General features: G+C 56.7%; 1 protein-coding gene across 1 annotated transcript; it reads right to left on the bottom strand.

The window, feature by feature from the left end:
• Nucleotides 1–9960: 9960 nt before the first annotated feature.
• On the bottom strand, nucleotides 9961–56386 carry LOC117644702 (zwei Ig domain protein zig-8-like). Its single transcript, XM_034384315.1, has 6 exons — nucleotides 56368–56386; nucleotides 55861–56183; nucleotides 30567–30777; nucleotides 12399–12526; nucleotides 11844–12012; nucleotides 9961–11533 (listed from the first exon to the last, which is right to left on the bottom strand). The coding sequence occupies exons 1-6, from the start codon at nucleotides 56384–56386 to the stop codon at nucleotides 11406–11408; spliced, it is 978 nt and encodes a 325-aa protein (XP_034240206.1). The 3' UTR covers nucleotides 9961–11405.
• Between the last annotated feature and the right edge of the window lie 13922 nt (nucleotides 56387–70308).

Raw genomic sequence — 70308 nt, 5'->3', positions numbered from 1 at the left:
GGCAGACAGGCAGGCAGACAGGCTGGCAGATACAGGCAGGCAGACAGGCAGGCAGACAGGCAGACAGGCAGACAGACAGACAGACAGACAGACAGACAGACAGACAGACAGACAGACAGACAGGCTGGCAGACAGGCGGACAGACAGGCAAGACAGAAAGACATGCAGTCGGACGCAGACAAACAGACAGACCGACGACTGGCACACCTGTTTACGCAGCAACTCTCGTCGCATCCGCATGTCCAGTCCAGCGTGAAGGTAAAACTGGGTCCAAAGGTGAGGGGGCGGGGGCGCCGCGGAGGGTGGGGGGCTGGGGGTGGGGGAGACGGATGTTGGTAGTGTCAGCGAGAGGACGGCATTGGCTCTCCCCGCAGTGCAGCGCGGACACACCAGGGGGATGGGATGCAGATGGACATCCACGGACGCGCGCGCGCACGCGCACACACACACACACACACACACACACACGCTCACACTTTCACAAACACGCTGTACGCGGAAAAAGAGCCTCCAGGGTTGGTAACGTTGCGAAGTAACGTCCCTGCGCTACGCTGGCATTTGCATTCGCGCCCCCGTGTGGTTGGCCGGCCACGTTACTTACTCCACGGCGGTCGAAAGGCTGACGGGTCGAACAATCAACGACACATGAAGTTTCCAGATTCCATCGCTCAATCTTTTGGCAGGGGTTGTGTTAGGTTGGGTCAGTTTGTTTTAGGTCATGGACCGTGCGGATGCCTCGAGCTGGGGGATCCTGGAGGCCTTGCAACGGCTTGCCGTCGGCTTGGCCTCCTCGGAGAGGGAGGGGGGGGAGGGGTTTGAATGGGGCAGCCATAAGAAGAGTGCAGGCTGCAGCGCGGGCTAACCTAGCCCAGAGTAATAAGGACGGAACATCTGTCGCATCGCGCCTCCACTGCCAGAGACGGCCTTCTTGCGGTGCGGCTCTGTTTGCCAAATATTTTGAAGCGGCCGTCATCGTGGGCGAGGGTTCAAATCCCGGCGGCCGCATCATTTTTTTCCCCTTTTCTCCGGGTAAAGTTTCCCATCCTGATAACTTTTATTTTACTCGTCCTCGCCCAACACCTGTTCACCCGCTGCCGCCTACGTATGCAGTGCGGACGGGGAGGAGGGGAGGGGGAAAACTTTGAGAGCCACGCTGGAAGCAAGGTGGAAGCAAGCTGGGGTAAGCCAGCTCGTGGTGCGCAGCGCGCGCAGCCCAACGGCCGCATTGCAAAACACGTTTCCCGAGTGCTCATCGCCGGGCCAAACTTGCCAAATATTGTTTTCTTTGATTTGGTTTCGAGGCCCTCTCCGGGTGGGTCCGGGGCCGCCTCATGAACACCACCACTGCAGGGTCCTCATTTTTCTTCGTTTTATTTGGTCCGCTTGGCTCCGCTCCGCCGCGGCGCTGCCTGCCTGCCGCTGCTGCCGGCGATGGCGGCATTGGGTGTTGGACGTGTCGGCGCTGCGGCTTTGGATGGAATCTGCAAATAACGGGGAGGGGCGCCGTGCCGCACCGTGCCGCCCCGCCAGGATGTCGAGGACGACGACGAGGACGACGAGGACGGACACGACGCCGGGCCGGCCAGGCCGCATTCCACGCCAAATCGGCCCAGGAATCCCTTTCGGCAAAAGATGACCAGCCCATCCACCGTGCCTGCCTGCCTGCCTGGCGACCGACGCACAGTGGGCCAGAAGACCGGCGCAGGCGGCTAAAACTCTAGACGCGTTTTGAGCTCCAGAGTCGCTAAATGGGACTCGAACCAAACGTGTGACCCCACCCATGGATTCCACGTTTGGAGAGCAGTCCATTGGTGGGGTCACACGTTCGGTTCGAGTCCCATCTAGCGACTCTGGAGCTCAAAGCGCGTCTAGAGATTTGGCCGCCTCCACCGGTCTTCTGGCCCACTGTGCGTCGGCCTCCTTGGGGGAGATGAGTGCCGGACGAGCAGCGCGGAGACCGGCTAGCTCTCCGGCGGCAGCGGCCCACCAGGCACCAGGCCTCTCCTCTCGGGAAAAATAACAAAAATACACGCGCGCCCACACACACGAGTGTAACGGAATAACAAAAGGTATGAGGAAAACGGCCTAGTCGTGATATTTGTGAGTGGGCGGGCGGAAGTGAGTATGTGTGTGTGTGAAAGTGTGTGTGTGTGTGTGTGTGTGTGTCCATCCATGTGTGTGTAAGGGGGCCGTTGCGGCGAGTGTGGCCACATCCGAAAGAAAACTCTTCGGCACCGTAAATATCCGCACGTAATCCGGCCGATTGGTGCGGGATCCGGGCGAGGATCTCGGTATCCACACGCTGCTCCTCCCCACTTCTCCTCCTTCTTCTTCTCAGCCCTGGCACTGTTCTCGTCGGCCACACAGTGTGCCACGCACCTTGGCGCGCCTTGGCGTAGGACCCGGGGACCGGGGCTAGATGCGGTGTAGCGGAACGGAAAATTCATGGCCCCTCGTCGGCAGCGTCGGCAGCGAGAGGCCAGCGCCCCCACGCGCTGCGCGCTGCCGGCAAGGGCTGCCTGCCAGCTCGGGTCATGCAGGTTTACGTAACGCGGCCTCGGGTTCAAACCCCGCCGGAGGCGACTTTTTTTCCCCGGCCCCTTCTCGCAGCGGCGCCGTTTTGCTTTTATCGGTGATTTGTTGTTTTTGTCTCGGTTTGTTGTTGCGGGGCGTTGCGGGGCTGGCTGGTGCAAAGTGACGCCATTCCGCGCTGCAACTCAAACACAACTTTCGGCTTTGGCTCGCGAGTTTCGGCCGTCCGGCCAGTCGGCGATGGGAGTGATACGGAGCGCGAAGAGCACCAGACTGAGAGTCGTTTTCGTCGCCCTGTCTCTCTCGCACCAATACGGGACGCCCCACGAGTGCGAGAGAGACAGGGCGACGAAAACGACTCTCGGAATCAGTCTGCAGCGAGTGGAGCCCGAACGGGGCCTCAATAATTCGCGTGGCTCGAATCAAACGACAGGACCGCAGAGGAGGTGGAAAATGGAGCGGCACTGGAGCATGCCGCACCGTGGGCCAGAAGACCGGTGGAGGCGGCCAAAACTCTAGACGCGTTTTGAGCTCCAGAGTCGCCAAATGGGACTCGAACCGACCGTGTGACCCCACCAATGGACTGCTCTCCGAACGAGGAATCCATTGGAGGGGTCACGCACGTTCGGTTCGAGTCCCATTTGGCGACTCTGGAGCTCAAAACGCGTCTAGAGTTTTGGCCGCCTCCACCGGTCTTCTGGCCCACTGCGTGCCGTCGTGGCCGCGACATCGCGTGCCCCCGTCCGCCGTCCTCTAAATCACAGAGACTATGCGGCCGTGTGTGTGTGTGTGTGTGTGTGTGTGTGTGTGTGAGTGTGTGTGTGTTCGAAAATGGAGAACGGTGCTCCTGGCGTTGCGCAAACAATATCTCACATTATTCTGTTCGAACAAACCTGTTGGGCCACACGGTGGTAGGCCTGCAACCCTGACCGATGGAGAGCTCAAACCACAGACACGCACCCCCCGCCCCTGGCCCAAGCACACACACACAAACACACACACACATACGTACGCGAGAGGAGAATTACTGCGTATTGGCGTCCGAAGACGGTGGTCGCATTAAGCCGGCGGCCATCTGTTTTGTTCTCCGGGCGAAGCGAACTAAATCAAACTAATCTTTGATGTATGTCGATTCTGGCCGCGCGGCTGGGCTGGGCTGGGCTGGTTCACCCGAGCGGCGGCCGGGAGCGCCCGCGAAGTCGAGGATAGGCAACCCGTCGGACGCCGCTGCAGCGCGTGCTGCTGGCGAGTCTACCCCGCAGGCGGCCCCATTACCATTACCATTAAGGGCTAGACCACACATGATCGTATGCCATTTCGGGCCCGACACAAGCTCGCCTGGGTACGGAAGTTCCGTTGTTCGCAAGTATGGACGTTCCAGGCAGATTATTGACCAGACATGTTCCGTACTTTTTTCGTACTTTTTTCTCACAGTGAATCCCCCACTCGCAGTATGGCCAGTCAGGGAGGAGGTGTACATCCCCCGCACGCGTAAACGGCCCCGAATAAGACAACAAAAAAACGAGTGGCAGCCGTCGAGTTGAAAATCCGCCGCTGCGTTTTGTCAGAGCGATCTCTCTCGAGAGCGCGGCAGCGCGGCCTCGCCCAGTGAAGGGCCGCGTCACAACCCAAAGACGGATGGCCGAGTCCTTTTTATGGCCGACTGTCGGCCCGATACACATCCGCAGACTGATTTCCAGGGAGTCTCTGTCTCTCTCGCGGCCAGACGGGACGCCCCATGAGTGCGAGAGAGACGGAGGCCCGGTTGGAGATAGTCACCGACCGAGAGCCGACACTGCCGCCGCGGACGAGAGCGATCAGGGCGAGTTTATCTTCGTTATCGAGAGCAAAGACTCTGCGAATCGAGCGGGGTGCGACCGGGCCCTTCAAGACAGTGCGACCCTCGAGGAAACGCCGAGGGGAGCCGAAGGGAGGCTGCCGAGGACCGGACGCAATCATCTCGGAATCTGGAGCGGGCAGGCTGTAACCGACTGACCTAACCTAACCTGACCTGACCTCGCAACGCAGTCAAACTAGCGCTGCATGACCTGATTACACAGCCAGCCGCTCTAAATTCGTTTATTACTCCCCCCACCCCCTTTCATACAGTTAACCCAGTAATACCCTTAATACGGGGCGCAGGGCCCGCCTAAGGATCTCCTAAGGATACCCCGGGCAGGGACATCAGCGGAATGAGCAGAAGTAGATACAGACCGGCTGTCTCCCTCGCACCCGCCGACCGGGCCGCACCCAGCGCGACGGAGAGCCGCCTGTGCGCAGCGGATGTGTCCGCTTCGCAGAGACGGTGTTTGAGAATGAGTCGGATGGGGTGTGCGGGGGCAGGGGAGGGGGAGGGGATCAGGGCCGGAAGATATGGAGGAGGGGGGGGGCGAAATGTGGCTGGTGTATACTGGGCCGCAAGGCTAAACAGACCGAGCGTAGAAAGGAATAAAGTGAGAGGTGGGGGCGTGGCGGGACGTGGCGGGGTGGGGCGCGTGGTTGCGGCGCGGATTAAAGTCACCGTTCTGTGTCCAAAACGTTAATTGAAGAGGCAGTCGGCGTCGCGCACAGAGGTGGCCGTCAAGCCGTGCGAAGCCGTGTGAAGCCCCGCACCTGGCGGCCGCCACGACGGACTGGAAATCGGCTCGCCGAGGACGCCGTCAACGCGGCCAGGTCATCGTCAACGCGGCCAGATCACCGTCAACGCGGCTAGGTCACCGTCAACGTGGCCAGGTCACCGTCAATGCCGCCAGGTCACCGACGACGTGGCCAGGTCACCGTCGACGCGGCCAGGTCGTCAACAACGCCGCCGCCGCCAAGTAGTCCGTTCAAAAGGGCCGCGCCCGAGCTTCGCTGGGCGCTCGAAGAGTCACGCCGCTGGCAAACGCCCTGGAGACCACAGCTGCGGGAGCCGCACCGCGAAAAGAACAAAACAAAACAAAACAACCCCGCAAAAAAAGAAAGAAGATAAAGTTGCGTGTCGATCACCCGATCGTCGAGAGACACTGGACTCCGGCTGCGACGACATGATGATGATGCGCTCGTGTGTGTGTGTGTGTGTGTGTGTGTGTGTGTGTGTGTGTGTGTGTGTAACCGTCGGGGCAGGAGCGATAACGACACCTCCTCGGAACAAGCGATATCTCCAAAGGGATGCAGACAAACGCTATCTGTGAGGAGCTGCAGACAACGGCTATCTTTTGACCCCCTGCAGACAAACGGCTAACTACTTTTCGAGAGAGTTTAGGGTTGGCCGGGTTCCTTGAGTTTTTCTCAGGTTAGACGCACGTGACAGACTCATGTTATGTGTCATCTGCTCTGACAAACTTTTGACCTCGTTGGATAGGTCAAATTTGACAGTCTCATTGATTGTAAATATATAGTATAACAAACTCGGGAGTGGAGAAAACAGTTAGCCGTTTGTCTGCAGGGGTCAAAAAGATAGCCGTTTGTCTGCAGCACTTACACAGATTGCCGTTTGTCTGCACTCCCTTTGGAGATAGCCGTTTGTTCCGAAGAGGTGTCGATAAGGGGATGGATTAGGATAGACGGAAGAAGAATCTGACCGGCCAAGCGGAGCCTCACTGATAATGAAGGGATTAGGCCGGAGGACACTCTCTCCGGGTCTATGCGCATGTGTGTGTGTGTGTGTGTGTGTGGAGAGAGAGAGAGAGAGAGAGAGAGAGAAAGAGAGAGAGAGAAAGAGAGAGAGAGATAAGTGGAGCCGAGACAAAAGGCGACGGCCCATCTGCGTGTGCGGGCTGTGCCGAGGGCTGTGCCGAGGGCTGTGCCGAGGGCTGTGCCGAGGGCTGTCCGGCCCTTGGCCGCCCTTGGTGCGTCCCGCCTCGCGTCCCGCTGCCGATGGCCACGCTCGTGTCGTCCGCGGCAAGGCCGAGTTGGCCGTGTCGGCCCACCCACGCACCGGGGACATTTCGGCGGTCTCCTTTTGTTGTTTGTTTTTTGGCCTTGTCTCTTGGACGTAGATTGCGCGTTGTTGCTTTCTCTCTCTTTTCTTTTCAAAGTTTGCTTTGTTGGCTGGTGTTGCTCGTCGGTCTGACTGCCCTAATTTCCTTCATCAGACACGCGCGTCGTCGGCGCATGATTGGGTTTCCCACTTTTTTTTTCACCGCCAAGGTCACGGTCAAGGTCTATCGTTATCACTGGGTGGGGTTTCCGCCAGGTAACCAATTTAGCGAACAGCGTCCGCAGAGCAGGGAAAGAAGGAGGCGGAAAAAGGGGGAGGGGGAGAACCGAACCCACAACCTGCCAGTTAGGAAGGCACACAACCGGCGGCAAGAGCCCCACACAGGAAACTGATTAACGAATAAACTGGTGCGAGGGGTCGGGAGTGCCGCTCCCACACGGTAAAAGGCAGCCAACAGCCGGCAGAGTTCGAGGGTTCGAATCCCGTCGGCGGCGGCGAGGAGTCCTCTTTTCGCATCCAGCATTCATGAACGTAGCTGTTGGTAACAGCAGTCTCGATCGAGCCATCCGTATAGCCGCGAGCGCTCCTGCACCCAGCTACGGAAGGACAAGTCCGTGGTTCCGAACTCCTCAGCTTGTTTCCTTTTTTCTTTTTTACTTACAACAAACATAAAACTGGCGCGCGCAGAGGCGTGAAAGGGAAACGCAACACGTGATGTCTTCTTAACAAGTCGTAACTCTGTCGCCACTATTTAGGGTCGCCCTCATTTCGGTATTATTCTTATTTAGCTGCAGCGCCCCGCCCTGATAAACTAATCACCAAGGCATAAATCCAGCGTGCCATCGCCGGCACCTCTCTCTCTCTCTCTCTCTCTCTCTCTCTCTCTCTCTCTCTCTCTCTCCTCTCTCTCTCTCTCTCTCTCCTCCCTCGTCTTCGCGTGGTGCCCTTTTTATCGTGGCAATACCTCGTGCTAATCCTGTTTCCCTTTCTATTTTAACCTTTTTTTCTCTCACTTCACTTTTTTTCTCTCTCTCGCTCCACGCTGCCCTTATTAAACCGGATGCTGGCATGGCCTGGCATTGCCTTTGCATAGGCGACCCTAATCAGTGCATCCACCACAACAAGACCCGGGGCATGAAAACCCGGCCTACACTCCCATTCGTGAAATAGCAGAATTAGGTTATCCAGGAACTAAAACTAAAAAAAAAGTGAAACAGTAAAAAAAGCAATGTGTGCAGCGAGGCTTGCAAACAACAAAAAAACAGCGACGAGTTGACCGGCCGCAAAGTCCACTCTTTTCTATCACCGTACTCTCCCGCGCTTTTGATTCAATAATGAGGTGAAACCGCACAGAGAGAGAGAGAGAGAGAGAGAGAGAGAGAGAGAGAGAGAGAGAGAGAGAGAGAGAGAGAGACTCCCCCCCCCCACACACACACTCACTCACCCTCTAAAGTTGCTGTGATGGGCGACTTAACGAGAAGTTGGGGCAGGTCAGGGGTCTTGTATCAAGGGGCGTGGACCTTCCAGAAAATAGTGCGTGTGTAGATGTGTGTGTGTGTGTGTGTGTGTGTCTGTGCGCGCGCCCGTTATCTCTGCCCTACAGAACGCCGGGCCCCTCCCCTTGCAGGTGAATGTACGGGCCAAGGAAGCGTTGGCGGCGCGCTAGAAGCTAGAGGCGCTAGCAGCTCCAGGTTGGCACCCCGCCCATCGGCCAGGCCCGACCAGGCCCGGCCAGGGCGAGCAAGAGGGCGAGGCCCTGGAAGGCGGCACCTCCCCCCCCTGGGAGCGGAGCGGAGGCCTGCGCTTGGGCCCCAGCCTCTCATATGAACCGCATCACTCCATAAAACTCGGGACTCGGGCGAACCGCGGGGCGTGGCGGGGCGGGGCGGGGCCATGAAACGGCGTCGAGCACACAGCCTGCGACCGCACCGCCGCACCTTCCTCTCCTCCTCCTTCTTCTTCTCCTCCTCTGCTCAAGGTCGTCGCGCGCGGGGAGAAATTTTCCGGTCGGCTTGAGAAGTGTTGTGCATTCCCCGGGTGGGGCAGAACGAGGACGAGACGCGTCCAGGGCGCCGATGTGTCAGTGGCGTCGTGTTCCTGGAGCCCCCCGCGCGGTTCGTCGGCCTGGATGCCCCTTCGGCTCGCCCTTCGGCCCCCCGCCCCCTCCCCAGCGGGGCACAAAGCCCAATTTAATGGGGAGTCCTTGAAAAAAAGCGCAAAAAGGTGGCAAGGAAAGACACATGACCTTCGCTGCATGCGCCCGGCCGGGCCCTCGCTTGTACTCTCGCTACACCGTCAAGCGGGGAAGAAAAAAAACACACTCGCATTTTTGGGACCCCCTTTTTTTCTGCCGCCTCGACGACGAGGTATTCGAGAGGCCAGCCTGCCTGCCGAGGGCTTCCGAAGGCCTGTCGCTCTGTCTCTCTCGCACCCCTGCGGGCCGCCCCGTGAGTGCGACAGAGACAGAGCGACCGGCCGGGCCCCTGGGAGGTGGGCCGCGCGCGGCCAGCGCTGTGCGGCGGGCTGGCCTACGCGCCACTTGGCAGGCGCCCTGCCCGGCCCCGCACAGTGGGCCAGAAGACCGGTGGAGGCGGACAAAACTCTGGACGCGTTTCGAGCACCAGAGTCGCTAAACAGACCTCGAACCGAACGTGTGACCCCACCAATGGATTGGTCTCCGAACGAGAAATCCATTCGTGGGGGTCACACGATCGATTTGCGCCCTGTTCAGCGACTCTGGAGCCCAAAACGCGTCTAGAGTTTTGTCCGCCTCCACCAGTCTTCTGGCCCACTGTGCGCCGCCTCCTTGAAGCCAGTCGATGCGACGCACTCGAAGGGGCTGGTCTGGTGCCCGCTGGTGCCCCACCGTGTCGCCGTGGACTAGTTACCCAACAAAGCGCATAAACTTGGCGTTGGCCGCCCTGCCAGAATCGCCGTGTAATTTAAATGACAGTAAAAAGTTGACGAGACGGCCGAAGTCAACGCGAAGTCAACGCGCCAAGATTCGCCTGTTTTTCCCGGCAGGCGGAGGTGCGACCGTGGCGCTCTCTGGGAGAACGGCGGCCCGCTGAACTAATCCTGCCTCCTCCCCCCTCACAGTGGGCCAGAAGACCGGTGGAGGTGGCAAAAAGTCTTGACGCGTTTTGAGCTCCAGAGTCGCTAAACAGGACTCGAACCGAACGTGTGACCCCACCAATGGATTCTTCGTTCAGAGAGCAATCCATTGGTGGGGTCACACATTCGGTTCGAGTCCCATTTAGCGACTCTGGAGCTCAAAACGCGTCTAGAGTTTTGGCCGCCTCCACCGGTCTTCTGGCCCACTGTGCCCTCCCCCTTTTTACCGCTTTCGTGTGTAGGAGGCCCCAGAGGACGCCATGGCAAAGAGTTTGGTTACGAGGAGCGTGGCTCTCGCAGACCGCCCTTGGTAGGGGCTTGTCGCGGTGTGAGAGAGAGAGGAAGCACTTTATGAGGGTGTCGTCGCGATGCGAGAGAGAAGAAACGCCCGCTGTCGCGTCTTGCTCCATAATCTTTATTGTTTTTTGTACAAATCAAATGCAGATTTTGCAATAGTTATTTACACCATTCTTTAATAGACGAATAATTATAACACAAAAATTTACATCATGAAATTAACCATCCACTTTTTACGTTAGTTTATTTACATATATTCAATTTGATCGTTGGGTGATTGGTTTCGCTAGTGATTCATAACATTCCGCCAGAAACGCCGACAAGGAGCCTTAATAATTTTAAGTTACAATTTTTGTATTTTTTTGTCGCGCTTCGACCGAAACAAGGAAATATTTTCTGGTGATGCCGCCACGCTTTATCAGAAGGCCGTGGTTTACAAAAGCACCCATTCTTCTCCTGTGGCCGTTTCTAGCTGCGTCTCGCTTTGGGACTTTAATTTAGATTACAAATTAGGAAGTAGATTAGCCATTCCTCGAAGGTATGTTCCTTATTTCGATGCAGAATGGCAGTAAAAATAAGAGACAGACATTGTGGTGGTTACAATCAAATCACACCAGAGAAAGAAACAATAATAGAATGTTTGAAAATGATTCGTTCTGAATATACATGTATGTACTGCTTACGTTTAGCCAAATGTTCAAGATTGTTTAAAGTGAATACTGATTTCAGCAATTTATCCTAACACACTCGCCAAAGAAAATATCCTAGCTAGGCACAACGCAATGCTTCGAGGGACACTGGAGGCGCTCCTGTCGCCTCCCTCCACACCCAGTCACTGTCCACGCACACAGGGTAGAAAATTATGTACAAAAAGCAGAACCTTCCAGTCGTCAACAAGCCAACCCTAAAAACAATGACAACACAAAGCCTTCCCATCGCACACACATACACACGCGCGCACTCTCTCTCACTCACTCACTCACTCTCTCTCTCTCTCTCTCTCTCTCTCTCACACACACACACACACACACACACACACACACACACTCGCACCCACTCTGCGTGGCGAACGAAAAAGGACAATACTGATAATAAAAAATATACACGCCAATGTCCCACAGACCGAAGTAGTAGTGGCGGCAGCAGACAACCGACATCAACCGTTACGTAAGTTACGTTTTGTCACTCAGGACATATCACATGCTCAAAAAATTTTCATTTTAATAGTTTCCTTCTTGGAGATAAAACAACAACACGTCGCCGCCAGCGAAAGTGCGGCCGTAAGTAACAACAACAACAACACAGGCCGGGCGGGGCCGGGCCAGGGCCAACTTGGGCCGCTATCTCGCAGTCGTCGACGTCCTCCCGGATGCCGCCGGCCCTGGGCGGCCCAGTGGGTCGACGGGGAGGTCGGCGGGGAGGTCGACGGGGAGGGGAGGGGTTTGACGGCCAATAGCGGCCCGCCCCCGGGGAGCCCTGCGGGCGCTGGGCCCTACACTGGACCGGCAGCAAGGCCGCAGGGCCGAACCGGCGAGAGCGACTATGACACTTGCACCGTGCTCCGCGAGTGCCACAGCAAGGCCGTCAAGGCCGTGACCAGCAGCGGCGCCAGGTGCGACGTCTGGTGGTGGCCCTGGCCGCCGTGCTGCATGGCGGCGGGCAGCTCGCCTGCAACAACAGCAAACATAGAGTCCGTGCCGCGCCGCACAGTGGGCCAGAAGACCGACGGAGGCGGACGAAATCCCGGACGGGTTTTGAGCTCCAGAGTCGCTAAACGGGACTCGAACCTAAAGTGTGACCCCACCATTGGATTGCTCTCCGAACGAGGAATCCATTGGTGGGGTCACACGTTCGGTTCGAGCCCTGTTTAGCGACTCTGGAGCTCAAAAGGCGTCGAGAGTTTGTGCCGGCTCCACCGGTCCTCTGGCCCACTGTGCGCCACAACCCCGAGGCGAGGACGAGGCGGCGAGGCACTCACCGTTGAGCACGTTGACGTGCACCTGCTGGCTCTGTGCGTTGGACGGGTTGCACTTGTACTGCCCCGAGTCCGAGGGCTTGGCCTTCCGGATCAGCAGCACGCTCGTCGTCGTGTCCCCCCTGGCCGTCTGCACCTCCACGCCGCCGCGCGGCGACTCGTAGCTAATGATCTGAAAAAACAAATTTCCGTTCTTGTTTCCAAGGGGAAAAAAACTCTACATTGCGCACTAAACTTCAACAACAACTTGAAATTCACTAAAATTCATTAAAATTCATCAAAATTGGCCTATAATTTCCGTAGTTTTTGCCCGAAATTCATCGAAGTTTAAGTGAAATTCAATGGAAAAAAACTCTAATTTGTGCACCAAACTTCAACAAACATTTAAAATTAACTAAAATTCATTAAAATTCACCAACATTCTTCTGTTTTTGCCTGAAGTTCAAGTGAAATTCATTAGATTTGTACACCGAAATTTGCAGTCATTTCTCCCCTTGCTTCTTGTCGTCATCGCATTTTTCGTCACAGTTTGAAGTAACGGCGTTTTGTTTTCCTCACCGAGTCGTTGTGGTTCCAGAAGACGTAGGCGGGCGGCTCGGGGCTGTACAGGATGATGCACGTGAGGTTGATGGTGGAGCCTCTGTCGATGAACAGCTCGGGCGCCCCGATGATCTCCGTCTTGGGCTCTGCAAGCCAAAACGACACCCAGGTTTATTCCACAATCGCACTTTATTTCCGAGGAGGGACAGCGCGCCGCCATTGTGTCCGGCCCGTCCGGCCCCGCCCCGCCCCGCCCCGCCCCGCCAGCCAGCCAAACAAAAAAGCGCTTCTTATCCGACATCCGCACGGGCGTCTTGGTGAACTCGGGAACAAAGAAAAGAAATAATGTAGAGATGTCACAGGAAGAGAGGAGACTTCGCTGAGCACGACGGACGACCAGTGTAGTGGCTGTTTGCCTTATCAGTCAGCTCTATCAGGGCGGCCAACCGAACGTGCCGTAAATCGCCAAGGAGGGCGAGGCGGGGGTTGGTGGCGTGGCGCTGCGTGCGAAATGACAGTGCCGCGTCGATGCGAGGCGAGAGCCACACGGGACAATTTTAATTAGAAAAAACTGATTACGTCTTCTGCCTTTCACTTTTTAATGACACGTGGATGCTGCACGGTTGAAGTGTGATTTTGGTACATTCTCAAAGGCCTTCCAAACGACAGAAACGTAAAAAAAATATTTATTCCGAGCGGAAAAGTAAAATTAAAACGGTCTAAAATTCGGAACAAAGCCACTTTTTTCCCAGGACGCGGCGAAACCATGAAGGAAGTCTGTTTGCTCGTCCGATTGCGATGAGAGCCGTGTACCCTCCGAGAAAAGGTACCATTAAAAGCGACCACAGCCGTGTCTTATCATGCCTGCTTGGCCCAGCGGCAGCCCTCAAAGGAGCAAGAGGGAGAAAGAGGAAGAGAGAGAGAGACGCGGAATCTAGTTTTGCGTCTAATGAACTTTGCCGAGCACGTCCTAGGCACGGCCGCGGGCGACAAGCTATACTATGCGCCTCCTTCGGCCGCCGGGCCGCGCCTGGCCGCCTCACTGCTTCCTGCCTGACAGAATAAATGCGCCGTCGTCACCACCGCCAACAACAACAAGCGTCACACAAAAGACGCGGGGCGGCCATCTCGGGAAACGGCGAAGAATTAAAATATCTGCAATTTATGCATCATTGCGCAACGAATAATGAAAGGCTACAGCCGTAGGCACGGAGTACACGGCCGAAAAGTATAAAAAATAAAAGAGACGCCATTTTTTTGTTTGTTTGCAGACAAGCTGAGCTTGACCTAGTTCCTTTTTTTTTTTTTACAAACGGTTAATTTTCTTGTTGTTGTTGTCAAGAGTGCGTGCCATTAGTTTGGCCGAACCGCAGTTGAGGCGAGGCTGCTGCTGCATCGGCCCTACCCCACTAGACTGGTGCTGTCTCTCTCGCGCCTGAACGGGGCTCCCCGTGAGTGCAAGGGAGACAGGGGAACCGCCGTGCTGGGCGCAGTTTGCGAACCGCATTCCCTCGAGCTCGGCGTTAGGAATTCGGATGCTTTCGCCACACTACATTACGGCCTACGCCTACGCCATCTGTTAATCATGTGAACCAAGACAAGCAAGTGCTGCAGCAGGCCAAGGTGGTGGTGGTGGTGGTGGCCGTGCCCGCTGGCCCGCCCCCCTGGGTAACATTCCGAGACCCCGCCGCACCCCACCCGCCGCCTGCAGGCACACTCCGAGCTCGCGGTTCGTCTCTCTCGCACCCGCACGGCTTGAGACACGAGTGCGAGAGAGAGAAGGAGAGAGAGACCTGCCGTGCGGAAGCAGTCCACTGTGCCGCGGTGCCGTTGCCAGCAGGGAGACCCCCCTCCACCGTTAGCCGCCAAAATCAAACGCCAAGATATATCTGCACAACCTTTGCGAACCATCCACGCGAGACCCTCGCGGGAACCAATGGGAGCCCGCGCCGCGCTCTCCATGCCAACGGCGACAATGAGCCGAGAGAGAGAGAGAGAGAGAGAGAGAGAGAGAGAGAGAGAGAGAGAGAGAGAGAGAGAGAGAGAGAGAGAGAGAGAGAGAGCGGTAGCAGTGTTTTTCGCCACGCTCTGAGCCGCAGAGATAAGAGCGAACCTCGTGTGTATATTCGTCGCAGGAAGCGCGCAAGTCAGAGTCCGGCTCTGCGCGTCGAAAAGAGGAGAAAGACACGGAAAAACAACGGTAAATTTAGGCGGGCGGCACCGAGGTCGGGTCGGGCGGCCCTCCACTGTAAGCCACGGGCCAAATCAATCCATCAAACAATCGGCCAGCCAAATCAATCAGCCAGCCGGGCCGTGGCACGGCGGCACGGCCGTGGCACTCTGACAGGGAGCGGGTCCTTTGGGAATAGGTGCACCGGAGGGGGCGGCCGGGGCAGCGGGAGGCAAATGCTTGAGGAAACAGGAATGTGGGAAAAAGTTTGTTTATCTTCCAATCAGGCGGGAGCAGAGGCCCGCGGGGAACGGAGACGCTCCGGTGTTGTGCCGCGGAGTGGATTCGTCGGAACGCGGCGAGCGAGGCGCGTTCGAACCTCACCCAGAGGTGTTGCGCCGAGAGATTTTCATGCCGGGTGAAAAAAGTTGCAAGTTGTGTCGGGGTCGTGGCGGCGGGCGACGACGCGACGCTCCGGCAGAAGAGTTTCCGCCACTGCCACGGGGGCCGTCGCAAAAGCGAGTTAATTTTTTCCGGGTAAATTTAGGACCTCCCGTAGGCCCAGGCCGCCCAGGCCGCCCGCCCGGACCCACTGACACACAATGGCTCGATTATTCAAGGGTTCCAGAACGCGCGTTCGGCCTCCATCTTGAAAACGACCTCGAATTTTTTTCGGCCATTGTTTTTCTTCCTCGCCCCTTCCACTTTTAAACCCACTCGTGATGAAGGAGATGGCGTCCGGCCGCGCCACTCGGACGGTCCCTTCCGATGCGCCGAGGAAGGATGTTGATGAGGTCCTTCAACAAACACCCGGCGAGGAAGAGGACGACACTCGCGGACTCTCCCTGGAAAGCGACGGTGGGACTGGCGACGCAGGTTCCTTGTAATGCAACTGGGGGCTAATCTCTCGCCCTCCTTTCGCCTCCCTTTTTTGCAGCTCGTTTTCCCCCCGCCGATCAAAGGGGGTGCACAGTGGGCCAGAGGACCGGTGGAGGCGGACAAAACTCTAGACGCGTTTTGAGCTCCAGAGTCGCTAAATGGGACTCGAATCGAACGTGTGACCCCACCAATGGATTCCTCGTTCGGAGAGCAATCCACTGGTGGGGTCACACGCTCGCTTCGAGTCCCATTTAGCGACTCTGGAGCTCAAAACGCGTCTAGAGTTAAGGCCGCCTCCACCGGTCTTCTGGCCCACTGTGGGCTGCATCTGCAGCCTCTTTGTTTGCCGCTGCAGCGCGGCAGCTCGATTGAGCTCCAAAGGACAAGGCAGGCCGGGCAAGCCCTTCCCGAATCCTTTTGGAGGCGTCAGCGAACCCGCTCTGTCTCTCTCGCAACTGTGAGAACCGCCACGCGCGTGCGAGAGAGACAGAGCGACGAAAACGGCTCTCGGCCTGCAGGCTGGGTGGGCGGGCCATGGCGGGCCATGCAGGCAGGGACACTGGGTCGGGTTTTGCCGCCTTGACGGGGCATTGTTGTGAGCGAACGTGCTCAATTTCCCTGGAGAAGGCCCCCCACCCCCACCCCCACCCCCGCAGCGCGCAGGGTGTGGCAGGGTGGCGACGAATTGGAGTGGGGTGGAAAGATGGATGCGCCCAGGCAGGGATCAGGCAGGCCTTGGGCACCAGACTGATGCCGAGAGTCGTTTTCGTCGCTCTGCCTCTCTCGCACCTACGCGGGACGCCCGAGGAGTGCGAGAGAGACAGAGCGACGAAAACGACTTTCGGAATCAGTCCGCGCAGGCCCGCCTCACTCGGCCATTTGTGCGCCATGTCCTTGCCCATGCCACGCTGTATGTCCCACGATGCACCACTGTCGCTGAGCAGGGCTGCCAACCTCAGTCTGTCTGCGAGGCACTTTCTCTTAAGCAAAGCTAAGATATTGGCCTCCGTATGACGACTGAGGTGGGCAGCCTTCCGACACGCCGTGCTAGTGTCCTTGTGTGGCAGCACTGAGTGCGGCGCGAGTGTGGGAAGCGTTGGCAGGGCGGCTGGCAGCCCGCGCCCGGGGTACGCGTTGCACATGACCTTATCTGAAGACAAACGAACTCGCCCGGCGTTAAGCTGCACCTATAAATTACACTGGGGTATCATCTCGGCACTCCAGCAGCAGCAGCAGCCCCCCCCCCCCCCCCCCACACCTCACTACCCCGTTCCCAGTGTTGTCGGTACTCTTCGCTCCCCGCCCATTCATTGTCCACGTCTCCCAGTGACGTCTACCCTTGCCTTGACGCGCCCCACAGTGGGCCAGAAGGCCGGTGGAGGTGGCCGAAACTCTAGACGCGTTTTGAGCTCCTGAGTCGCCAAATGGGACTCGAACCGAACGTGTGACCCCACCGATGGATTGCTCTCCGAACGAGGAATCCATTGGTGGGGTCACACGTCCGGTTTGAGTCCTGTTTGGCGACTCTGGAGGCGCAAAACGCGTCTAGAGTTTTGGCCGCCTCCGCCGGCCTTCTGGCCCACAGTGCGGCGCCGGTTCAGCCACCCGAAAACGGAATCATTTCGGACGGCTGAAACGGACGCGGCCGGGGCTCGAACCCGTGACCCGATTCCCGGCGTGCCCGGGGGCGTGCCCGTTGGCCTGCCGGCCTTGCTGCCGGCCGCGTGACTGCGATCGCGTTTGATTGTTTTCCCATCCGTCACCGCACTGGCGGCGCGTGAAGCGAGACCAAGCTTCTAATTGAAAAGAGAAGAAAAAGTGGCGGCGGCAGCGCGGCGGCGCAGGTTTATTGCATTTCTCGCGTGTCATTCCAGCTGAAGGGATCATCTCTGCAAATCCGGCGACGCCCTCTTTTCCCCGACGTTCACTTATTTTTCACCCCTCCCCCCTCCCCCTTCCCGAGGACGCTGCGTCCAATTTCCCTCATCGTCGGCACACTCGGCGAAACGCCATAATGCGTTTGAGGATTAACAAAATCATTCTGCACGGCCGCCGCCGCCGCCGCCGCCGTCGTCAGCTTGGCGGTCGTCGCACAGTGGGCCGGAAGACCGGAGGCGGCCAAAACTCCAGACGCGTTTTGAGCTCCGGAGTCGCCAAACAGGATTCGACCCGAGTGTGTGACCCCACCAATGGATTCCTCGTTCGGAGAGCAATCCATTGGTGGGGTCACACGTTCGGTCCGAGCGCCGTTTAGCGACTCTGGAGCTCATAACGCGTCTAGAGTTTCGGCCGCCTCCAGCGGTCTTCCGGCCCACTGTGCGGTGCTCCAAAGCCTCGCCAAAGGCGCGTGCGTCAAACGACCGACTTATTCCTTGCTGCCGCCTTCCAGTGCCGAAATCGCGGTGGCGGTTTCACTTTTCACAGTGGCGGCGACGACTGGCTGCTGGCGGCGTCATCAGCAGCCGCCCCGCCAGGGCCGCCAACACGCACTTGCCTGGGCTTGCCCCGCCAGGGCTGGCAGCCTTTTGGCGCCAAACGGCAAAGGCACCAAGGCGAAGCAAGGCCGAACGAGCCAAGCAAAAACAAACGTAGTATCGGCCGCCGTGGTCCGAGATTACTTTTCTGAATAAGGCGTTCCACCAGAGTGAGTCGCGTATAGAGTCTAATCTCGAAGGCGCCCCGCCCGCCCCGCCTCGCCCCGCCCCACCAGGCCCTACACCACGTTGCAGTTCGTCGTTTTCGTGACCGGAAATCGCGAGGCTTGTTTCCCCCATCTCTAGCGAGGCGTTCCCCGCGCTGGCGTGTTCAGAGCGTGGCGTGCTCGGGGCGGGGCGGGGCGGGGCGGGCATCCGTCTTGCTCAGGAAGCCACGAATACAGTTTCGGGCGTGTCACACTCGTGTGCATCGTGGAGCACCGAAATGACCCACTTTGTCGGCACACTGCCAAATCGCAGTGCTGCGCCATGGCTGTGCCCAACGCGCTGTGGACGCCGAACTGAACCGGTGGTCCAACGTGCACACGGATATTTTTTGGACGACTTCCGTCTCGATTTTGAAAATTGACAATCTCCTGGGCGCGTTGTAGGCAGTCACTCTAGCGGTGTGCCGTCTGGCTGTTAAAGAATGTGCACATGGTTCGCAAATGCACGGCTAGCTTCTCGTGTGTGTGTGTGTGTGTGTGTGTGTGTGTAGAGAGAGAGAGTGCACGTGTGTGTATGTGTGTGGAAAGTGAAGGAGGTGGTGGCGCAGGGTTAGCCGTTGTTGACTGGCGGTCAGAGTTCCACTTGCGAGTGTCAACTCACTAAGCCGCACCGCGCCGTGGATCCGAGTCAACTCTCTCTCTCTCTCTCTCTCTCTCTCTCTCTCTCTCTCTCTCTCTCTCTCTCTCTCTCTCTCTCTCTCTCGTCTTCTGCTGGCAGACTAAGAGCGCTTGCGAATGTGTGTGTGGTGTTGAGTGGTGTGGTTGCAGGGGTATTTGGGGGGAAGGCGGAGGGAGCTAGGTCTCGGAAAAAACGAAAAAGACAGAGACATGCCGGCAGTCTCTAAACCCGCTAACCGTCCCAACGTGTGGCCTGATCGGATAACGCGGCAGCCGAACGCCCGGAAGTGAGTCGGGAAATAGATTCGGCCATCGCGAGACACTACACTGCTTGGTGCTACTGGCGACGGGGCGACGAGCGGCGAAGGGCGGAGCGGGGTGGGGCGGGGCGGGGCGTTCAAGGAGGAGGAGCCGAATCATAGCCAGCACGTAACAACTCATCCTGAATAATATTTCACAACTCAACTTCCCAACTGCTCGAAGCCGCAGAACTTTTCCTGCGCGAGGCGCGAGGCAGCGGAGGAGGAGTAGTCTTGGAGGAGATTCGCGAAGCACTGCTTGCGTAGTCCGACCTGCCTCCACTTTCACTTTACCTCTCGGTTCCGAGAGTCGTTTTCATCGCGCTGTCTCTCTCGCTCTCATGGGGCGTCCCGCATAGGTGCGAGAGAGACAGAGCGACGAAAACGACTCTCGGAATCAGTCTGCTGGCGGTCCTGCCGGGACACTATCCGATGCAACGGCAGGCCTTATTGTTCCCAATCCCTCGTCTTCGCTCTTCACTCTGCATGTCCGATTCTCCCCCCACCCCTTCCCCCACTTTTTCCCCCGCTCGCCGCCCGAAATCGCGTTCCCGTCTGCCCTTTCTGCTCGCGATATTTACGATATTTCCGTTTAAATCTTCCGGGGGGATCGCGACTGTGGCGGCGCGGAATTCAATGTGGAGGTCGAATCGCGGAGCGCGGGCACGCCGCGCCGCGCCGCACGCCGAACCAGCCCGACCAGCCACTGCCGCCGCGGGACGGAAAAAGGAGGAAAAAAAAAAAAAAAAAAAAAAAAAAAACGCGCGGGGAAAAATAGGGAGTCCCTCAGAGGAAACTTTAGGCAATGTGAAAGGGGCGGTGCACTGAATGAAAGGTCCGAACGCGATAGTCTTCCGTGTAAAAATTTCCTATCGTTAGAGACTAAAAATGTAGATTTACATTTGAATGATAAAAAGACAACGAACACTAATTTATTGAGGATGCCGGCGCCTTGCACACAGTGTAACGAATGCACTGCTTATTTGCCCCCTTTTTGCAGTGAAACTGGCGAAGAGGAAGGTAGACCGGAGGGAGGGAGGGGGGAGAGAGAGAGAGAGAGTGAGAGAGAGAGAGAGAGAGAGAGAGAGAGAGAGAGAGAGAGAGAGAGACCATGATGCAGGAAGGAGTGAGCGGAAGCGATTCTCCCGCTCGACCCTAGTTAGCCTTCTGGAAGCCGCCTTGTATACCAACGTCGCTTGCCACCGGAAGATTACCTTTAGCGAAGGGCGGAGGGGGGCGGAGGGGACAGAGGGGGAGGGGACGGAGGGGGGGGGGAGTGTAAGATAGAGACGGAAGACGGGCAAAAATGCAGTTCCGTCTCCCAGCGCGCGCACTGCGCCCCGCCGCGCCCCGCCACGCCGCGCCGCGCCACGCCACACCCGTAAATCCTGGCAGGAGAGGCCTGGAACGGCCCTGGAACGGCCCCGGAGACAACATTTCAAGGCCGATAAGCCCCCCGTAACGAGGATGTTCTTTCCGTACACTAATTTAATCAACTCAGTCTTGACGCCGTTACTTCTCCTCCAATGGCTCCGCCCCCTTGGCCGAGCCAAGGCCTTGCTAGGGCCTCTCCCTGCCGCCGTCCTCCTTTGGAGCCTCCTTGATCAGCTTTGGGCCCGCCCCGCCCCGCCGCGCCCCGCCACGCCGCGCCACGCCAAGCGTCATGCGAGGCGTTCGCCGATTTTACGATACGCTTTTCGGTAAGCACTCTACGGCGTTATTGCCGTTGTGGTTCGGAAAGCGCCGGAAAGGGCGGAAGCAACTTCATCCGGCCAACCAAAACAAACAAACAAAAAAAACAAGCCACTTTTCATTTTCCACTTTTTTTTTGCAGCGTTACGTATTTAGAGCGGCCACTTTTCCCGCGACATCTTGACCTTTGCTCTACGCTGCGCGCACAGTAAATGTCTTACGGTGAAAGGCTGCACCAATATAATATGGTGGAGATTTTCTCCATAATACCAACGAAATTCCTCAAAATCTCTATAAGGTAAAGCGAATTCTCAATGTTACGAAGTCAGCTGCACCACCATATTATGGAACATTTTCACCATAATGTGGAGACTCTTCACTGTACAACTTTTAGAGTGCGCGTCCGTGCGGCTTTCCTCCCAGTGTGCCGAATTTCCTGTTCCGAGACAATGCGGCGAAACTGAAACCGAATCGGAATCCGAGTAAGCCCTCGGAGCACATTTGGCGCACATTCACATTGGCGGCGGGACTGGCGGCGAGGCTCGTCTAAGCGGCGTGCCCGGCTCTGCCCGGCGGCACGGCACTGTGCGTCGCGGCCCGCCAGGCCCGCCAGGCCCGCCAGGCCAGGCTCCGCCACGTCGGAACGGAAACTCATTTAGGTAAATCATATTCGAGCCGCGGCCGTGCGCAAAGTTTGCTCACTGTCAAACACCACTTGAGCGTATCGTTTTCAAAGCACGAAAAGCGCGCGCGCCGAGAGCTCGTCGTAGAGGTATGGCGTACACAGTCCGCGCACGAAAAGCGTCGCGAAAAATGATTAGTGGTGAAAAAAGCGTGGCGAAAAAAGCGTGGTGAAACACGCGTGGTAAAAAAAGCGTGGCGAAAAAAGCGTGGTGAAACAAGCGTGGTGAAAAAAGCGTCGCGAAAAAAGCGTGGTGAAACACGCGTGGTAAAAAAAGCGTGGCGAAAAAAGCGTGGTGAAAAAAGCGTGGTGAAAAAACGTTGTAAAAATGGTGTCGCGAAACAAGGGTAACAAAAACACGCGCAGTGAAAAAAGCGTGTCGAAAAAAGCTTAGCGAAAGCCCGTAGCGAATAAAGCGCGGAGAGAGCGCGCTCCGAGAGCGGCCGCGGGCTCGTTGGAAAGCCGAGCGTAGGCTCTGGTGGGCTCGCCCTCGTCCCCGCACGCTACCGCACGCACGCCACGCAGGTGCCTCGTAATATGAGGTGGCAGCATGCGGGGGAGCACAGTGGGCTAAAACACCCTTTTAGGCGCTCAAAACCTCTTTCCTAAAAATCGTTTAAACAGGCAAACGTTTTCACTGTCGGATAGGAAATTTTCTGCAGATTTCAAATCTGGTCTTATTTTTGTTGTCAGACCAAAACTACGACCACTACAGGCCTTCAAAGTTAATACTTGTGATAATGTGTTATTTTTAGTAAAAAATGCAACAAAACGCCACAGCGATTTTGACGGCTTTGCATCTAGATTTTGAACCTCCGGTGGTTCCATTTTAAAGAACAAGTATTTCCGTTCAAAATGATACCCGAGTTATCTTCCTGCGATAATTTGAAGGGTGTTGGTGTGCATATAATCGCTTTATTTGTATAATTTTTACTTTAAAAACAAAAGTTTGAGATCTACTATAGAATTCCGCACTATTAAGCACGTTCCACCGCTGGAAATTATCAACCTATGTGTCAATTGAAAGGATCAACAGAGAAAACCTGCGCATATTTGCGCAAACAGTAATACGCGGCTGTGAAACATTATAAAATTGGCAATTTACCCGTTTTCGGTAGAAAATGCGTCCCAACGAAGAAAGAAGCCAAGCATCCATGTCTCCATCCCAACCGTCCCTTATCTTTTCACGTGCTATTTGGCTCCTTTTCCCTAGCCCCGCGCCCTTTCTCTACAACTAACCCTCCAGAAAAGGCCACCCGGAAGTGCAACAGAATTGATGGGAATGCAGATCTTCTGACTGCCATTTGTTTCATCTGATCCTGTTATCAGCTCTTTCAGAAAATAAAAACCTAAAGCCAAGTCTTAAAAACTGTGTGCCACAGTTCTTTCACTTATAGTTGGCCCCTTTGATGGCCAGGCAAATGAGACTGCCATGTTATTGTTCCATGAAGAGTTAAATGATATACCATTTAAAAATTGATTTTAGGAAATTGAAGTTTGACAGTTGTTATAAAATCTGTAACCATGATTTTTTACAGTATTGTTTTTAGGAACGCACATATAATGTTAGTGATGTTTTTGACTCCTTTAAGCGGTTTTCAATTGTTCCGTCTGAAATTAACATTAAAAAAACCTACAATATGTTTTGCATCGATCTAATAGAAAGAGAGAGTGCTCCCGCAGACTCAGAAGTATACAACATAAAAATACGATTATATTATATCAATTTTCGGTGAACCACGGCTGAGATAAGGTCACACTTGCCGCCGCTTGTTCAAAATCTCATAAAGTAAGACCAAAAGAGGGTCTGTACCAAATTTGGGACATATACGATCAAAAATGGCTGAAATACAGGTTTTGAGCGCCTAAAAGGGTGTTTTAGCCCACTGTGGGGAGGGAGAGAGAGAGCACAGCAGAGAGGCCTCTTTCCGGGAAGAAACAGGATGAAGTGGCAAACCATCGGCAGCGCCTTTGCCGCGCGGTGCGTTCCCCGTGTGTGTGTGTGTGTGGGGGGGGGGGGGGGCACCAGGTTGGGCCAGGTGGCGGCGAAGCACCTCCCGGGCAAATAGAAGCGAACCTGGTCAGTCAGGGTGGCGCGCCACTGCCACGCCACTGCCACGCCACAGCGGGGAGGCCGGCGTCAGGTGGAGCTCCTCGTTCGTGTAAATCTTGTCAGAACGCAAGAAACCTGTCTGGGAACCTGATCAAAATTCGGGCACCTCTGGAAGCTGAAAACTTTTTCTGATATTCTGTAAAACTCAGGCCATCAATTTTGGAATAAGTTTTCAGAATTTCAGCTTTTAGAGGTGCGGGAATTTTAATCAGTATTTAGGACATGTTTCTGGCATACTGACAAAATCCACACGAGTGCTCCACAGTCCGAAAACAGGACCGGAAGCAAACGCATGAGAATACCGATGGATGACCCGTTGAAAGGCAAGTGACAAGACAAATTTTCAAATAGTAACTAAAATTCAAACTTCATTTTGCAAATTTGACATGAGAGATGGGCACCTAGAGTCTCGGTAATCCCTTGGAAGGGGGCGGGCGCGCGGCCAGCAACACCCCACCGCCCTCTACGGGGTGGTCCGAGGCGCGAGGAGCGCGAGCCGAACCTAGCCCAACGCTCTGCACCGCCTTGCTAAAGCGCTCACGTGCCTCCCCCTTGGCACAACATCCGCCCCGTATATCAATGTTTGAGTGCGCAGTGCTCGCAGTGCTCGCAGTGCGGTAGGCCGTTTAGGCTGCCTGCGGTTTCCTGCAGAACCCTCGCCGATCCAAATAATAAAGGCGGATGGGATGAACGGCCGGGGCAGTGCGCAGTGGGCCAGAAGACCGGTGCAGATGGCCAAAACTCTAGACGCGTTTTGAGCTCCAGAGTCGATAAATTGGACTCGAACCGAAAGCGTGACCCCACCAATGGATTGCTTCCGAACGAGGAATCCATTGGTGCGGACACACGCTCGGTTCGAGTCCTGTTTAGCGACTCTGGAGCTCAAAACGCGTCTAGAGTATTGGCCGCCTGCACCGGTCTTTCTGGTCAACAGTGTGTCGGCAAGCTCAGCCTATCGACAGGTGTATCAAATGGACCACGACTGCTGGCCTAGCCAGCCGTTCAAACACTAAGAAATTTCTTACACGGTAAAAACGGTACCTGGTTTTCCCAGGAGCCCTATGGCGAAGACATAGGCGATTTCCAGGGGGTTCCTGGGAAAACCAGGAACCGCTTTTACCGTGTAGTGTTTAAATGAAACATATTGTTGTGAGTTCAGTTTTCTGAGAGTGCGCTCCCAACAAGCTGGACAAGGTAACAGCCTGATGCTGTTCCAGGGCGCGTCTTACGGCGCTATTTGATTTTCGTGCCGATACAGCAGGCAGGGCCAGGGGCGGGGCCAGGAGCAGGGCCGGGGAGAGGTCCGTCTGATTGGCCGAGGAACAGCCATGAGGAAAACGGAGTGAGACTCAGCGATAAGAACAAATTCTTTTCTTTGTTAAATTAAGCCGTTTGCAGTCGGCGGCATCTGGGCGGGCCCGAAGCCCGGTGAAGCTAGCCGAAGCCGGCCGAAGCCAGGCCGAGCTGAGTCGGTCGGGAGTGGGGAGCTCAATAACATGTCTGCAGATCTCGATCGCGTTGACAGGCCAACAGGGCCAACAGGGGAGTCGAGGGTAAATAAGGGTGGCAGGGGAACTGCTGCTCTTTTCCGAAAAAGAGTAAAAGAGGCTAATAATGTTGATATCTGCAACGGCATCGGCGAAGGCGCCCCGCGTCGCACAGTGGGCCAGAAGGCCGGCGGAGGCGGCCAAAACCCTAGACGCGTTTTGAGCTCCAGAGTCGCTAAATGGGACTCGAACCGAACGTATGACCCCACCGATGGATTGCTCTCCGAACGAGGAATCCATTGGTGGGGGTCACACGTTCGGTTCGAGTCCCATTTAGCGACTGGATCTCAAAACGCGTCTAGAGTTTCGGCCGCCTCCGCCGTTCTTCTGGCCCACTGTGCCGCGTCGTCGGGCGATGTTCTCGGCAGTGATCGGCACCCAGCCGACGCTCGGAGGACGAGATACTCATACTAGAGCTCGGTATTCCTTGGAGCAGGGAAATGAAAATTCCACTCGGCGTGGCCGGGGAAAAGGGCAGGCCGTCGAGGGAGGGTTTCAGGTTGGGCATCAAAGAAATTAAATGAAACGTGGAGAAGAAAAAGAGTTTCAGAAACCTTGCATACTTTATACCTTTGAAAACCGATCGCTGTAAAATTCCAACGTAGTACCGTTGCAACGAAAATATTGTTTTTTCACAGGGTAGTACTGCGGTTTTTCGGCCTCTCCGGCCGCGACACAGTTCGTGGAAACGCTTCAAAGTAATTATTTCGTTAAAAAGCAGCGAAGAAAATAAAAAGTAAATGAATGACAAAAAGAAAAAGCGGGCCGGCCCTAAATTGGACGCACGCGCGCCCTGACGGCCACTTCTCAAATTCGGGGCGCAAAGGGTATCACACACCACGAATCCGGCCGCCTGGCACGCGCGCACAAGTGCCAAAAACTTGCTTTTTTTGGTTGTTTTCTCGGATGTTTTTTTTCCTCTAATTTTGGCGGCCACCCGGCGCCACGCTCGCAGGCCGTGCTCTCGACCTCGACGCCCCTCCCTTTCTGGGCCTGCTCTCTCTCCCTCTCTCTCTCTCTCTCTCTCTCTCTCTCTCTCACTCTCTCTCTCTCTCTCTCTCTCTCTCTCTCTCTCTCTCTCTCTCTCTCTCGTGGTACTCTCCTCCTCGCGGTTACGCCGTTCCAGGCAAAGTATTCTCTTCCACTACCAGAGTGGCGGCAGGGGCGGCAGGTAGTAAGAACATCGCGAGGCCCCAGGCACTTCAGGTGACACGTCGTAGAGTGCATTACTGAAAGCCGCACTCGCACTTTCGCGCGCACGCACACACACACACAGACACACACACACACACGAGGGCGAGACGGACGTGAGAGCAGAAAATGAAGGACGTCGTACAGAGTGAAGGGAAATGGCTTCAAGTGTGTGTGAGAGAGAGAGAGAGAGAGAGAGAGAGAGAGAGAGAGAGAGAGAGAGAGAGAGAGAGAGAGAGAGAGAGAGAGAGAGAGATGGGCCTCGCCGGGGACCGTCCGTGAAACGTGTGCCACGTCGACAACTGCGTGTCGTGCTTCCAATCCGTCCCCGGGGGAGGCGGCGTTGTGCTGACTGTCGAGCCGTTAATCGAAAAATTAGAGGAAAGGGAGGCCCGGCGAGGGGCCCCGTTGTTGCAATCCTTGCGGGGGGTCAGAGAGGAAGAAAAGACGAAACACAGCGAAAAAAAGAAGAACAAGGAGGAGGAAAATTAAATTAGAGTTTAGGCCTAATTTATTACCGAGACAAAACACTGCGTCTAATTGGCAAGCCTCACCTGCCTGACCTTCACTGGCCTTCGCCACGCCATGGAGAGGCATCTCTCTGGATCCGTTAGTGCCGCTGCGTTTGTCTCTATCTCCAATTCATTTATTTTTGACAAAAAAAGGCTGAGTAAAATGGAACAAAACAAACAGAGTGACTTTGTTTTCGACCAGGATGCACAAGGGCAGTTTGAAACCAATCGGCTTCAGTTTGCATTGCCTCGACACAAAGAAAGAGACAAATTGATTGAAAACAAAAGGAGGAGACGGAGAGAAAATATTGTGAAAAGCGGCGCAATTGAAAGGGTCAGTGTGAGGCGACATTATGGGATGAAATAATGCTGTCCTTGCAATATCGCAGCGACAGAGAAAAGTGGTTTCCTGCAACAAGTGCGCCGCAGTACAAGCGTCGCTGTGGCGAAGCGGCGAAGCCGGTCGGACAGCGAGAGGGGGAGGGGCGGCTGTATAAAAAGAGAGGGAAGGGAGAGGGCTTTGCAATCCCCAAAGCCGTTACGGTAGATGGTAGTAATGGGTCATACCGCTAGAATCATAACACGTTCCCTCTGCCGCTACAGGTGAGCCTCGGGGGGAGAGCAGCGCAGCAAACACAGTGTTTTTAACAGTGGACCAACACTACCCCAATTTGCGTTCTCATTAACGTTACAACTTTTACTACACGCTCCGGGCCGCCTCCTGGAATTTAGCGACCTTGGTGTGTGACCGGGGCAGGGCGAGCAGCCTCTACAGAGACACCACGGTGGGTGGCGCCACGCCGAAAGGGGTGGTGTTTGCAGCAGTTGGTGTGATCCACTAGTAGCTGATGAAATGATCATGGGCGAGTGGTACAACATCCGTTTTTTTGGCTGGTGGCCTCACGCATGAAAAGGGCAGCTACGCAACGAACCCCTCCTCGAGAGAAATTCCTCCAAGATTTACTGTTGACAGGTTCAGGGGTACCGTCATGAAAAATTCAGCAGCGTGATGCATAACCAGGCGTGCGTAGGTTGGTACGGCCTCACTACTTTCCAGTGGCGTGGCCCGCCGGGGGAAAAACCCGCGCCGTGGAAACACGTGTGCGGTAAGGGGGCGTCCACGAAGGACGTAACGCTTGCACAGTGGGCCAAAAGGCCGAACTCTGGACGCGTTTTGAGTTCCAGTCGCGAAATGGGACTCGAACAGAACGTGTGACCCCACCAATGGACTGCTCTCCGAACGAGGAATCCATTGGTGGGGTCACACGCTCGGTTCGAGTCCTGGTTAGCGACTCTGGGACATCAAAACGCGTCTAGAGTTTTGGCCGCCTGCACGGTCTTCTGGCCCACTGTGGCTCTGGCCCCACATGCGAGTGCTCCCCGCGTCGCATCGTTCTTCCTGTTTGCAAAGTCCGGTCGGCACGAGTCCGCGTAGTCCGCGCCGGACCTAGGCCGGACCATGGCCGGACAGACCGAGCAGGCGACGGTTCAACTTTGCGCGCGCTTTGCATTCAGCTCACGCCATCGGCGGCAGCGCGGCGGACAGGCGGCGGATCCATCATTGACAACTGAACCTCCCTCCCTCCCCCCCAAAAAAGTACTACGCCAACAAAAAAAATTTTGAGGAAAATTTTGAAATTTCGGTGTGATAAGTCACTTTAAGCGGGTCTGGCGGTGTTGAGATTTCATCGATGCCGAGATGCAAATTCGTGTCGAACAATATTTCCAACCGGCGGCGCACGCGAGGGACCGCGGAGACCGAAAGAGTCCGTTGGCTTTCATTCCCGCTTCATCCGTTCCGCCCGGTCGGCACGTTGGGTTGGTACTCCCCGAGCGGTGCAGCTAGCGGCAGTGGCACCAACAACGGCATGAATGCATAGAAATGGGTGAGAAATACAGAAAAAATGAAAAAAAAAACACGCAGCGACTAGCAGCTAAGAAGAAAGAATGAATGAATGCATGAATGAGTGAATAAATTTTTCTCGCTGCGTTGCGTTTGCCTCCTCTGCTTATTTGGCTCTATCGGGAATTGGAGGAGGAGAAGCATAAGGAGGAGGAGGAGGAGGAGGAGGAGGAGGAGGAGGATGAGGAGGAGGAGGAGGAGGAGGGGGAGGAGGAGGAGGAGGAGGAGGAGGAGGATGAGGAGGAGGAGGAGGAGGAGGGGAGGAGGAGGAGGAGGAGGAGGAGGAGGAGGATGAGGAGGAGGAGGAGGAGGGGGAGGAGGAGGAGGAGGGGAAGAAGAAGAAGAAGAAGAAGAAGAAGAAGAAGAAGAAGAAGAAGAAGAAGAAGAAGAAGAAGAAGAAGAAGAAGAAGAAAGAGAAGAAGAAGAAGGGAGCGAGGAGTGCCGGGAGGCGCGATGCGATGTCCGGCGGGGTTCCGGGGCTCCGGGGGCACCAGCCCGGCAGCTCAGCCGCAACAATAGGCCTTTTGTACGGCGTGGACGGCCATCAGCAGCGGGAGGAGGCCCCCCCCCTCCCCTATAACGCCCCTCGCCAGAAAGGGGGGGGGGGAAGCATCGGGAATGTGCGAGCGCGCGCCAGGCGGGGGCTGCGTCCGAGAGCCACCTCGCCTCGCGGCCGTGGGGCTCGTGCCCCGGCGTGAGTGCCGTGGTATGGGGAATGTGGCGGGTGATTACACATTTGGGGCGGGAGAGAGAGGGAGAGAGAGAGAGAGGGGGAGAGAGAGAGAGAGAGAGAGAGAGAGAGAGAGAGAGAGAGAGAGAGAGAGAGAGAGAGAGAGAGAGAGAGAGAGAGAGAGAGAGAGAAGGGGTATCGGCCCGGTCAGAATCTAGACTAGATTCCCCGGCTTCCGAGCCATTGGCACGCAGTGCGGCGGTGCTGGCCCACGACGCAGGCCACCTCCTCCTGGGCGCCTCGGCACCTAGAACGCACAGCGTCGCGCACAGCGAGCCAGCCGGCCACGCGGGTGGCCCGGGTTCAACCCCCACCAAATCGGCTGCAGTTTTTTTTCCCCACCCAGACTGGACAAGTTATGATAAGGCGAACAATGCGTATTATTATCGACACTGCACCGTATCTCACTACACTGCAATAAATAAAACAGCCGCCCTCGCTTTTTTTTCCGCCGCGCGCCCTGCCTGACCGCTCTCCTCGTGTTTTTCTATCGCGGCGCGGCAGCGCGGCAGAACGCTCGGGGAACAACAAGTTGGGCAAAACACTGCAAAGCACCAACCAAAACAAACAACAACAACAAGAGCAGAGAGTGCGCAGGGCATTAATTCGTTAAGGCCACTTGATTCTGCAGTTTTTCTCCCGCAGCGACGCTCCGACCATGCAGTGTAGGGGTCCAGCCAGCCCCGGGCCGGGGTGAGTGAGTAGGCACTGTGCGGGGCAGCCGTGCGCTGCGGGCCAGGCGACCGTCGCTTCTGCAGGCGGCAGACTTGGCCGGCAGTGGCCCTTGGCTCGGAGACAACGCCGCGGCACCGCACAGTGGGCCAGAAGACTGGTGGAGACGGTCAACATCCCGGACGCCGTTTGAGCTCCAGAGTCGCTAAATGGGACTCGAACCGAACGTGTGACCCCACCAATGGATTGCTCTTCGAACGAGGAATCCATTGGTGGGGTCACTTGTTCGGTTCGAGTGCCAGGTACTGGGATAGCGACTCTGGGACATCAAAACGCGTCTCGAGTTTCGGCCGTCTCCACCGGTCTTCTGGCCTACTGTGGGGCGGTGAAGGTTACGGAACGAGGACTCCATTGGTGGGTTTAAGTCGAGTCCTGTACAATTTTTCTCTAAGAAAAAAAAATGTTTTGGCTACTGACCGACGACGCTGAGGTGGATGAAGTGGCTGAGGTGCGGCGTGGTGGACACCTGGCACTCGTACACGCCGGCGTCGCGGTGCTGCGGGTACTTGAGCTGCAGCATCCAGTCGTCGCTCATGGCGTTGTGGGTGGCGCGGAACCGCTGGTCGTTGGTGTAGGTGTACCGCGCCACCGTCAGCAGGTGGATGTCGCGGTGCCGCACCCAGGACACCTGCCAATCAAAAACAAAGTCGTTTATTTGTTCCACGTTTCGTGTCTTTTGCGAGCAGAGCACAGTAAATGTCTTACGGTGAAAGGCTGCACCAACATAATATGGTGGAGATTTTCTCCATACCAACGAAAATCGTCAAAATCCCTATAAGGTACAGTGAATTCTCAATGGTAAGTTACGAAGTCAGCTGCACCACCATAATAATGAACATTTTCACCATAATATGGAAAATCTTCACTGTGCAACATTTAGAGTGAGGAGACTTCATTATTTGTCTCGCGGCAGCAGAATGGAGCTAGCGCGCAAACCGTGGGGAGGTGAGACCCGATTAGACAAGTTGAGGTCGGTAGAAGTGACGACTATAGTGTCACCGAGTTGGGAGTTGCAAACAGAATGAGGTGTGAAGGCAGGGGAGTGAGTGCCTTCGTCTTCATCGCGCGGCACGGCGCGGCAGGGCGTGGCACGGCACGGCGCGCAGCCCCAGCCAAACTGGCAGACAAACAATGCCATAAAAGCATCCTTGAAATTGCCAACGGAAGATTTCCGCCCTCCTCCCCTCGCGGGCTCCACTGTCCCACCCCCCCTCGGCCTCCTTCTTCGCGGAGACTATCCAAGTTTGAACATCAGCATGTTTACCGAAGTTCAGGTTGGCACTCTGTGCCACTCCGCGCGCGGGGACCGCGGGGACGGCGACGAAGGAAAGCACAATTAAACGACGTTGGAGTGGCTTATCGGATTTTTTTTAGTGTCACTGATTGGAGTGGACAAAGCCTCTGACTGTCTCGTCCACTTCACACAGTCGGGGAAAAACCACGCGGACGCCTGTCCCACTGTAAAAATAAAAACGGCATAATCTCGATAGAGGTGCTCTCTCTACGTCCAGGACAATTGACACGCTGTTTTGCCTTCGCCAAAACGAAGTCAGGAGGATATTAACTATATTTTGGAAATATATTTAGTCTGCCCTCATCCGCCAAAACGACTTCCTAATACTGGGAGTATGCTAACAAAATTGTGTGTGTGTGTGTGTGTGCGCGCGCTCAGGCGACGGTGGTGTGTCTGAGCTCGAATCACCAGAGTTTAGATTTGTTGCCTCCCCCCCCCCCTCTTTCCTCCTCGGCACGCCGTTGACGACATCGAGAGTACGCCAGGCTTGGCTTCCTCGCCTCGGCCGAGCGAAAGGCGAAATGGATTAGGGGAGCCTTGTTTGACTTTGCGTCCTCTTTCTGAATCTGAGACCCACAAACACGCGCACGCACGCACACACACACACACAGACAGACTCGCACACACACACACCGCAGGGCTGTCTGCGTGGCGAGGCGCGTGGAAGGGTGCGGGTGATGCGACACGAGCGAAGAGCAAGAGTCTAATAACAGAGTGGCATTTTGTTTGCGTCGACAAAAAAAAAGAAACAACCCTTTTTTTTCCCAGTGGCGTGACTCCCTATGCCTCCGCGCACCGCCACGGCCGGAGAGGCATAGCATCTGCGACGCTCCATCGGTCCATCGGTCGCGAGGCTCGGCCAGGCCGATGTGCTATCGAGGGGCAGTTGAAGGCCATCCGCCAGACAAGGCCGCGCCCGTATAGAATTTGCCTCTAAAGTAGGGTCGGACAGGTCAACGGGCACTGTTAGGCCGGCAACCCCGTACACACACACACACACACACGCACACACACACACACACACACACAAGGGACAACAACATTGATCAAATAAAAACAGAAAAACGAAAAAATGATTGAAAACAAAAACAGGCAATGGAAAGTTGGAGGGCAGTTCAATTTGGGCGCGCGTGGCTTGGCTTGGCGTGGCGCGGCGTGGCGCGGCGTGGCCCTCCACGCTTGGGTTGGCCAAGTCGGGGTTGACGGACCGACTCATAAATAAGGCGGCCAAAAGTGACCGCTTATTGGCATGCCGAGTTGGCATTGGAATGGTCCGCCCCGCCCGGTCCCCGCGGGTCGTTGTGGTGTCCGCCCCGCCCCGCCCCGCCCCGCCCCACCGCGCCCCGCCGCGCCCCGCCGCGCCCCGCCGCGCCGCGCCGCGCCCGGCCCTGCACTAGTTTACAGACCAGCGTCCCTTTATTGCCGCGGGCCCCTCGTACCTACGAAAAATACTGGGCAATTTAATTTTCCACTCCATCGGCCTCCGGCCAAAGTTTCCTTTTTCGAGTCTACCTCCGTCGCCCCTTTGTTTCGCCTGGCGGGGCACTCATACACACGCACACGCACACACACACACACACACACACACACACACACACACGCACACACACACACACTCAATGTCTGGTACAGGCGAGGAAAGGCGGGCGCGGCCCTGGACTTTGAGAAGTCGGCCTGTTGCTGATTCATTCGAGCCGTGAAAGCGAAAAGTCTTTTCCGCTCCGCCGTCCAGCCGTCCGGGCGGCCAAGTATCTCTGAGCAGCAGGAAACGTGGAGGGAAGGCTCGTTATCAAGAGTCGAGTATACTCTAAATGTTGTACAGTGAAGATTCTCCATATTATGGTGAAAATGTTCATTATTATGGTGGTGCAGCTGACTTCGTAACATACCATTGAGAATTCACTGTACCTTATAGAGATTTTGACGAACTTCGTTGGTATTATGGAGAAAATCTCCACCATATTATGTTGGTGCAGCCTTTCACCGTAAGACATTTACTGTGTACATTTTTCATAATCGTCCGATTGATGATGGTTTTTCTTATTTTCTCGAGTGGTCTGCACTATGTCTAATGGTGAAAGGCTGCACCACCATATTATGGTGATTTTTTCCATAATGCAAAAAAAAATAATCGTCAAAATATCTATAAGGTGTAGTGGTTTCTCATTGGTATGATATAGAGTAAGCTGCACCACCATAATATAAAACATTTCCATTATAATATAAGGAATCTTCACTAACATTTGTGCGTTTCCCGTCGCTCGGTGCTCAGTGGCAGCGCGACGGTCCGAAATATAAAGCCGTGGGGAAGTCATGGCAGCTCGGCCAACCCGTCGGGCAGCAGGGCAGCCGGGCTGGGAGTGGTCCGCGCCCAGCCGCCATGGCGCCGCCAGCGCGTGGAACCAAACTTGGATCACTTCACCTGGATCCCATTTTCCCATTTTCTTTGCGGGACAAAGGGGCGTATTGTGCGCTGGCCGGGGCTGGCCGGGTCTCGTGGGGACGGCAGCGTGTCGCCAGCTCGGTCTGCCCCGCCTGCTGCCAGCGCGGTCCGCCCCGCCGCAATGCCGCATTGTCGCCGGAGAACTTTCCTACCATTACTGTACGTAATGTAAACGAGATTTTTTTAAATGGCCCGCGCGCCTAAAAACGCGTAAATGATAAACCTGCGTTTGACCGCTTCTGCTTTTAGACTGGACTAAATCAGTGGGAGGCACGAATTTATCGCGAATACCTCACGAATGGGCAGAGCTGTGTGCAAAGCCGTTGCACTCCCAGGCTTTGGTGCAGTTTTTTCTTTAAATGTAATTTTTTAATAAATTTACTTTTTAACTGCCTGCGTGATTGGGATTATGTCAACGTCAATGCAACAGTGGTCCGACAAAACCACCACGGTAACAGTGGGATGGCGTTGTAGAATTCACACGAAAACTCCCCCTTTTTTGGGCCGAGACGAGGAGACTTGGCACGAGCAGAGCACGGCACGGCCATCAAACCGGGATCGACTTCCTGACTGCCTGGCGGCGCTACCATCCTCGTCCCTCGTCGCGCTGCATCCGGACAGACAGCGGGAGAGAGAGAGAGAGAGAGAGAGAAGGAAGCGCAGCGGGCAAAAAGTAAGTACCGCATTATAAAGTAGTTGCGGACTTTGTCTGCGCGATGATTACTGTTGCTAGTTGGGCCAGCGAATATGGCGCCGGGCATCTCCATGACAGCCTCTCTCTCTCTCTCTCTCTCTCTTTCTCCCCCCTTTGTGCTCTCATCTCCATCACTCGACTGCAGCGCCACCAGCTTATACACTCAAGGACAAAAATAAATTCCATTAAAGCAGAAATTTCGCGTGTGCCCGCACGGCGTGCCTCGCGCTCGGCTGGAAGCGGAGGAGGAGGACCCACTCTGCGCGACACACTCACACAAACACACCCAGACGGACACTCTCTCACTCTCTCTCTCTCTCTCTCTCTCTCTCTCTCTCTCACACACACACACACACACACACACACACACACACACACACACACACACACACACACACACACACACGGCCTGCCTGCATCTTTGTGCCGCCCCCCTCAGCGTCTGGATGTGACACAATAGCTCTTGATTGTAATATCGTCTTGGATTGCCCACCTCCCTCCTCGGCTTGATTCGGCCGGCACTGCTCTGGCTTAATGCGACCCCCCCAAGTTGGCTACATGCTTCGAGGAAGCACTGCTGGCGCTGCAGTCGCTGTAGTTGGCCGTGTTTTCGTGCCCTCATCTCGATAAAAGTGTCTGGCATTGCGATCGCGATGATAAGAGGACACAAAGGTGGAGCCGGAAACCGCGCAAACTTCTCAATCACGCTTTCGAGTTGGCGGCGGCGCTTCCGGTGCAGCGACAGCCTGACAGTGCAGCGGACTCGCTCTGTCTCTCTCGCTCTCGTGGGGCCTTCCCTATAGGTGCGAGAGAGACAGACTGCTGCTGGCCGCGCGACGGGGGCAGCCGGCCCACCAAGAAGGCAAGGAAGGGAGGGGGTCGATTTCCGATTTCGGGGACCCAACTTTGGTCCCGTGTTTTGGTTTCCTTCTTGGATGGCCGTCGGGTTGGGAAAGGGGCGGGGGGACGTCTGTGACCTAAACGGTCTGTAAGTCGAGGGGGCGGCGGGCTGCAGGCTGATTCCGAACGACGGATGACAGAGAGAGGGAGAGAGAGATAGGGAGAGAGAGAGAGGGAGAGAGAGAGAGAGAGAGAGGGAGAGAGAAGGGAAGAGCTCGGAATATTTGTCGGCAGATAGGTTCCTGACGGGAACTACTGCGAATGAGAACACAGGTCTCGTTCCATTACTACCCCCTCCCCTCCATTTGGCATTCGGAGACCCCCTCCCCTCCCCTACTTTCCATTTCCGTCACACGTCACGGCCAGACGAACACGCCTCGAGGAGCAATGCATTTTCACCTCCCGTTTAGCGAGTCCGTCATTGCGTCGGCACTGCCTCGGCAAAAACCCGAACCCCGTCAGCCTCCGCTCCTCAAGCTCCCCCCCCCCCTTTTCCAACCCCCCGCCGCGCCGCGACGAAGACAAAACACATTCGGTCCCTTGGCAACCTGCCCTGCCTGCGCTATGAGAAATATAGAGGCACACACAAGGGTGGGTGCAGTGCCCACCACACACTGTGGCGGCGGCGAGGTTCAGATATTGCGTGCCCCCCCCCCTCTCCAGCGGTTCAACGTTCGGTATGGGAGAGCCAGGCCGGAGATATTTCTACTCATTTCGTGGACCCGTTTCATTTGTTTTCCCTACGACTCGCTGGGGTTCGCCCCGTCATGCAATGTCTGGCGCAACGGTACACACACACACACACACACACACACACACACACACACACACAGAGCGACGCGTTTGTATTTACTTATTACAAGGGCGGTGTGCGGCTACGGTGCCCACGGCCTACAGGAGGTCGGGAGCGTAAAAGGAAAAGTGTTGTCCTTTGCTTTGACAGAGAGCAGTGCTGCTGCAAAACCCCCGGCCTGCTCCATCCACCAGAAATGAAAGGGAAAAAAAGGAAAGCCAGTCGTCTTTACACGAAAATAAAGATAAAAGAGGCGGACAAAAACAAAAGCGAAAACAAAACAAGATGCAGGCGTTGGTGGCACGGCAAGGTTCGTGAAAAAAAAAGCCTACAAGTAAGCCACATCAAAATTAAATCACAGACGCGCCAGGCCAAAAACAATAACAAAAACAACAAACCGAAATCAGTGGCAATCGCACGACAGTAAGGGGAAAAACGGTGACAAAAAAATAAATAAAATAAAAAATGAAACAAAAGAGGAAATATCACATCTGCCGTCATTCGGAGATCTCCCCCCCCCCCCCCCCCCAGACATGCCTCACATTTTTCCATCTCTGTGCGTCGAATCTGCATAACGCTATCACCGGCATTTTCATCATCGGACACCCGATAGCGGCAACACGTGCACCAGCCCCGTGGGGGTGACGGACAGACAGACAGACAGACAGAAAGACAGACAGACAGACAAACGGGAGCAGGCAGCAGCTTATTTGGAGAGAAAGGTGAAATAATATATTCCGTATATCGAAATTTTATGCGCAGCCAAACTCGGCGCCACATCGCCACGAAGCACTAGCCGAGCGAGACGGGGAGTCAAAACGGTGCGGGCGAGCAGTCCGCCCTTCGCGCAGAGAGAGGGAGAGAGAGAGAGGGAGAGAGAGAGAGAGAGAGAGAGAGAGAGAGAGAGAGAGAGAGAGAGAGAGAGAGAGAGAGAGAGAGAGAGAGAGAGAGAGGGGCCACTATACTGCTCTGCATGCTGCTTATCGCATTCCGAGGTGGGAATGCAAGGAGGGAGGGCCTGCGTATCTCAGTCAGGGTGTCTCGGAAAAGGCGGCCCGGCTCGGACCAATTACAGTGCAGGAAATTGAGCTGGATTTCCGTCAATATTAGTCTTTTCCTCGCTCTCCCTTGTTGTTGTTTTAATTTTTTTTTTCTCACTGGCGGGGCGACTCCGCCGCGGCGTGGCATGAGTGGCGGCCTGATTGGAAAACACAGAAGGCTGAGGCACTGTGAATGCGCCGCCGCACGGCTCTCCAGTGGAGTCTCCACCTCAAAGGCAGCGACCGCCTCGCCGCGGAGCACCGCGCAACCAGCCACCACACCGTACGCGGAACCGCGCGCCTGGCCGGCACTGGCTGGGCGAACCAGGCGAACCACAGCAGGACACTGCACAGTGGGCCAGAAGACCGGTGGAGGCGGCCGAAACTCTAGACGCGTTTTGAGCTCCAGATTCACTAAATGGGCCCCGAACCAAACGTGTGACCCCACCAATGGATTCCTCGTTCAGAGAGGAATCCATTGGTGGGGTCACACGTTCGGTTCGAGTCCCATTTAGCGACTCTGGAGCTAAAAACGCGTCTAGAGTTTTGGCCGCCTCCACCGGTCTTCTGGCCCACTGTGCACTGCGTTCTGCTCTCCCGTGAGCGCCATTTGTAACTCTTGTAACTCGGCACCGCATCCCGCCTTCGGTCTTCGCGGCGGGGCGGGGCGGGGCGGGCGCGGAGACGAAAGGCACACAGACGAGGCGCCACCTGCCGGGGGAATCATAAACCACGGTTACACTATTCCGAACAAAACAAACAACACTATTTTCCGGTGTGTCAACACTCCGCGCGGAGACGGTAACCCACGCGGCCCTTCCGAGCGCCCTTCGGCCCCTGGCGGACAAGTCGTCCATTTTTGCCGGTTTTATTACCGAAGATTGGAGACGCCCACGGGCCCGGGGCTGCGTTGATGCTGTTAGTGAGGACCTGTTTGTCAATATGCTTTCCATCGAAACAAAATGAGTTTCCAAAGAGGGCTCAGTGCTACTGCCTGGAGGAAATAAGCCGGGCAAGGTACGCCCCGCCCCGCCCCGCCCCGCCCCGGCTGCTGCTTGCACCTCAAACACTCGGCCCTGATGAGATTCGCAGTCCTTTGCCGAGACGGCCGGGGAAAAAAACGCCGCCAGCGGCGGGAGTCGAACCGAGGACCATTCGCTCCGCAGGCACTTGCGCAGCCCACTGCGCCATCGCGGCTCTCAGTCTCGCGGTGAACCTCTTGAACGCCGCCCTACCTCTCCGGCGCACTGATTGACCCGACGAAAATTTCGCCACCATTAATTAACTTCCAAACCAGGAGTGTAACACGATTTCCCCTCATTTGCCAAGGCTTGAGTGGAAAAGGGGGGGGGGGCACTCATTGGCTGCGGGGGGAGAGAGAGGGAGGGAGAGAAAGAGAGAGAGGGGTTGGAGAGCTCTGTGTGAGGGAGAGGGCGGGTAATGGGCACAGAACCCCCAGGCTGGCAGGCAGGCGCGCGGGGCGGGGCGGGGCGCGCGCGGCTCGGTGGGGTAGTTCTGCGAAAGGGGTTGAGGTGGCGATAGTGCTAAACAGGCGAGGCATCCGGACGACAACAAGAAAACTTCCTTCCTTGTTTAGTTCGTCACGCCGCGTGGCGCCGCGTGCGTGACGGGTCACTCGACGTGCCGCTTGACGAGTCACGCCGAGAAACGGAATGAATTCGTAAAAATATTTACAAGTGAAAGGTGCGCACGCAATGCTTGCGCCTTCACGCGCCACGTTGTCGCAGAATGAAAATGCCTCTTTCTCTCCTTTCCCCTCCCTTTCCTGCGTACTTCTGCTTCAAAAAAAAAAGGAGGAATGAATGAGAGAAATGTTGCTGTTATTGTTTCGTTAGGAAGGATGCACACGGATCCAATTTGCCACATCTTGGCAAATGCGTGTGCCCCGCGGCCCGCCCCGGGTCACTCCCCCCCCCCCTCCCTTTCCGACTCACTTCCTTATCTTTCTCTTAGCCTCCTGGCCGAGAAAGCGAAATTTTTATAGTCGCTTTTCGTGTGTTTTTCCTTTCTTGAGGTCCCAACTTTTTTTTTGTTCCCTGCCGGCGTCTCTCTCCTTCTCTCTCTCGCTCTCTTTTTCGGCCAGCCGTCTCCTCCTGCCCAACCCGAAACGTTTAATAAAGCACCTCTCTTATCGTGGAGGGGAAGGCTGTATGGTCCCGTGGAGACGGAGTGATGGTGGAAAAAAGGGGGGGGGGCACCTAAATTGCCGTTCGAGACTGAGGGGTTACTTACAGGGCACCGTTCATATCGATAGCGGCATTATGGACAGCGAAGCAGCGAAGGTGGAAGTGAGTAAGCAAAGAGCGCCACTTTCGGAGCGTTTACCCGCCGATTCTGATTATAGATAAACCTGCCATGAATCACTGTGTTCCATCTACATCGCCTATCGGTTGCCCACGGCACGGGCTTGCCTACGGGCCACCCGCGCCGCGCGCACCGCCGCGGGCGACGGAGGGGGAGGGGGGCGCCTCCCCAGGCTAGTGCTGCTGGATTCAGTTTCGACGTTACTTCCAGCGAGCCAAACGGTGGGTTCGTTTTCCCGGCACGCATAGGGAAACAAACCGTGTGTCGAATAACACGGGGCGCGACCGCCCGCCCGCGTTCACGGCAGCAGCCTGTCCGAACATGACACGGTCCTTTTGGGGAGTTTTTTGGGGGAGTCCGATGCTGGAAATGCAAGCTTTCTGAATGCCTTCCGGCCTGGATAAGAATAGTGTGAGGAAAATAGAAGATGAGGAGGGGGAGGGACACAGTCACGGACAGTTGGGTTGCCGCCGCCGTCGCAAAGTTGGCCACAGCCGTTCGAAAACTTCTCCCCCGGACACTCTGGTGTGAGCTGTGAGCGTGGGGGGAGGGGGGGGGGCCTCTGCGGCGGTGGGGAGGGGGTGGGGGTTAAGGGGCTTTGTTTCTTGTTTGGAATAACCCTAATTAAAAGGCTGTGGGCCACGCCGCCATGCCTACACTGTACAGGACACTCGGAATGCAACTTGCCACTGTCCGTGTCGTGCTGCCGCGCCACGCGAAAAAAAAAGAGTGACAAAAAGTAAGAGGAAGACACTGACAGCGGCCTACGCTTATAGCCTGCAGCTCTAAGCTCCCCCTCCCCTCCGCTATTTTTCCACCGCCCCTCCGCAGCTCCGCGGCCACGCCGTCATCCCCCTGAGCTCTTCCTTGCTACAACTGCGGTGGCGTCACCGCCATTTTTCCACTTTTCATTTTTTTTATTTTTTCGAAAGTTCGCGCCGCGCGCCGCCAAGCGGAGCCAAGCGGAGGCCAGGCCGTTTGCGGCGCGTTTGTGATTCTGGCTTTCTGGCTCGGCGGCGTGCATTGCGGCCGTGCAGTGCGACGGAGACAGAGCGACCAGAGCGCTGTTCGGAGTCATCAGCCCGCAGAAGGGGCGACTTGGAAAGTGGGCCGCCTGGCGCACGGTGGGCCAGAAGACCGGTGGAGCCGGACAAAACTCGAGACGCGTCTCGAGCTCCAGAGTCGCTGAACAGGACTCGAAGCGAACGTGTGACCCCACCAATGGATTGCTCTCCGAACGAGGAATCCATTGGTGGGGTCACACGTTCGGTTCGAGTCCTGTTCAGCGACTCTGGAGCTCAAAACGCGTCTCGAGTTTTGGCCGCCTGCGCCGGTCTTCTGGCCCGTCTTGCTCGTCGGTGCTCCTGTCTCTCTCGCACTTACGCGGCAGCGCGTCAACCCGCCGCCGCGGTGCTACCCGCGATTTGAGACACGCGCCCAAAATTAAAGTGTAATGAGGAAACCCGCTGCGCGTGGCGGCAAAAATTAAAACCGGGGGGGGGGGGCGCTTCACTGCTCCCGGCGCGTCTTGTTCAAACAGCGTGGGAGAGTGAAAACAACAACATCAGAAACAACTAGAAAATAGCCGCCTTCTGAAGACATGTCTCCCTCCCCCTCCTACCTTCGACCGGAGTGAACGACGAGGTGGGATTTGCCTCGGCGAAAGTTGTCCTCGAAACAATTGCTGCGCCCGCCACACTGGAAGCTCGAAGCTCGAAGCTCGGGGGATCGATCATGGAGGCGTCGCTAGCCAGACTCGGTCCCCAGTGCCGCGTCGCGCGTCGCGCCAATGTTTACCGACCGTTTACGTGTTCGGCCGAGCCGAGGCACCGGGGACAGAGAAAGAGAGAGAGACAGAGAGCGAGCGAGAAAGTCTGGAAAGCGCGAGGCTCTCACTTTGATTCGGCGGGAAAGGTCACTGGTTATGGCCAAAGTTGGTTTGCCTATTTACGGGGAATTGAGTGCGCCCCACGAACGGTGCGAGAGAGACAGAGCGAGGCCCCCAGGTGAGGGTGAGGTTCAGCCGGCCGCGTGGTGCGCCGGAGAGCCTCGTCCTCACAGTGTTGCCACAGGGAGCCAAAAATTCAGTGAGTGTCATTGCCCCTCAGCTTGCCTCAGTGCCAACTTCCCGAAGGCTTTGCCTGTTCGGCAGGCCCCGGTTGGCCACCCTTACTACACAGGTACGCGGTGGGAGTTTTCGGCCACACATGTGGCAGCACTGCGCCAAAGGCGTACGGCGTGCAGGTTCGGGGCCTTGTTTGCCGGGCCGCGGTCGCGGTCTCGGGAGGCCCGGCCGATGGATGGCACGGAGGCCTCTGCGAGGCCTCTGCCCGCGCGGCGGCGTGGCCGAGGCCGAGGCCGTGGCGGGGCGGGGAGAAGCCAAGCCAGCCACCGTTAGCCCACGTTACATTAGCGTGATGGACGATGCCAATTTCGAGGCCGCGAGGGAGGAGGCCGTGGAGGCCGTGCGGGCCTTGGCCGTCGTGGGCGCGGTGGCGGCGTGCGGCTGCGTGCGGGGAGCACGCCGTGACGCGCGCAGCTCGGCGCAGCTCGGCGCAGCATCCGGGAGGAGACCGCGAAGCTTCTGCTGCTCCAGGACGCTCGCTCCCCCGCTTTCGGACGCCGCGGCGGAGTGCGCCGATTTGTCCTCCAGCCACCGAAAGGGGATTCGCGGCGGCAAATAAGACTCCCCCCCCCATTCGCACCCCCACCACTGCGACAACCCCCACCCCCCTCCGCCACGGCACCGTAATAATTTCGTTTCCATTCAACGACCGACGCCCGGCCGACGCCCCTTTGTACGAGCGATACGTGCGGTCGTACGCGATCGCAGAGCCTTTACGCTCGCTCACACACACACGCACGCACACACACACACGCGCACACACACACACACACACACGCACGCACACACACACACGCACAAGTGCATGCTTACTAGCTCTCTCACACAGACACGTGCATGCACATGTGTTGCAGATCATGAATCACATGAGGCTGCATAATTCACGCCGAGCAAACTGCTTCGGTTCATGTTTTTGTGGCTGAGCGTGGAGGAGGGTGCCCCCGTCCCAACCACAGATGCAACAACAACAACAACAACACCTCTGACGGCCTGGCGGCGCCCTGGGCACCAGATGCCTGCGGCGAGGCTAGCTGCCCCACGCTTAGCCTCATTAACTGTTTTTCGATGGGTCCTATGAACAAAGACCGATGTCTTTTAGGTCGCTCAAACAAAGACCGATCTCCTTCGGGTCGCTCGAACAAAGACCGATCTCCATTTCGGCCGTTTCTGCATTCGCCGTTTCTTTATATTGTAGTTCTCGCAACAGACATCCAACTCAAACAATAGTTTGAAGGTTTTGTTCCTAATATATTAGAGAATGATCATCTTAAACTCATTTGTGTGAAATCAAAACGTAGAGATTGTTCTGGGACTTCAAAATGAACGCGTTGACAGGTTAGGAAATGGAGATCGGTCTTTGTTCGAGCGACCCAAAGGAGATCGGACTTTGTTCGAGCGACCCAAAGGACATCGGTCTTTGTTCATAGGGCCCATCGTTTTACTCTCAGTGGCCGCCCCGCCCCGCCCCGCCCCGCCCCGCCCCGCCGAGCTCGCCACCCATCTTCCGGCCGGGGCCTTACTCCCTCAATCGCCGTGACGTCATTGGCTAGCCAGCGAGCGGCCCTGCACTGGTTCGAAATCATTTTCGCCACAGCCACTACTACCATGACACCCAGAATAAAAACGTTTTCTTAAAAACTTTGATCCAAGACTATTTTTTAGCTTTGTCCTAAAAAAAAGTTGGTTAAAAATTGTATTTTTAAAAATGAAAAAAAAAAAAAATTCTTGATTAAAAAGTTATTTTTCGGGTGTATAGCATCACTACTACCACTGCCACTACACCGGCACCTCTGCCGAGCTTGACAAGGGATTGTCCCCATTAAGCGTCCCCAGGTGCGAGTCCGAATCCACACAGCACTTGCCGCCCAATGGAACTTGTTAACGGGAGGGATAGGACCGCGGGCACCATCGGCACTGCACTGCCAACACTGGCCGGCCGAGCAAAACTGCAAATAAATACGCGTGTGTGTGTGTGTGTGCCTGTCTGTGTGTGTTTGCGTCGTTTGAAGCGAGGGTAAGCGCTAGGTCTATGCGCAAACAACTGGCTTCGTTTGCGTGCATGGGGGTGTTCCAATGTTGTAATTCCCACCGACAGGCTCTCTGCGCGTGAGTGCGTGGGCGGTGTCTGTGTGTGTCTGTGTGTGTGTTGGAAGTGTTTCGGCGGAGGGCTGCATTGCAGCAGTTCCATCTCCCTGCAGATTGACGGTAAGTGGATGGGTTTGCGAGCGCGCGTCGATCCGGCCGGGTTCGTGTCCTGAGGTGTGCGTGCTCTCCCTCCCCCTCCCCTCTCCCTCCTGCCTGCGCACGTGCGTCATGGGTCTCTCCTCGTGAAATTTAACGGGCATCGGCGCCATTTAGGCCAACTGGCCGATAGCGGTGCCGGGGTACCGAAGCAGCAAGTCTCTCTACCTCTCTCTCTCTCTCTCTCTCTCTCTCTCTCTCTCTCTCTCTCTCTCTCTCTCTCTCTCTCTCTCTCTCTCTCTGTGTGTGTGTTTAGGTGTGTAGGGGGGGGGTGAGATTGGTGGGGTGCGAATTAGCTACGGGCGTTGACCAGCAACACGGCACCTGTCCGCCACTGCCGCCGCCCCTCCTCTCCACGCTGCCACGCCGCGCTGCGGACTGATTCCGAGAATCGTTTTCGTCGCTCTGTCTCCCTCGCACCGACAGGGGACGCCCCATGAGTGCGAGAGAGACAGCTGCCGCTGGTCCGCGCCGTGCTGTATTGGCCGGGCCACGCGGGCTACCTTGAGGCCCGGCTGCTGCACGCTGATTCCGAGCACAGCTCTGTCTCTGTCCCTCCCACATGGGGCGGCCGGCGAGTGCGAGAGGGACAGAGAGGCTCTCTTCGGGATCGGCCCACTGGTCAATAAGGCATTGACAGCGCACCGTGCGGGCCGAGTCGATTCTCCGTCCCATTGACTGACTGAGTGCCCCCCCCCCCGGTCGAGGGGAAACCGAACTCTAAACAGCTCTAATTGAGTGCGATGTCATGTCTGGCTGCCCCTGCTGCCGCCCCGCCCCGCCCCGCCCTGCCCTGCCCTGCCCCGCCCCGCCCCGCCCGCCCCGCCCCGCCCGTCAGCGCGCACCCCGATGCGGCGGGAGACAGGCAGCGCCCTGTGAGGTGCCGCTGCTTTTAAGTCGACAGCGTTCGTCTTGACGGCCGCGGTGCCGCGGGGGCGGCGCTGCACTGCCGAAAAGTCGGGCTGAAAGGCGACACACTGGAAAGTGGTGATGCGGGTCGACTTCGGGCGGCCACTGCGATAACCAGACCTGCTGATCGTACTCCCATTGGCTCTTCGCCGTCCACCGTGACGTCATCAAGTCCGTCGACGAGCGCACAGTGGGCCAGAAGACCGGTGGAGGCGGTCAAATCTTCAGACGCGTTTTGAGCTCCAGAGTCGTCAAGGCGAACCGAACGTGTGACCCCGGGGGTCCCCGAACGGGGAATCCATTGGTGGGGTCAAACGCTCGGTTCGAGTCCTGTTTAGCGACTCTGGAGCTCAAAACGCGTGCAGAGTTTCGGCCGCCCCGCCGGTCTTCTGGCACACTGTGAGGCGGTTACACGGGGAAATGACGTGGCTTTGGAACTTTGCACTTTCCAGTGCAAAGCAGTGGGGGCAACTGGCTCGGCTTATTGGCAAGGGAGCTTATAAACAAGGTTCGCAGTACAAAGAGCGCGGGAGAAATAAAACTGAAAAAATTAAGAAAGAAAAAGAAAGAAAAAGGATTGAACTCGGGTAAAGGAAGGGTCGGTGGCACAGCACGGAACTCCACTCCGGGGACACGACGACTGCCTGTGAATGAGTGTAACGAGGAAGAAATCAAATTACGGCCGCAGTCTCTCTCTGTCTCTCATAGGGTAAAGTGCCGAACATGGATCGGGGTACCAAACATGGATCATTTCTGTTTGGGGGTCTATATCTAAAGACCAGGTGGCCAGATTCTAAATTTCTGTCTTTCATTGCTTGGACTGACCCTTTGACTGTTCGATGTGAGTCTGACAAGTTTGCAACTGCGTCTCTCTACTCTGCAGGGTTGCGTTTAGAAAGACACCTAAAACAGGCCCCCGAAAATCGATGGAAAAATGACGTTCAAAAAGGAGATTTTTGCACCCCTGATTCTGGGCCAAGCAATCACCGCAGTCACTTCAAAATTTTTCATCGTGCACTTTAGACGGACTACTTTGATATTTTGGGACTACTGAATGCATACCTTACTTTGTGTCCAAACGCTGGTGGGGTGATCCATGATTGGACCACCCTAACCTAACCTTAGCAAAAATAGCCATATTTTCTTGTCCTAACAACTTCCACAGTATTCGAGCTAGAGGTACCATTATTGGTAGCCATATGACCAGTGAGGCAAACATCAACATAAGATTCAAAAATAGAAGTCAACCCATACTTAATTTCGATATAGAGAAGATTATTTAAAAAGTGATCCATGTTTGGTAACCTTACCCTACACTCGCCGACCCACAGGCACGTACTGCACGAGCGCACGCACACACGCACGCACACGCATCAACTCACACTCACTCTTTCTCTGTCTGCCTCCCTTCTCTCTCTCTCCCCCTCTCTCTCGTTTTGAATTTGGCAGGGATTGCGCGGGAGGGGGTCCGGGTCAAGGTCTGCGTTGTCTCTTGGCTCGCCGTAGCGCGCCTTGCGAGGAAGGCGACCACGAAATTTCATTAACAACAACATTTTTAATGAGAAGGGCAGAGCAGCTTCGTTTTATTGCCAGTGCTAAACTTGCCGAGGTTACGCTGCGCGTCTTGGCCCTGCGGACTCGTGCGTCGGTGTGGGTGTGTGGGTGTGAGTGAGTGCCTCGGTGTGGGTGTGTGGGTGTGAGTGAGCTGGCCGTGTCTGCTACTGGCCGCAAGGCTTGACAGCGAAACGGAACACTGAACACGGTAAAAATTATTACACGTAAAATAAAAAAGAATTTGTTGTGACAACGAAAATGCATGTTGATTTTGGGATAGCTAAAAAAAGTTGTTTGGCGCACTATCAATTTGTTGTCAGAACGAACATTTTGTTCTGACTACGAAACGATATCGTCAGGAGAACTAAATATTTTTAAAAAATTAATGTTTGTACTCCTGGCGAATTATTTGTCGTGAGAGCAAAGTGTTCGTTTTCACAACAAATTGATAGTACGCCTAACAACTTTTTTTTTGCTATCCCAAAATGAACATACATTATCGTTGCCACAACAAATTCTTTTTTCCCCTTTTTTCCTCACTGTAGAGCACATTTTTAGTCGGTGCACGACATCACTCCAGCAAATAAACTGTACGTTCCGGTCAGTCCGGTTCAATTCTTTTGACAGTGAAGAGGCTCGCCGCCGAAACTGCTTTCAAGAAAGTGAAATATGTAAATCGAAATTAAACGCGCAGGGCGCGCGCCTGAGAAAAGCACGTTAAACACCCCGCTCCCTTTTTTTTACTTCATTTCCATTACTCCACCCCTAATGATACACCCCCACTGATTTCCCCCTTCCTCCTCCCTCCTTCCGTGAGCACATGCAGTATAGTTGATTCCACAGGCGTGGGCCGCGAGTCGCTGGCCCGGCCCGTGTTGTTGTTGTTGTTGTTGGTTACGGTCTCGGACGCGACCCAAACCGAAGGCGGGCCGGGGAAAAAAGAGAGGGAAAATGAGTCTTCCGCGCAACCAAACGGCGCGGCCAACAACGCGATTAAAAGGAGATAAAAGGGAGAGTGAGAAGGCACGCCGGGCACGCCAGGCACGCCACCACCAGTCCAGGCGCGCCTTGCAGTGGTGTGGTTCGTGAAACCGCGGCGGAAAAGAAGAGTAATTTTGAATGAGCCAGAAAGAATTCTAGCTTTAGAGGAAATTTTTCAAAGAGCGGTTAGAAAAATTCGATCTGTTTGACGGCTTTTTTTCTTGCAGTGCACTGTTAATATCTTACGGTGAAGGGCTGCACCAACATTATGGTGGAGATTTTCTCCATAATACCAACGAAATTTGCCAAAATATCTAGAAGGTACAGTGAATTCTCAATGGTATGTTATGAAGTCAGCTGCACCACCATAATATGGAACATTTTCACCATAATATGGAAAATCTTCACTGTGCAACATTTAGAGTGTGGAAGTGAGCTCTGAAAGTGAGCCTTTCGCTCCCATGCGACGCAGCGGCCGTCCATACACGCCCGCGGTGTTCGCTCCATCTCCGTCTGCTAACAGAGCCATTGGCCGGTCGCTCTCCTCGCAACCCGAAGTAACGGGAAACGTAAATACTGTGATTGTACTATAACGACTATTATCCCAAATAAAAAGGATGTTTTTTAATTTCCCTTTTATTTCCTGGGCCGCCGGCCGTTGGGAGGATACACAGGTGCGCGTGGAATAAATGCAAATCAACTCTAATTGGCTTTGTGCGAGTGAGAGAAGGGTTGGGCGCGGGAGAGAGAGAGAGAGAGAGAGAGAGAGAGAGAGAGAGAGAGAGAGAGAGAGAGAGAGAGAGAGAGAGAGAGAGAGAGAGAGAGAGAGAGAGAGAGAGAGAGAGAGAGAGAGAGAGAGAGAGAGAGAGAGAGGCGAATAAGAAGGCAGCCACAAAGGGCCGGCAGGGCGAGCAGAGGGGCGGTCTCGCCCGGTCTTGGCGGCCCACGGCCCACGGGACGCGCCAGACGAGCAGGGGGAGCAACACAATTTCTCAGGGGAGCGATAAACACTCAAAATGCCGGACTCCGCAGCGCGGCATGATGATCCTCTCCCTCTGAGCAGTGTGCCAGTGTCCCTGAGAACCTGGGTGCCACGATCCCGGCTATCCACGTTGGGAGCAGCAATAATTTCAAGCCTCGTTTTGGACTTTATTTTAGATGAATTCGGAAATTTTTCGCTTTAGTTATGTTGAGTTCTTGGTTGGATTTTGTTTCGGAATTGTCTAAAACATTCCTGTTGGAATGCGTTTGGCTCGCGGTTCCCCACGACACGCAGCGAGCTGTGAGTCTGTGAGGCCGGCGGGGCTGAGGCCGGCTGGCGCGCTAGCGCCTGCGAGCGGCGAGGTAGGCAGCACGCCCCACCCCGAGGCCAGCGACTGGCCTACCTCGCCGGGCGGCCCAGAACAGCGCTACAAAAACGGGCGGGCGTTTTGGAATTTAATTTTTGTCGTTTTGCGGTGTGGTGGCCGTGGCTTAGTCCGGCGAGACAAGGCGAGCTCCACCTACACGCACTGTGCACCGTGATCCTCTTAGCGGTTTTCTTCGCCACAAGGATTACGACTCGCGATATCATCCCTGCTCATTTCCCACTAGCTTTGCACCTAATTCCGGCGGTGGTCCGGTTTCTTACGCGACCGCCTTGCCACGCCTTGCCCCGCCCCGCCACGCCCCGCCACGCCCGGGCCCGCAAAAATGGGGCACAAAGGGAAAAGGAGACAGGCGGCGATTATGCAGGCAATTAGAGGGCGAGCGGACAGCACAGACAGACAGACAGGCAGGGAGGCCAACTAAAGGTGCCGAACGGGCCCTCGGGAACTCCACCTTCTCGCCTGTAATTTTCCTTAACGGGATGTGTTAAGGCACAAGACCAAGGGACGGAGCGGCCGCCTCGGCAGTGCCCGCCGCCTGCCTGGCCTGCCTGGCCGCGCCCTGGCTGCCAGCCCTGGCTGTCCCGCTCGGCAAAAGTGTGTAGTTAAGGCCAGTGACGTCATTAGCAGGGGTGTTCCTCAGATGGCTAAGCGCGCGGGATGTCACTTACAACCTTAATTTAGAGCTCTTCTTAAGCATGCGCGCGCCGGTCGCCCGGGCAGCACCCTTCCCAACGTTTTCACCAAAGTCCACGAAATTAGTCCCTTTTCCCTCTTTCCCCTTTTTCCCCCCAGGAATGGCACAGTCGCCCAGCTCGTCTGACGCCTGTCTGCCAGCGTCGCGCCTGACCCAGATCCATCCAGATCCACCCAGATCAAGCCACTCGGCCGGGCTGGGCTGGCGCACCGTCGGGCCTGCATGGTTCATTAGCAGCGTCCTGATTGGTTCCGGCGCTGCCAACCTGACGAAAATTTCAAGGCGGACTGCAGGTGTCTCTCGAACAGCGCGCGACATGGCGAGACTGGGTTAGTTCAACCTGGACAAGTTGATCGTCTATTTTGCTGGAGTTTGCCGTTTTAGCGATCCCCACCGTTTTTGTCTCTGACCTCAAGTCGGCGAATCGTTTGCTGCCCGGGCCGCGGCCCCTTTTGGCGGGAGAAGGGTTGGACCGAAGGGCCAAGGGAGCCATCGGGCGTCCCGTGGGGCACGGCTGCCACGGCGGCCATGGCGGCCACGGGGGCACCTCCAACCCGACGGGGCCCGACGGGGCCCTCTGGTCGCTCGGCTTGCGGCGCTGCAGTGTTTGAAGCCCAGACCGCCGCCAAACTCCCAGGGCTTCCCCCTCCCCCTCCCCGCAGCAGGCAGATCGTCCACTGTAAAGCGGGCCGGCTCAGAGTGCACGTCAAAGGGCGCGCCGGGGAGACTGATTCCTTTTGTAGTCGGCCGACGAGAGAAAAAAAAGACGACTGGCTGCGCGGCTTGCATGCAGTGTGGTGGCAGCTTGCAGACCGCGCACTTGGGCTGGAGGACGCAGCCTGCTGGACTTTCCATTACACGCGCTGGAACGGCCGCGCGCGCACAGTGGGCCAGAAGACCGGTGGAGGCGGCCGAAACTCAAGGCGCGTTTTGAGCTCCAGAGTCGCTAAATGGGACTCGAACCGAACGTGAGACCCCATCAATGGATTCCTCGTTCGAAGAGCAATCCATTGGTGGGGTCAAACGTTCGGTTCGAGTCCCATTTAGCGACTCTGGAGCTCAAAACGGGTCGAGGGTTTTGGCCGCCTGCGTCGATCTTCTGGCCCACTGCGCCGCGGCGCCGCGGCCCCTAAGATCCCCCTCCATCGCGTTTGTCCGGCCGGTTTAAATTACAGAGCCGCCACGGCGCGGCCACGGCGGCGCGGCCAGGCCACTTAAGGATGGCCCAGGTGGTGCAGCAGCGCGGCACCGCGGCCGGCCGGCCTCGCGTCAACTAGATCATGGGCCAGCCCTCCGGCCAGCCCTCCGGCCAGCCCTCGGCCAGGGCGCTGCTTCCCGAAACTAACTTTCCGCTCGACATGGAGTGAAATATTTATGTCACCACATGGCGGGCCGGGCGGGCCATGGCCAGGGGTGGGCAATCTGGTAATGGTGGGCGAAACTCGAAAATCACCGCTAGATTTGTGTGCCGGGGTCAGAGGGCCGCGCCGTGCCTTGCCGGACGGCTCGGCCGGGGCGGGGTCGTCCCGCGCAGCGCGCAGCGGGGTTGTTTCGGATGATAGTTGCCGTCGGCGCCACAGGCATGGCCTGGCCTGGCCACCCCCCACCAGGCTCGTCCAGCAAAGTGGCCACCGCCTAGTCCACGCGGCCACCCGCATCACCGCGCCGTTAAAGAAACTGCAGGGCGGTGGCCGCGCCCACACTGCAAACCCACCCTGCAAACCCTGCAGACGAGAGGGAAGGTGTCGAGGACGTATTAAGGGCAATGCTCGGGCCCTTGGCGAGCACGGCGACGCGGCGCGCACCGCGACCATCAAAAGGCGACGGCGGGGGCCATCACCACATGGCGGGGCTGGCAGCCCCTCAAGCGAGAGCATGGGCGCAGCCATCCAATCTGGTGGGAGAAACGGTCCGCCTTGGCGCCGCGGAGAGAAGGGAGGAAGCAGCCCCCAAAATTAAAAGTGCTCAAAAATTTAAAAAAAAAATTGCAAACAAAAATGGCAGTGTGGACTTGAAGAAATTGCCGGCAACTGAACCTCCTCCGCGGTGGGCTGCGGTGAGCTGCGGGGCACACACAAAAGATGCTGATGTCTTCGACTTCTGGAAGGTGTTTGTCGTCTCCTTGTTATCGGCGGCTTAGTCGAGATCTGTCACTCAAACGCCACGCGCGCGGCCCAGGGCCAAGTCGGATGGATAAGGTGGCCCGGCGTCCCGCCGTCAGGCCGTCAGGCCCTCCGAGCGCTTCGGCTCGGCTTCGGCTCGGCTTCGGCTTCCCGTCGCGCGGCCTTCGGCTTTATTCGGCTCCGTCCGATTCGCCGAGAGAGAGAAAGAGAGCCTCCGGGTGCCTCTTCCTTTTCTGGTTCGCAAACTCGACCCGGCCGAGCGGGCTAGGCCGGGCGGGCCTGCTACCGGCGGACCTGGCGGGCCTCTAAGTCTCATCCATCACACGTGTCCCTAAGCCTCCCCCCGTTCGGATCCAACACGCGAAGCGCGGAGCGGCAAGAGCCCTCCACCACCAAGAGGCCCGTCTCGCAGGCCAAACCGCACTGTGAGCTCATGGGGTGCAACCATCGCCTGGTGAAACCATCCCCCAGGTGTTGCCCTCACTCTAAATGTTGTACAGTAAAGATTCTCCATATTATGGTGAAAATGTTCTATACTATGGTGGTGCGGCTGACTTCGTAGCATACCATTCAGAATTCACTGTGCCTTATAGATATTTTGACGAATTTCGTTGGTATTATGGAGAAAATCTCCACCATATTATGTTGGTGCAGCCTTTCACCGTAAGACATTTACTGTGCTATTTCTGGTACGCTCCAGTTTCCCCGGCCTTCCCTCGTTTGCTCATCCGGACAGCCAATCATGCGTTCCAGGTTCCGGACGGAGTCCCGAGTCCAGAAGGTCCATAAAGAGGCGAGGATGGGCCGTGGCAATGACCCGTTCCACACACGCGGCGCTCTCTCTCTCTCTCTCTCTCTTTCTCGTTGATTCTTCGTTTCTCTCGCTCTCAGCCGTCAGGGCCCGCTGTGAGCCCTTCCGCACACAAAACGCACGACTGCCGGCCGGACAAATCACCGCAGCTCTCTCTCTCTCTCTCTCTCTCTCTCTGACCCACAGCGATCGAATCGTCAGAGTCCGGTATGTCACATTTTTACAGCTTTACTTCGAGTGGCTCCTCTACTAGCACCAGGTACACGGAAGCCCACGCCGTGAATTGAAATGTGAGGAAATGCCACTTTTCCCTCTGCGCCACGCCAACGAAAGAAACAACAACAACTAGATCGACAGCCAGGTTTGTCCAGCACGTTGCGGCAGCAACTCCAGGACTCCAGCAGGACGTGATGAAGTGCGCGCAAGCGGCCCAAGCCCTGGAGTGGCGCTCAAGTTGGCCTGAGCATGGGTTCGAATACCGCGACCTGCTTTTGCGCCCCCACCCCCTTTCCGCCTTTTCTGTTCCAGTGTGCCAGCCTTCTGTTCCAGCCTTTGCCGCCGTCTTTGGCGTTGTACTTGTGCAACTCGCGCAGCTCGCGCAGCGGCCGTACACGGAGCGAGGGAGTAACGTGGTCCGACAACACATCTGCAAACAACGCCTCAATCCGCCGTTCTTATGAGCCAGTCCGAAGACACACTGCTCTGACTGCCTTTAACTTTTCAGCCCCGGCGTCTCCCTTCTCTCTCTCTCTCTCTCTCTCTCTCTCTCTCTCTCTCTCTCTCTCTCTCTCTCTCTCTCTCTCTCCCTCCCTTTCTCTCTCTCGTTCAGATTTTCATTCAAAGTACGTCACGTGCATCTGCACAAAATCTGTCGTGTCTCGTGCAACGTGAAATTTCGTGCGAACTCGCGAGATATTGCGTTTACATCCTCTCTTTGCTGCGCTCGGCTCCGCACAGTGGGCCAGAAGACCGGTGGAGGTCTTCTGCGTTTTGAGGTCCCGCACTGCAATGCTAGTGGTAAGTTTACTTGCCACGAATTTGGCAATCCGTTTTGAATGCCAAAACTTGGCAAGCTTGGCCCGGAAATACTCCCCAACTTGCCAATATTTGGCAAGCTTATGAAGAGGGCCGACCAAAGCTTGCCAAATTTTGGCATTCAAAGCGGCTTGCCAAATTTGTGGCAAGCAAACTTACCACTGGCTTTGCAGTGCGAGTCGCTGAACAGGACTCGAAGTAAACGTGTGACCCCACCAATGGATTCCACGTCCGGAGAGCAATCCATTGGTCGGGTCACACGTTAGGTTCGAGTCCCATTTAGAGCTCGAAACGCGTTTAGAGTTTTGTCCGCCTCCACTGGTCTTCTGGCCCACTGTGCTCCGCTTGCCTCGGTGAATAATGTGTGTCCGGCTTGATCAACAGCGTCTTTGTGCGCGCGAGCACCTTATTAGATCGACGGACAAACAAAAAGGGGAGAGGGGGGAGGGAGGGAGAGGAGGAGGACAAAGAGCAAGTTGTTTAATGCAGAGAGACTGGAGAGCGCCTCTCTTAACTTCGTCGTGTTCTCAGAGCTATAATTCTGCCGGCACGCCGCGGGAGAGGCACGGCACCGGCTTTTGTGTTTGCCTGCAGTGTGGCGGCTGGCTGTGGCTGCCTGTGGCTGCCTGGCTGCTCACCATCCAGCCCTATCATGCACGTCAACTTTCAGCGGCTCCAGCCCGCCTCGCCTCAGCGGCACCGCCCAACGCGACGCCTCACAGTACAGGAGGATATAGACTGGAGCGCTAACGTCCTATGCTTCTCCACAGGCCAGCGCGCGACTGCTAAATTGCCCCCCATAAAACTGTACCTGCGCGATCCTCGAGTCTCGAGTAGTCTTCGGGTGTTTCCGACGTCATTCGGCGACACTTCGGGTGTGCTGGCGGGCTCCAGGTGGCACGAAGGCTGCCCCGCTACGCACCCCCCACCCCCGGAGATGCACCGAGACCAGCCGAAGAGGACCCGAAGACTACTCGAGCTTTCGGACGCGCTGGCCACGTCCGAAAACGGCGGCGCGCCCGTAATGGGCTCTTTAGCGCTCCAGTCTATATCCTCCTGTCCTCACAGTGGGCCAGGAGACCGGCGACGGCGGCCCAAACTCTAGGCGCGTTATGAGCTCCAGAGTCGCTAAATGGGAATCGAACCCAACGTGTGACCCCACCAATGGATTGCTCTCCGAACGAGGAATCCATTGGTGGGGTCACACGTTCGGTTCGATTCATATTTAGCGACTCTGGAGCTTAAAACGCGTCCGGGGTTTTGACCGCCTCTACCGGACTTCTGGCCCACTGTGCACCGCCCAACGCGACGCCCAAGGTGGTCTAACGTCCCCATAGCAACAGGGTCTACATCTAGCTGCGCTAGCTCTGCCTGATTACCCCGGGCTTGGGGCTCAGCGCGGTGGCGTCGGAGTGGTCCGTGGCGCCGCGCGGCCGCGCAGCCAGCGCTGGAAATGTTCCATGTTATGCCTTTGAGCCGGGCAGCGAGGCCCGCCGGTTTACCCGGCCAAACAACCAGACCACCGTTACGTTGGATTAAATTTACACTTCCTCGTAAAAAAAAGCGGAAAAAAAAGAGAATATGAAAATTGCAACGTTCGCGGGGTTTTGAACTTACGATCTGTGATTTCCGGGCCTGGCGCGCTTCCTATTGGGCTACGCAGGGAGAGCGAGGTGGCCGGCTGCATTTTAAAGCGGCGGCGTGACGAGACGCACGAGCCACTGGGAAAGTGGGGCAAAACGGTGAAATTGAAATTTCGGCCAAGGACAAGCGGTCGCCGGGAGGGGCTTATGCGGTGTACTGGGCCCCGGGGGCGCCCTCCCCTCTCCTCCCCTCCCCCTCCCCCCCTCCCCTCCCTCCCCGCTCGGCCCATAATTGGCCCGGCGGTCCCGAACTGCGTCGCGCAGGAAAAAGAAATTGAAACGGGGTGGCGGAGTGAGACAGACAGGGATGGGAGATGGGAGTGGCGCAGGCGAGTGACAGAGAACGATAGAGAGGTGCAGCGCTGGTGGAGCGCGACGAGGAGACGTTCCACGGCGTGGATCAGAGAGAGAGAGAGCGAGAAAGAGAAAGAGAGGGAGGCAGCAGGTCAAGTAAGTCGACATCCCAGACGGGTCATCCGCGTCCTTCTGCCTAGCTCTGCATGCATAAGCGAGCGCCCCTTCCCGGCCACCACACTGCCTGGGCTATTTAGCGACCAGGAGTTTTAACTCGGCCGAGTTGGCCGGGGCCTCGGCCGGGGCGGGACTCGCAAAGTCAGAGCCACTACTTATTCGCACTCACGCGCCCCAGTCCGCCTCGCCGCGCCTCGCCGGAGAGACAGAGCGAGGCCATCCGCAGGGAAACATGAAAAGAAAGAGAGGGAGGAATGCCACTCACCGTCTTGTTGCCCAGGTTCTTGACTCTGCAGTTGAGGTAGGCCGTCTTGCCCAGCAGGGCCGTCACGTTCTTGGAGTGCGCGCGGTCCACGTAGGGCGCGTGCGGGTCCACCGTGGTGGGCGGCGGCGGCGGCGCGGGCACCGTCGTGGTGCCGGGGGTCGTCATCGGCGACGTGCTCGCCGTGGCGGCGGCCTCGCTGGCGCGCCGGAGGCCGTGGTCGTGGCCGTGGTCGTGGCCGTGGTCGGGCACCGTCACCTGCAGCGGCGGCGCCGCGGTGTTGAGCTGCTGCTGCTTCGTGTTCGGCTCCCGCTGCGCGCACCGCCCTGCAACAGAGAGACAGACTTAGCCACACCGCCGTGCAACCGAGACACAGACTTAGCCACACCGCCCTGCAACCGAGACACAGACTTAGCCACACCGCCGTGCAACCGAGACACAGACTTAGCCACACCGCCCTGCAACAGAGAGACAGACTTAGCCACACCGCCCTGCAACCGAGACACAGACTTAGCCACACCGCAGGCATTTCGGGGGCGTTTGCATGGTGGTGGAGACTGGCGCGTTAAAAGTGCCGCGGATTCACGGTGGCGCGGACCGCGCGGAACGCACCGCCCCTCATTTCGGATCCAGAGACCGGAGGATGTATCGCCGCGGGAACAGCGCTACAGAGCAGAACATTACAGTGGGGCGGCGGCGCGCCAAACTTTCTGCCTGGGCCGGCAAAGTGTTTTGACAAAGTGTTGTTGTTTTTGTTTGCATATTTATTCATTCCCGGCCGTCTTCGCACAGTTTGGCGCAATCACCGTCCTGGCCGGCAGGTGCGTGAATCATGCGAATCACCCTCGCCTCCGGGTCGCCGCCCCCGCCGCCCCATCGGCCCTCGCGGCCCCCGGCACTGCATACCGCCCTGCCAGTGTACCGCCGTGCCGGTGTACCGGTATCGGGGGTAAACTGATACCGCCAACAATGAAAACACACCGCTCCGCTGCTCCGCACAGTGCGGGCCAGAGGACCGGTAGAGGCGGTCCAAACTCGAGACGCGTTTTGAGCTCCAGAGTTGCTAAACAAGGACTCGAGCCAACCGGACCCCACCAATGGATTTCTCGTTCAGAGAGCAATCCAATGGTGGGGTCACACGTTCGGTTCGAGTCCCATTTAGCGACTCTGGAGACGCGTCCGAGATTTTGGCCCAACTGGTCCATTGCGCGCCACTCCGCCGCGTCGCAGCCTAGGCGCTCAGTTTCTTGCTCAGTTTAAGCGAGGCAGCGCCGATCATCCGCTCCGAGCATCACAATCAACAAAAGTGGACCCCCCTCCACCACTCCAGAGAAGGGAGTATCAATCTCTCGCGAGGAGAGGAAAAAGTGTCGCTGTTGTTTGACACCGCCGCCCGCCCGCCGCGGAGCAATGCGAGGCAATGCGAAGCATGCCGCTTGGGAGTCGCACAACCCCGCGGCGAACGCGGGCGTTCCAGTCGGCGGGCAACGAGGAAAACGGGTTGTGTTGTGTTTGCACCGCAAACACTCCACCAAGCATCTGGCAACCACGAAGAAAATGAAGGCCTTGTAGAGTCGCTTCACATTACAAAAGGATTTTGCTATTCAAAATGCGAAGCCTTTCTTCACGGATCTTACAGTGCCTTCGTGCGGTTAGCTTTGAAGCGCCGCTGTTTTTTTTTGTTTTTTTTTTTTTAACCGTGTGCTTACCGACAACGCACTGGAAACGCGTCCGGGGACCCAACTCAGCCACCAAGTTGTCCGCATCGATGAAAATAAACGAAAGTAGAAAATTGACTGTCCTGAAAATAATGACAACGACAACCCCCAACTTTGTGGAAACGGAAAAACTGCCAGGCTGGTGCACGTCCCGGGAGGCGCACGCCGCCACGCCAAGCCCGTCCACTCCCCCCACGGCCCACAGTGGGCCAGAAGACCAGTGGAGGCGGCCAAAACTCGAGACGCGTTTTGAGCTTCGGAGTCCGCTAAACAACAGGCCTCGAACCGAACGTGTGACCCCACCAACGGATTCCTCGTTCGGAGAGCAATCCATTGGTGGGGTCACACGTTCGGTTCGAGTCCCATCGAGTCCTCCTTGTCGACTCTGGAGCTCAAAACGCGTCTAGAGTTTCGGCCGCCCCCACCGGTCTTCTGGCCCACTGTGCGGCCGTCTAAACGCCGCTTAACGGATCGCTGATGAGACCGAAAACTTTGAGTTCCGCCCGGCCGGACCGCGCGGAGAGCCTCATGATGAGATTGACAGTAATTACCAGTTTCGGAGCCACTCGCCCGTGCTCGGACTCGCGGCTGGACAACTTTTCTCACGAGGGCGGAAAACACTTCTTTCCCCCCCCCCATCTCCTCTCTCTCTCTCTCTCTCTCTCTCTCTCTCTCTCTCTCTCTCTCTCTCTCTCTCTCTCTCTCTCTCTCTCTCACACACACACACACACACACACACACACACACACACACACACTCTCTTCACTGGCCGCTGCGCGCGGGGCCGCCGCAGGGCGGTGGGAAAAGAGACCCCGCATAACGGTTGAATAAATTAAATTTGCCGCCTCTGGCGCCGAACCGCGCGGCCGGGCTGCCTACCCCGTCGATCACGGCCCGCTCCTTTTCTAACGAAAACATCAAACACGGCGGAGCGGGCGGGCCCAGTGGGCTGGGCTGGCCGATGGGCTGGCCGCTTGGCCGCCGGGCCACCGAATCGAACACACCCACACCCGCAACGCGGCGCGACGCGCCTAGTGCCGAGCAGTGCGCCGCCAAGGGCTGGCTGGTCGCGCTGGTCGAAAATCTATGCATAATAAATACGGACCGGCAAATTCAAGCTCCGCCGGCGGGCGTAGCGCAGTGGGCCAGAGGACCGGTGGAGGCGGCCAAAACTCTAAAAGCGTTTTGAGCTGCAAAGTCGCTAAACAGGGCTCGAACCGAACGTGTGGCCCCACCAATGGATTCCTCGCACGGAGAGCAGTCCATTGGTGGGGTCACACGTTCGATTCGAGTCCCATTCAGCGACTCTGGAGCTCCAAACGCGCAGAGTTTTGGCCGCCTCCACCGGTCTTCTGGCCCACTGTGCGTAGGCCCGGCGGGGCGGGGCGCCGACTGACTAGGCCAGCACCCGGGCCGCCACTCAAGCGCGCCCGAAGCACGCCCAAAGCCTGCGCCGCTGGCGGAGAGTTTCTGGACTGTGTGTGCCTTCCATTAATACTGCAAATACAAATGACTCACGCCTGCAACTTATTTCGACGCGCGACCAAAGCCGCCCCGACGCGCACGGCACGCACGGCCTTCGGACCGACACCGCCGACACCACTGGCGTGGTGGTTAGTCCGCTCCACGCGCCGCTATCCACGCGCTCATCAATTTCAGGACAATGTCCCTCAATCACGAACGAAACCAAAATTTCAACGAAATAACAATAAAAAATAAAAACCTGTGTGTGTGTGTGTGTGAGTTCAATTGTGGATGTGGTTGTGATTTTGAGTATATAGCCTCCCTAAAAGTCGTCCGAATTTTTTATTTTCACAGTGTGGGCCGGTGATTGCGGTAGGTGATTCCCCCCGGCTTGCCGTGGCATGGTCCGGGGGGGGGGGGGGGGGGCTTTGCTTGTGGCGGGGAGCGGCGCACGCAGTGTAGGCACGCGCGGCCCGGTCGAGCTGGACGGCGTGGACGCAGGGACCCGCCGCACCACCACGCCGGGCGGAGAGAACAGATTACACCTGTTACGGTGTGCCATCTGTGTGCCTGCCGGGCACGGCCAGACAACCCCAGGCAACGCCGGGCAGCACCGGGCCGGTGGCTCGACGCGACACGAAGCCAGATCCGGGGCTGGTCCATGAATATCAATCGAATTATATGGCCTCCCCCTTCCCCCACCACCTTCCAATCCCCCCGCCTCGGCGGCCCATCTGTCTTTGCGTAGCGTGCGTCCCGTACACAAAAGGACGTAACGCACCGCTCCATTTTTCAAAGACCCAAAAGTGCGAGGCGTGCCACACAGTGGACCAGAAGACCGGTGGAGGTGGACAAAACTCTGGACGCGTTTTGAGCTCCAGAGTCGCTAAACAGGACTCGAACCGAACGTGTGACCCCACCAATGGATTCCTCGTTCGAAGAGCAATCCATTGGTGGGGTCACACGATCGGTTCGAGTACCATTCAGCGACTCTGGAGCTCAAAACGCATCCGCCTCCACCGGTCTTCTGGCCCACTGTGCGTGGCGCGGCGTGGGCGGCACACGGTGGCGGCGCCGTTTCGCGGGATTAAATTCAATTTCACGCCCGGCCGGCCAGAGCTACCTGTGTGTGAGTGATTCAGATGAACAACCCGCGAATTGCGGAGCGGATCACATTACCGAGTCGGTGGAGGGGGGAGGGGGAGGGGAAGGGGGAAGTGCACTGAGGAAGTGTCGAAGGGCAGCGCGAGGGTGGGCGTGAAGGGATTCGAAGGGGCGGCTCGGAGAATGGCGAAGGGCAAAGACGAGGGAGGGGGGGGGGGGTAAAGGGGAGGGGGAAATGTGAAGGGAAGGGGGAGGAAAGAGGGAGGGGGAGGGGGTGGCCACGGCGGTGGGAACACGACTCAGCAAGGCACGCCCGGCACGCGGGCACGCCAGGGCGACCGGTGCGGCTTGTGCCGACACACAGTGGGCCAGAAGACCGGGGGGAGGCGGTCAACATTCGAGACGCGTATTGAGCTCCAGAGTCGCTACATGTGACTCGAACTGAACGTGTGACCCCACCAATGGATTGCTCTCCGAACGAGGAATCCATTGGTGTGGTCACACGTTCGGTTGAGTCCTGTTTAGCCACTCAGGAGCTCAAAACGCGTCTAGAGTTTTGGCCGCCTCCACCGGTCTTCTGGCCCACTGTGCGACAGTCCCGCCGACCTAAGGTGTGGTGCGCTGAGATTCCTCGCACAGAGATGACGCGTTGTTTTGTATGTCGCTCGCTTCAACAGCCTCGCGAAGTATTTAGAGAAAATGTCAGAGGTAAAAGCTATTCTTAACAGTTTGCTATAACAATGCCACTCCCATTTTGAAATGCCTAAAATAGTTCGTGAGGTGTAGAGAGTCTGGTCGAAACACTCATTGACAAACATCGACATATTGTCGATGTTTTTTTTTATGCAACACTTCTCACTTTTGTTTGTAGTCTGTGTATTTTTGTTAATACTTCGATGGGTCCTATGAACAAAGACCGATGTCTTTTAGGTCGCTCAAACAAAGACCGATCTCCTTCGGGTCGCTCGAACAAAGACCGATCTCCATTTCGGCCGTTTCTGCATTCGCCGTTTCTTTATATTGTAGTTCTCGCAACAGACATCCAACTCAAACAATAGTTTGAAGGTTTTGTTCCTAATATATTAGAGAATGATCATCTTAAACTCATTTGTGTGAAATCAAAACGTAGAGATTGTTCTGGGACTTCAAAATGAACGCGTTGACAGGTTAGGAAATGGAGATCGGTCTTTGTTCGAGCGACCCAAAGGAGATCGGACTTTGTTCGAGCGACCCAAAGGACATCGGTCTTTGTTCATAGGGCCCATCGACTTGTCGTCAAAGAAAAATTCCTAAATAAATTTATGTCAGTAAATTGTCTGTATCTAAGAAAAAATACTAAAAATTATTGTTACAGGCTGTATAGTACCTGGTTACCGGCGGAAAAGTCAACAAGAGGCTGAGAGTGAAGCAGACGACAATAAAAGCAGCAACAACAACAACAACAAAAACAAAAACAACAACAACAACAACACCGTCGATCGGATCGGGGATGAAGTGCGCGCGTTGCGTTTTCGGCGTTTTCGGCGCGCGTGGGCCCCTGGGCTGGGCGGGCCCCGCGCCCGCAACACGTGAGGGGGCTCACGGCGAGGCGCAGCGCCGCGCGGCAGTGGAGCCACACTATTTCACATTCAAGCAATAAATCTCGACGAATTGCGAACGCGCCACTATCTGACGTGCCTACTGCCAGGCAGTTCCAAGCCCCCGCTACGTTTGCTCGCGAAAAAAAGGATGAAAAATAAAATAAAAAGAAGTAGAAGAGATTCTGAAAAGAGGAGAAGAAGATCAGTGAAAAGTTGGGCCAATTCATCGTTCATGTTCCCCCACTTTGTTTTCCGGCGTCGAGCGAGGCTCACGTCGTTCACGCACGGCGTCCCGACGGTGCGACGCACAGTGGGCCAGAAGACCGGTGGGGGGCGGTCAAAATCCCGGACGCGTTTTGCGTTCCAAAGTAGCTAAATGGGACTCGAACCGAACGTGTGACCCCACCAATGGATTGCTCTCCGAACGAGGAATCCATTGGTGGGGTCACACGTTCGGTTCGAGTCCTCCTTGTCGACTCTGGAGCTCAAAACGCGTCTAGAGTTTAGTCCGCCTCCACCGGTCCTCTGGCCCACTGTGCGACGATCGGGCCGAGAAATGCGGAAAGGGGCGCGCTTTGTGGCGAGGGGCTGCAAACGGAACGGACGGCCCGGCTCCGCGGTGACCACTTCGCGCGCCCTTTTCCCGCCCCTTTTTTACGGGGCCCTTTCGAATTTAAGTTTGGCCGACAGTGTCTGAGTTGTTGTCATTCCGAACCGAACGGTCCGGTCCGCCAAGGCTGGCCAAGGCTGGCCAAGGCGGCTAAGGCGGCCAAGGCGGCGGCCCCCAACTTCACACAAGCTGCCGCGACACCGTAACCCATCCTGCACTGCTTGTATGCAGGACTCAGTTTCTTGCTTTAGGGAGCCTGCGCGTGTGCACTCTGCAGACACTCTCCAGCGATTTAAACCACTCAAAACGTTGAAAAACTCAAAAGTCGATGGTGCTAAATACGTTTGTCCTGACGCGATCACTGAATCGGATTTACAGAATGAGCCCAAATTTCTCGGTTATAGATTGAAACCAGGCACCTGGGAGCGAATCAACCTTCCTCCCCCTTTCGTGGAAGGGCAGAGATTTTCTGAAAAGCAAACAGGGACGCGTGTTGCTGTTTGTCCACCCCACTGTCCGCTGTGCGCTCCCATCACTCTCTCTCTCTCTCTCTCTCTCTCTCTCTCTCTCTCTCTCTCTCTCTCTCTCTCTCTCTCTCTCTCTCTCTCTCCTTTCTCCTCCCTCCCTCCCTCCCTCTCCCTTTCTCCGGACACAAGAGTCGCGACGCCGTCGGCGACCGGAAGGAGATAAAAGAAGCCTGTAATTATGCACGCTTTGGCGTTGCGTAATTCACTGACAACCCGAAAGTAAATCGCCGCGAGAAAACACAACAGAAAGCTTTCAGCACACTGGAAATTCGCGGCCCGGCGGCGCGGCGTCCGGCAGCAGCAGCCTCACTCCGAGAGTCGTTATCGTCGCTCCGTCTCGCTCGCACCTGCAGAGGACGCCCCGTGAGTGCGAGAGAGACAGAGCGACGACTCTCGGAATCAGATAAAGGCGGAGAAAATGAAGACGGAGCTCGCGCGTCACGGCGAGAGGCCGGCCGGGCAGGGAGGGGCCCCGACGAGGGCCCCGAAGGGGGAGAGGGGGGGGGGGGGCACGGCCAGCGCGGCGAACCTCAAAAATGAAGACAGAGGGGCTTCATTTTTTCCGCATATTATTTAACGACTCGGGTCATTAGCAGGGGGGTCCCCATTTCTCAGTCCCCGGCCGTGATTTCGCCAGAAGCAGACCCCGAACGGGCCACGGCCGGGCCACGGACCAGCCAGACTCTGGGGGCCGCGAGGGGCGAGGGGTCGTAGTTGTTGCGGGGGGAAGGAAGGTACGGAGGTGGGTAGTGGTCCAGGGGGGGAGGGGGGGGGGACCGCCACCGCTTTCGGTCGGAATGGCTATGGCGCAGAGGGTGGCACATTACGTTAATATTCCCCAGCCAGCCACCACCGCAAAACTCCGGCCACTACCATGAGATCCACCAGAACGCCATTTTTCAACGCGAGGAGAGCACCGCGCCCGTTGACGTGCTTATCCGCCAAGTTTCTGCTTGTTGTTGTTGTTGTTTTCTGGTGCGGGGCCTCGTTCCATGGAAACTAAATGGGGGAGCGTGCGTTTATCTGTGTGAATATTGATTGAGACAGAAGAGGATTCCCGAAGCAGAAGCAGTCGTGGCTCCAAAGCTGTCGCTTCTGCCCCTCCCCCCACCTTTTCTGCAGCATCAATCACTCCACTCTATTCTTCGACAACTCTTTACCTATCCATCTTAGCGCTTCGGCAGTCCGCTTCTCAAAAATTTCAGCTTCCTCTGCGGGCAAAAAGTACAAGAAAAAGGAAAAAGTGAAGGGTTTTGAATGCGGGACCAAGAAAAAAAGCGGCCCCCTGAGTCAGTCTTCCGGGTTGGGGGGAGGGTGGTTGGTTGGAGTACCTTTTTGCCATTCTACCCGGTGCGGGTTCGACACCCGTGTTAGTGCCTCGTATTTTTTTCAGTGAACTAACCCGCCCTTGCAATTGATTCCTCCAATGCTGACAGCGTTGTTTTCCTCGTGGTCCATTCCTCCGTCCAGGCAGATCGAAGACGAGCTCGCAGCCATTCCCATCCCGGGGCAGCGCAAGGGCACTGTGAAACTTGCCCCGTCTCGCTGCCAGTGTGTATCACACACGGCTCCATGTCGGACTGTGCTATCAGCCCCGCGCCGCCCCCGCGCCGCCCCCGGTCCTCGCATCCTGGCCGCCCTGGCCATCCTGGCGGCATGGCGCATAAAACCTCCGGACCGGACCAACTTCGCTACTAACAGGGCGTTCCCATATGGATGCTGCGCGCGGCGCGGGGAGCGGCGGGGCGGTGGCCGTCAGAACGACGCGTTTTGCTGCGAGGCCCCGCCGAGTTGACTTCCTCTCTCTCTCTCTCTCTCTCTCTCTCTCTCTCTCTCTCTCTCTCTCTCTCTCTCTCTCTCTCTCTCTATCTCTCTACCTGCCGTCGTCCCCCCAGGCCGCACACAGCGCGTGCGGTGACCCCGGACTCATATTTGTCTCACGACCTGCGGGAGCGCGTGGAGGGGGTGGGAACGACTGCCAAGGCGTGCGGGAGGAGGAGGGGGGGGGGAGGGGTGTTGACTTGAAAGAGGGGAGGAGGGATGGGAGGGAGGGAGTGACGCCTTGGACGCGCCCCGTTAATCCTTCCATTAGTCGGACCCATATTTCTCGCCTGCGATGCGCTGCACTTTACCGATTAAATTTGTGAATATAAAAAAAAAGAAGCACAAATAAAGTTGTTGCTCTTTTAGGGGGTGGGGGTGGGAGGAGCTTATCAGGGCGTGTGGGCCGTTTTGGGCCGGGGGGCCTGTGGAGGTGCGCGCAGAGTATAAAGTTGACTCTATCTACAGTTCACTGAGCCGCCCCTGGGGACGGGTAAAACGGGCCGTGGGGTGCGGGAGAGGGGTGGGGGGAGGGGTACAAGACGCCCGTAAAGGGGGGGTAGGGGCGTAGGTACGGCCAGCGCGGCAGCGCTCGGCCGCCGTCCGGCCCTGGGCGCCCTACGACAGCTCGTGGTGCGGCATGGTGATGAGGGAGGAGGGGCGGCCCGGGGCGGCCAGAGGCAGCCGGGGAAGGCCAGTCTTTGCAGGATCGCGCTCAGCCAATCGGCGGCGTGCCCGCAGTCTCCGCTAGTAAAGGATGCTCCCCCTCCCCCTCCCCCGACGCCACACCCTATGACCCGGACAAGGGGTCTCGCCGTTTCGTCCAACACCCAGGACGGCGGTGCTCGCAGCGTATGTGTGTGAGAAAGAGAAAGGGAGGGGCGCTCCCCCCCCCCGGCCCCCTCGGCCCCCACGCGCGGGCCGGGTTCAGGCACCCCCATTGCGCTGAATGTCAGCACCGCCCGCACCCACGTCCGCCAGCAGACTCATTCCGAGAGTCATCGCTCTGTCTCTCCCGCACTCATGGGGCGTCCCCTGCAGGTGCGAGGGAGACAGAGCGACGACTCTCGGAATCCGTCCGCAGGGCTCGCGGCCCTCGCGGTCAAAAGCAGCGCGCATCCTGACCTAGCGCCGCGTGTATTCTCGCCGAGATAATTTCAGCGGCGTAATTCATGTTTAGCTGACCTTGTTGACCTTCACCTACAGTGGCGCGCCTTCACCCACGCAGCGGGGTTTTCCCGTAGCGGGGCGCCGCCACGCGGAGAGCAGCCATGCAGAGATCATGCACTGGAAGGTCCAAGGTCCCGCTGGAGCTCAAAGAAGCTTCAACGCGTTGTTTGCAGGTTTTGCGCTAATTTCGAACAGTGCTCCGCCTGGTCATCCTCCTTCACGTCCCACCCGGAACTTGACTCGATCGTCAATAATTCAAACGAGGTCCACTCGCAGTACATCGAGCTAAAAACACGGACGCCCCTCTTCAAAAAAATAGATAAAATAAAAAAAAGAGAGGAGGAAAACAAACCGATGGGGAAGTTACCGTCAAGGGCACTTGGCAGACGGATCCATTCCGGCGTATCGGACGGGCCGGGGCGCCATAGGGCCAGCGGACTTAGAGTCGCCGCTCTGTCTCTCTCGCACCGATACGGCCCGCCCGACGAGAGCGAGAGAGACAGAGCGACGGAAACGACTCTCAGTGTGCAGGCTCGCTGCTCATTCCCCGAGCATCCCCGACGGGGGTTCCCCAGGGACGCCCGGGACGCCAGGGATGCCCCAGGGATCGGGGAGCGGGATTGAAAGAGGCCCAAGGAGGCCGGCAGGCCGGCAGGCCGGTGCGAGCAGGAAGAGGAAGAAGGAAAAGGCCGGAGGAGGCTGGATTATGGGCAGCAGCGCAGCGCTCCTGCCCAGCGGAGCCCTGCGCACTCGAAAGGTCACGAGCCGCAGGGCTGCCAACTTAACACAAATTTCGACGTCAAGAGACGATTTCTAGTAAACTGCGAGTGCTGAAAGCAGCGTGTTACGTAGAGGCTAAAACATTTAGAGAATCGAGAATGTTACAACGAAGCCCTTTAATGCCCGGACCCGTCTCTAACGTGCATTGTTCCCGACATGAAGATGACAGTTGTCTATCTTTTAGTTTTGTTTTGTAGTATTGGCGATGTCAGCGCACCCTGCCGACTGGTCAAGCTGGCCACTGCTCAACAAAAACAACAACAAGGACAACTAGCGCACCACCGTTGAGGTAGGAGCGGCGAATCAATAGCAACACAGTACCACGGCGACCTTCACCCCGGACAGCGGGGCAGCGCCGCAGAGAGAGAGAGAGAGAAGAGAGAGAGAGAGAGAGAGAGAGAGAGAGAGAGAGAGAGAGAGAGAGAGGTGCCTCGCTGGGAAAGGCCGGACTGGAAACAAAGTGGAGGACGAGCGCGTTTTAAGGCTGCAGTGAAAGGAGGGAGGAAGAGAGAGAGAGAGAGAGAGAGAGAGAGAGAGAGAGAGAGAGAGAGAGAGACGGGGAGAGGAGTGCTATCTGGATCGCATTGAAAGACGAGAGCCAAGCTTGTGCTAGCGCGGTCGTAAGGCGAAAGGCTGTGAAGGCGGCGGAGGCTCCGACGTAACAAGTCCTGCATTCGCACTCTCTCGCACTCCAACGGGACGCCCCGTGAATGAGAGAGAGAGAGAGAGAGAGAGAGAGAGAGAGAGAGAGAGGGAGAGAGAGAGAGGGAGAGAGAGAGAGAGAGAATCAGAAGCCTTGAGGGCTCCCAGGGCTCAGGAGAGGGCCGCTTGCCAGGGAAGGGTGTCGGTAACCAGGAGTGGTCAGTCACACACGCCGTTGGGGACGGTCCAATAAGGTCCGTGGTCCAAGGTCCGTGGTCCAGGGTCCGTGGTCCAAGGTCCCGTGGTCCGAGGTGTCGTGGTCCGAGGTCCCGAGGTCCAAGGTCCCGTGGTCCAAGGTCCCGTGGTCCAAGGTCCCGTGGTCCAAGGTCCCGTGGTCCAAGGTCCCGTGGTCCAAGGTCCCGTGGTCCAAGGTCCCGTGGTCCAAGGTCCGGGCGTCTCGCAGAAAGGCCCAGACAAGTTTGCATGGCGCACTTGGCTCGGTGCGTAGGCCATTGTTCCAGTGTATCGCCAGGGTGGAGCGATCTGGCTGGGGCATCTGGAGGGGGAGGCCCCGCCGGGATCTGGAGTGGGATCTGGAACAGGGTCTGGGCCAGGATCCGCCCTGGGGTGGTGAAGTTGGATCCGATGCACATCTCGACTTCCAATCGAACCGTGTTCCTACTAACCCTGTTCCCCTCCCTCCCTTTTTTTCTGACAGCTGCGTCACTGTGCCGTTGTCCACCTCCAGGCCCTTGAGGGGCGTGGGGGAGACATCAAGTCGGGACGTGGCGGGGCGGGCGGGGTGGGGCGCAGGGGGAACATTAGGGGGCGGGGGAAAGAAAGGCGGAGGGGCAAGGATACGTGTGCCTGGCTCCAGATAAGACTGCAGGAACGAGATGGACAACTGGGTGATGGAGCCCGGGGGAGCAAGAGAGAGGGGGGGGGGGGGGCACGCACCTGCTTTACCTCCCACGCATCAATATCTCACTCCGGGCACACCGACTACGGTCGAAAGGAAAAGAGCACCCCGTTTCGCAACACGGATGTCGAGAAAGGAGAGGTACTCACTTTGCTGATTCGAAGCTCGGCTCGGCCCGGCACTGCCAGGGCCAGAGGCAAGCCAGAGGCAAGCCAGAGGCGCGGACGTTGGGATTCGGACGAAGAACACCGACATGCTCCTGACTTTCGATCGGCATGCAAAGAATAAAAATCCGCAGAGCCACTCGGGGACCTCGGCGACTAGGCGACCATTGTTCTGCCATGAGGCCGGCTCCGGCAGGCGCCGCCTTCTTGCAGTGGACGCGCTAAATCGGGGTGACGGGGCGCGAGGTCGCCGCCGGGCCGGGGAGGCGGTGGCCGCCGACGATTTCGCGCGCTGCTTGAGATGCAGATCCCCGCGTTAAGCGCCTCTCTCTCTCTCTCTCTCTCTCTCCCTCTCTCCCTCCCACATCGAATGTCAGCAAGTCGCTCCGTAAATTACGTTTACGAGCATTATGCTGGCATTGCGGGCAATGCGATGCCCAATCCAGTCTCTCTCTCTCTCTTTCCCGCCGGCCGACCCGGGTTTGGGACCCGCTTTGGGTTTCGGGTTCCAAGGTCCCGGGCCGGGTTCGGTTCCTCCTGCAAAGTCCCGTGCACAAATCAAGCTCCAGGGGCACATGCTCGCGTTTTAAAACTCGCGCACTTCATCATCGTGCACTACTAGGGCAAGGTGGCCCGCAGCCCGGATAATGGAACCGCTGTGTGTGTGTGGGAGAGAGAGAGAGAGAGAGAGAGAAGAGAGAGAGAGAGAGAGAGAGAGAGAGAGAGAGAGACTGGTGTGTTGGACAAAATCCTTGTGTGACCTCATCCCGACCGGTGGCCGGTTGATCCAATAACGGGGCGCCATCCGCTTTGGCTTTAATTGCCGAAAACGCCCCGCCAGCCCTGGCAGCCCTGGCACTGCCTGCCAGCGGTTCGATTCCCACTCCCCCCTCCCCCTCGCCTACATGCTCGCCGTCATCGCGGCAGTCCTTCGTGGAAAGGCGCCGCCCAGCGAGCCTTGCACAGCACTCGGCCCCAGCGCAGTGCCCTGCAGGAGCGATTTTCAAAAGACAAAACGAAAACGGTTCTGCTTTCTCCCTATTGCTGAAGCCAGCTGATGTCGACTGGGTACTCCCCACGGAGTCGTAAATAAGGCACCCCAGGGGGGAAAAAGGTTTTGAAAAATGACTGCATTTTAAATCAAAAGGACTCTCAAATTATACACTGCCCTTCTCTTTTTCGGTCTCATTAGCTCATTATAAGAGTGAGCCTCAGTGTGTTTGTGTGTGTGTGTGTGTGTGTGTGTGTGGTGTGTGTGTGTGGAACGGGGAGGGGGAGGCTAGAGGATGGGCTGCTGTTGTGACCAGGCTCTCCCCACGCTCGAGGCTAGAGGCTGGTTTAGTGGTACGCGACCCCTTTTGTTTACCTGTGAATAATATGCGAGTGGGAATAACGCCTCGCTATACACCATTGTTCACACTCACACACATACACACACACACATGCACCTTGGAGCGATAGTCCTGCGGACACATCGCTCCGCATTTGTGTGAAGGGTGCTTGTGTGCTGTTTCACGCGAATTCGGTCCGTCGGGGAAAAGGGAGGGGGGGGGTCACCCGCCATAGACACCACCGTATCGAGAACTGCCAAGTACCGATTCAAATTGGAGAGATAAACTCTTTTTTTCCTGTGTTTGGTATATTTTGAAAATATCAGAGTCCTATATGGATCTTATCAGGATCAAAAGCAATAATTTCCATTTTTTTCTTTGCTTTGAAAGTCGAAGTAAATTCGGAAGGAACCGCGCGTTGCAAGTCAAGAACCATTCTCCCGCGCGCCTTCCCCGAGGAAGCAGCAAACAAAAACAAAAGGCGGAGGTGGAAGCCGACCTCGGGCCCCCATCTTTGCAGAATGGAGGAAGGGGGCCTGCACGGCAAAACCAACATGTTGTGCAGAGCAAGTCACCACTGCGGCCCGTATTGCTGAATGGCCCCGCTGCCTCCAGCTTAGT

This window comes from Thrips palmi, unplaced genomic scaffold (assembly GCF_012932325.1).
Source record: "Thrips palmi isolate BJ-2018 unplaced genomic scaffold, TpBJ-2018v1 HiC_scaffold_18, whole genome shotgun sequence".
Classification (NCBI taxonomy): Eukaryota; Metazoa; Arthropoda; class Insecta; order Thysanoptera; family Thripidae; genus Thrips; species Thrips palmi.
The sequence above is the reverse complement of the archived record's forward strand: the minus strand, read 5'-3'. Positions and strand labels throughout refer to the sequence as shown.

Excerpts from the sequence above, each read along its gene's own strand:
- LOC117644702 (XM_034384315.1), bottom strand. Across the intron at positions 12,013-12,398 it reads TCTGGAACCACAACGACTCG|ATCATTAGCTACGAGTCGCC; the intron begins GTGAGGAAAACA and ends TTGTTTTTTCAG. Across the intron at positions 11,534-11,843 it reads GCACGTCAACGTGCTCAACG|GCGAGCTGCCCGCCGCCATG; the intron begins GTGAGTGCCTCG and ends CTGTTGTTGCAG.